Genomic DNA, 72,089 nt, shown 5'->3' on the forward strand with positions numbered 1-72,089 from the left:
TTTTATGCTTTTTTCTCTAAACTTCTCTTCTCACTTCATTTTATTAATTTGATCTTCAGTCACTGGTACCCTTTCTTCCACTTGATTTAATCGGCTACTGAAGCTTGTGCATGCATCATGTAGTTCTCATGCCATGGTTTTCAGCTTCATAAGGTCATTTAAGATCTTTTTTATGCTGTTGATTCTAGTTAGCCATTCGTCTCATCTTTTTTCAAGGTTTTTAGCTTCCTTGTGATTGGTTCGAATGTTCACCTTTAGCTCGGAGAAGTCTGTTATTGCCGACTTTCTGAAGCCTACTTCTGTCAACTCGTCAAAGTCATTCTCCGTCCTGCTTTGTTCCATTGCTGGCGAAGAGCTGCAATCCTTTGGAGGAGAAGGGGCACTTGATTTTAAGAATTTTTGGCTTTTTTTGCTTTGGTTTCTCCGCATCTTTGTGGTTTTATCTACCTTTGGTCTATGATGATGGTGACCTACAGATGGGGTTTTGGTGTGGATGTCCTTTTTGTTGATGTTGATGCTATTTCTTCTGTTTGTTAGTTTTCCTTCTAACAGTCAGGTCCCTCAGCTGCAGCTCTGTTGGAGTTTGCTGGAGGTCCACTCCAGACCCTGTTTGCCTGGGTATCACCAATGGAGGCTGCAGAACAGCAAATATTACTGCCTGATCCTTCCTCTGGAGGCTTCATCTCATAGGGGCACCTGGATATATGAGGTGTCAGTCGGCCCCTAATGGAAGGTGTCTCCAAGTTAGGCTATACGGAGGTCAGAGACCCACTTGAGGGGGCAGTCTGTCCGTTCTCAGAGCTCAAACACCATTCTGGGAGAAGCACTGCTCTCTTCAGACCTATCAGACAGGAACGTTTAAGTCTGCAGAAGTTTCTGCTGCCTTCTGTTCAGCTATGCCCTGCCCCCAGAGGTTGAGTCTACAGAGGCAGGCAGGCCTCGTTGTTGAACTGTGGTGGGCTGCTCTCAGTTCGAGCTTCCCAGATGCTTTGTTTACCTACTCAAGCCTCAGCAATGGCAGATGTCCCTCTCCCAGCCAGGCTTGCTGTCTTGCAGTTCTATCTTGGAGTAGCAGTGAGCAAGGCTCCATGGGCGTGGGACCCGCTGAGCCAGGCACAGGATATAATCTCCTGGTGTGCTGTTGGTAAGACCGTTGGGAAAGTACAGTGTTTAGGTGGCAGTCTCCTGATATTCCTGGTACAGTCTGTCACAGCTTCCTTTGGCTAGGAAAGGGAAATCCCCTGACCCATTGCACTTCCCCGGTTAGGTGATGCCCCGCCCTGCTTCTGCTGGCCCTCCATGGGCTGCAATGACTTTCTGACCAGTCCCAGTGAGAAGAACCAGGTACCTCATTTGGAAATGCAGAAATCACCCATCTTCTGCATCAATCACGCTGGGAACTGCAGACCAGAGCTGTTCCTATCTGGCCTTCTTGGAACGGAACTTTTTTGTCTCCTCTTACAGTTTTTGTCTTGAAATCTCTTTTGTCTGATAGAAGTACTCCTGTTTTTATCTGCTTTCCATTGGCATAGAATATCTTTTTCCATCTCTTTATTTTCAGGCTGTGTGTGTCTTTGTAGATGAAGTGTGTTTCTTGTAGCCAACAGATCTTTGAGTCTTTGTTTTTTATCAGCCATTTATGTCTTTTGATTGTAGAGTTTCATCCATTATATTCAACATTATTATTGATAAATAATGACTTGCTCCTGCCACTTTGTTATTTGTTTTCTGGTCTTTTGCTTTCTTCTTTTCATTCTGTCTTACTTTAGTGAAGGTGATTTTCTCTGCTAATATAACTTAGTGTCTTTGTTTTTTTGTGTGTGTCTCTTTTGTATAATTTTTGGTTTGACATTACCATGAGGTTTACAAATACTATCCTGTACCTATTATTTTAAGCTGATAATCACTTAACACTGTTTACATAAGCAAATAGACAAGCAAATGAAAATTAATAAAAACTCTCTACCTTAACTTTATGCCCTTGATTTTCAAATGCTGTCGCTTCTGTTTATGTCTTGTACTATCTATGTCTTCAAATGTTGTTGTATTTTTTTATTATTTTATCATTTTCTCTTTCTACTTATGATAAAAGTAATTTTACACATCACAGTTACAATGATATAATATTCTATGTTTCTTTGTGTACTTACTATTATGAGTGAGGTTTGTACCTTCAGATAGTTACTTATTATGCATTACTGTCTTTTCTTTCTGATTGAAGTACTCTCTTTAGCATTTGTTGTAAAACACATCTATCTGGTGTTGGTGACATCTTTTGGCATTTGTTTGTCTGGGAAAGTCTTTATTTCTCCCTTATGTTTGAGGTTATTTTCACTGGATATACTATTCTAGGGTAAAAGTTTTTTTTCCTTCAACATGTTAAATATATCGTGCCATTCTCTACTGGCATTTAAGGTTTCTACTGAAAGTGTCCTGTGTGGCATATTGTAACTCCATTTTATGTTATTTGTTTCTTTTCTCTTGCTGTTTTTAGAGTCATTTCTTTATCCTGCATCTTTGGGAGTTTTTATTAAATACTTTGTGCTAGTCTTCTTTGGATGAAATCTGCTTAGCATTCTATATCTTTATTGTACTTAGATATTTATATCTTTCTCTAGATTTGTGAAGTTCTCTGTTAACTTTTTGAATAAACTTTCTACTCATATATTTTTCTCTACCTCCTCTTTAATGTCAATAGCTATTAATTTAACTCCTTTGAGGCTATTTTCCACATCCTATAGATGTGCTTAATTATTTTTTCTTCTTTTGTCTTTTGTTTCCTCTGACTGTGTATTTTCAAATAGCCAGTCTTCAAGCTCACTAGTGGTTTCTTCTGCTTAATCAGTTCTGCTATTAAACGACTCTGATGCATTCTTCAGTACGCCAATTGCATTTTTCAGTCCAGAATTCTGCTTGATTCTTTTTATTTATTTCAATCTCTTTGTTAAATTTATCTGATAGAATTCTGAATTCCTTTTCTGTGTTATCTTGAATTTATTTGAATTTCATCAAAACAGCTATATTGAATTATTTGTCTGAGGGGTCATATATCTCTGTTTCTCAAGGATTGGCCTCTGGTTCCTTATTTAGCTCATCTGGTGAGGTCATGTTTTCCTGAATCGTCTTGATACTTGTCTGTTCATCTCTGGTCATTGAAGAGTTAGGTATTTATTGCAGTCTTTACAGTCTGGGCTTTTGTACTTGCCCTTCTTTAGAAAGTTGTCTAGATATTCAAAAACACTTGGGTGTTGTGATCTAAACTATATCTGCTTCAGGAGCACCCCAAGTCCGGTAATGCTGTGGTTCTTGCAGAATTTTAGAGGTATTGCCTTGATGGTCTTGGACAAGATTTGGTAGAACTCTCAGGATTACCAGGCAGAAACTTGTGTTCTCTTCCCTTACTTACTCCCAAATAAACAGAATGTCTTTCCTTGTTTTGAACTCCTTGAAGCATTGAACGGAGTGACATCAGCACCCCTGTGGTCACCATAACTAAGACTCCCCTGGCTCAGATCTGAAGCCAGCACAGCACTGGGTCTCATCCAAGGCCTGCTGTAATGACTCCCTTGCTACTGCCTATGTTTGCTCAAGGCCATTAGGCTCTACAATTAGCAGGTGGCAAGCCAGACAGGCCTGTGTCTTTCACTTCAGGGTAGTGAGTTCCCCCAGGCCTTATGTAGGTCCAGAGATGCTACCTGGGAGCCGGGAACTAGAGTCAAAAACCTTAAAAGTTGGCCAGGCGCGGTGGCTCAAGCCTGTAATCCCAGCACTTTGGGAGGCTGAGACGGGCGGATCACGAGGTCAGGAGATCGAGACCATCCTGGCTAACACGGTAAAAACCCGTCTCTACTAAAAAATACAAAAAACTAGCCAGGCCAGGTGGCGGGCGCCTGTAGTCCCAGCTACTTGGGAGGCTGAGGCAGGAGAATGGCGTAAACTCGGGAGGCGGAGCTTGCAGTGAGCTGAGATCCGGCCACTGCACTCCAGCCTGGGCGACAGAGCAAGACTCCGTCTCAAAAAAAAAAAAAAAAAAAAAAAAAAACCTTAAAAGTTACCTAATATTCTGTCGTACTCTAACTGGCACTCAAACCACAAGCTGGAGCCCTTCCCACTCTTCCCTACCTTTCCAATGGCAGAAGAGCCTCGCCCCATGGGCACCACCACCACAGGCCCAAGAAGAGTACTGTTAGACTACCTTCAATATACCTTTTAGGCCCAAGAGCTCTTCAGTCAGCTTCTGGTGACTGATGGCTGGCCTAGTATTCATCCTTCAGAGTAGTGGGTTCCCTTTTCCCCAGAGAAATTTCAGCAATGCCACCCAAGAGCCAGATACTGCAATCAGGATCTCACGAGCTCACTTGGTGCTGTATCCCTGCATGGAGGAGCTGGTACCGAAGGTGCAAGATAAATCCCCTTTACTTTTCCGTCTACTTTTCTCAAATGGAAGGAGTTTCTCCCCATATCCATCATAGTTGGTAATGTGCTGAGTCTCACCTTGAGCCTGGAAGTCTTAGAGTCTCACTTAATGCCCTCCACATAGTCCCTGTGTATTGCTGCTGGATATTCAGGGCCCAAAGTCTCTCCAGTTAGCAAGTAGTAAATGCTGCCAGGACTGGGTCCTTCCCTTCAAGGCAGTGAGTTCCCTCTGGCAGAGGACTTGTTTAGAAATGTCATCTGGGACATGGGGCCTGGAATGAAATCTTCATGACATTTACTGGTGCCCTATCCTTCTGACTGAACTGTTGTACAAGATGTAAGACAAAGTACTCTTCACTCTTTCCTTTCCTCAAGTGTAAGGAAGGGCCCCCCTTGGAGCCACGAGCTGTGCAGCCTGGGGTTAAGGGAATGATGATGCCAGCACTCCCCTAGCTGCCCCAGCTGGTGTCTCAGAAGGTCATGTGACCCCAAATTCATTGTCTTTGGGCCAAGTTCAGCACTAAGACTTGTCAAAAAGTTGTAGTCCTTAGGTCCTAGATAGTTTTTCAAGTTTACTTAAAGACCCAGAGCACTTTAGCCCATGGCAGTACCACTTATGGGACCTCGAATTTTGACCATTAATATTGGTGATTCCTCTCTGGCTAGGGCTAGTTGAATGCTCCCTCCATGGATGGGAATCAGCTAGATTTTGTCCAGTTTTCCTTTCTGCTATAACAGGACAGCACTGAATTCAATGCCTCACATTTACCGTACTCTCCCTCCTCCAGTGCCCAGAAATGCCCTCTACATCACGCTGCAGCTCCTGGGGAATGAGGGAGGGGTGGCATCAGCCATTCAAGACAGTTTGTTTTAGCTCTTCGATGCCTCTTTCAGCGATATTAAGTTAAAACCAGCTACTTTGAGTGCTCACCTGATTTTTGGTTATGATGGTGGTGCTTTTGTAGTATAGATAGTTGTTAAATTGGTGTCCTTGTTGGGGGAGCAATTGGTGGTGCCTTCCATACTGCTATCTTGCTCTGTCTGCAGCCAAGACACTGAATTACATTAAAATGAAAACTTGTCTTCTGTGAAAGACAATATGAAGAGAATGGAAATCTAAGTCATGGACAGGAAGAAAACATTTGCAAAACACATATTTGATAAAGAACTGTTATTCAAAATATACAAATAACTCTTCACATTAAACAACATGTAAATTAACTTTCAATGTATAAATTTGTCTTTGTATTAGCCGTTCTCTCTACATGCAAACCTCTTCCCTGGGCTGCATTCTTCTCAGAATAATAATTTGATCAAAGGTCTTCTTGGAGGCCCTTTTTTCCTGACCATGTAATCTCAAGCAGAGGCTGCTGCCCTCTCAGTGCATTCCTTTCTAACAGATAGAAAGGCTTGGATAAGGCTTTCTTCTTTGGGCCAAAGCTCCCAAAAAAAGAGGTGTTTTAAGCAGATTTTTGTGCCCCCAGAGTAAGGGCACCTACACTCATACTCACAGCTCTGGGCAAGACCTACTCTCAGGTTGATCTGCCCCAGTCCTCAGGCACTAGGTGCCCCAGAGAAGACACAGGGTATAGACAGGTAAACCAAGGGGCAGGGGTGAGGTGTCTGGCTTTCACAAGTTTCCCACTGTATCAGGGTCACACAGAGGAATCTTGCTGTTTCTGCATTCTCTATGGTGAGGAGAAATGATTAGCTGGGAGCCAATTAAGGGTTTTGTCAGAGGCAGGGGAACTTTGAGTAAACGAGATATTTAAACTGAAATGAAACCATTTAAATCATAAGAGCCTGAGATATATTAGTTATACGAGATTGAAAAGTGACATTTTGTTTGAAAAAAAAAAAAAACACAATACAAAAATAAATAAAAAGAAAAACTGGCAAACAAACAGAACTGACACCATCGAAGAAGACAAGCAGATGGCAAATAAACATATGAAAAGATGTTCGGTATCATATGTTATTAGGAAACTGCAAATTAAAACAACACCTAGATACCACTACATACGTATTATTTTGGCCAAGTTTCAAAACACTTTCAACATCAAATGCCGAAGAGGATTAGGAGCAACAAGAATTCTCATTCCTTGCTGATGGCAATGCAAAATAATGCAGTTACTTGGCAGACATTTTGACAGTTTCTTACAAAGTTAAACATACTCTTACCATATGATTGAGCAGTTGTGTTTCTTGTATTTACCCAAATAAATTGAAAACATATATTGACGCAAAAATCTGCACACAGATACTTATAGTAGCTTTATTCATAATTGCCCAAACTTGGAAACAACCAAGATGTCCCTCAATACATCTTGGATATATTGAATGGATAAACAACCTGTGGTACCTCCAGACGGTGGAATAATATTTAGTGCTAAAAAGAAATGTGTTATCAAGCCATAAAAAGATGAGGCTTGATAGTCCCGGCTATTTGGGAGGCTGACATGAGAATCGCTTGAACCAGGAGAAAGGTGTTGCAGTGAACCGAGATCACACCTCTGCACTCCATGCACTGCAGCCTGGGTGACAGAGCAAGAATCTGTCTCAAAAACCAAAAAAACTGAAGCTAAGGACCTGTAGTTCTGGGCTCCCTCCCTCACCCGTGGACAAGGGTCACTTATGGGCTGCTTTGACCAAGAAATGAAACTTAACACTTATAAGGAATAAAGGAAAGCCAGGCATGGTGGCTCATGCCTGTAATCTTAGCACTTTGGGAGGCTGAGGCGGGCGGATCACCCGAGGTCAGGAGTTCGAGACCAACCTGACCAACTTGGAGAAACCCCATCTTTACTAAAAAAAAATACAAAATTAGCCGGGCATGGTGGTGCATGCCTGTAATCCCAGCTATTCAGGAGGCTGAGGCAGGAGAATCCCTTGAACCCTGGAGGTGGAGTTTGTGGTGAGCCGAGATTGCACTATTGCACTCCAGACTGGGCAACAAGGGCGAAACTCCGTCTAAAGAAAAACAAAAAAGGAATAAAGGAAAACAGCAGTGAACGACATCCACTTCTATTAAACTTACTGTGATGTGACTCTTTTCCACCTCTTATCTGCTACTGTGATAGTAAACCAAAGTGAAGGCAGTTTGTCTTTCTCTCCAGTCTTAAATGAGAAAGAGCCTGAGACTGATCTGTCATAACTGAATAATATTTTGTTTTAGGACTCGCAAATCACTGCTTTAGTGACTTCCTCAGCTGTGATCATTAAAAGCCTCTTGTTGCTTCTTAGATTATCCAAAACGTCTATTTTGGTTTTCTGGTTAGGTTTGTCCCGACTGAATAGCAACCCAGGTCTGCACGCTTTTGATTCCTTTCATTTACATCCAAATGGATCTGCCTCATGTCTCAAATCCCTTATGGTCCCTCTGTGTGCTGTCAGTTACACTGAATAAGCTAATTTGTGTTAAATTTTTAATGGTCCATTTTACTTCCTTTTTGAGAAATCATATTTACCTACACTACTAACCTCAAATAATCTGGTAAACCTGAAAGAATTACAATACCGTTGGAAGCTAAGACTCATGAAAGCATTCTACAAAATGAATTCCATTTATTGACCCTCCTAAGTCTATCAAAATAGTAGACAGAAGAGACATTTATAAGGAGAGTTTCAGTAGAAAATAGTTGATATGATTGTGGCCCAAAGTCTCTTCAGTTAGCAAGTAGTAAATGCTGCCAGGACTGAGTCCTTCCCTTCAAGGCAGTGAGTTTCCTCTGGCAGAGGACTTGTTTAGAAATGTCATCTGGGACATGGGGCAATGTAAAGTAAAACATACAGTATTATGACATGGTAAATATAATGATAGATAATGACTGCATTGGGGTTTTAATTAATTAATTAATTAATTTTTTTTAAAGATAGGGTCTTCTCACTTTTGCCCAGACTGGAATGCAGTGGCTCCATAATGGCTCGCCGCAGACTCGATCTTTTGGGCTCAAGACATTCTCTTGCCTCAGCCTTCTGAGTAGCTGGCACTGCAGGCTGGGCCATCACATCTGGCTAATTTTTTTTTATATACTTTATTTTTAAGAGATGGGGTGTTGCTATGTTGCCTAGGCTGGACTCGAACTCCTGGGCTCACGCTATCCTCCAGCCTTGGGCTCTCAAAGAATTGGGCTTACAGGCACCTGAGCCACCATGCTGAAACAGGGTTTTAATTTAAAATGAAGGCTGGTTAGGAGCACTATGCATGCTATTCCAATTGACTACTAAAATTTCTCTAAAGAAACCTGGAAAAAAATATAAGCATTAAAACTGAAAATTAAGATTTACTAGACTGGGAAAAAATTACCATACATGACAAGATGAATGGAGATGGATTCAAAAACTGAACCAGTATTTTTGCTATGCTGACATAGAGGACGTTACAGAAATAGAATTTTGGAGTAGGTATGCCTTATTTTTTATGATGGCATGATTTACAAACAAATGAAGTCTAGAATATGTAGTATTATACCAATCACAGAAGGGGTTTTCTAAGAGACAACAGCAATTTGATCAATTTGAACCTCTATACAAATGTTCAGGAAAAATTTAATCTTCAATAACTGTAGAGAATATGCAAAACTTTCCCAGAAGAATGAATTAAAAATTTTTGTGAAATTTAAAAGAACAAGTAATTGGGTATCAGAGGATTCATTAATTGTATTTAATAGGCATTTTTTCACCTCTGTCTTAACTTTCTTTGAGCAATTCATTTATATTTTTATATCAGAAATATGATCTTTTGGAGGCCGAGACGTGTGGATCACGAGGTCAGGAGATCGAGACCATCCTGGCTAACACGGTGAAACTCCGTCTCTACTAAAAAAATACAAAAAACTAGCCGGGCCAGGTTGCGGGCGTCTGTAGTCCCAGCTACTCGGGAGGCTGAGGCAGGAGAATGGCGTGAACCCGGGAGGCGGAGCTTGCAGTGAGTCGATATCGCGCCACTGTACTCCAGCCTGGGCGACAGAGCGATACTCCGTCTCAAAAAAAAAGAAAGAAATATGATCTTTTATAATTACAAATTGATCGAGACAAACATATTCAGCATTTTGAAACAGCTTATATCTTGTATTAGTTGTGGAAGGAGATAATTTAGGGAAAGCAGAATTAATATATAAATATTATTAGGAAAGATCAAGCAAGATCAAATTCTCTGAAGAAAGTTTTAAAGAAAATTTATGTGGTACTCCAAAATGTGGCAGTGGCTAATGTTTTCACAAACAGTTTTGGCTTGTAGAAAGTTCTCAGAGATAAGTACTATTTTATCATTCTCCAGTTTATCATACTTGTTACGAGCTACAGTCAAAATGAGTATAGGAAACAAGAAAGGAATAAAAGAGAATTGTTGCTTGTGGGTATGACAATTTAAAGGGAGGGATTTAAATGATATATCAGAACAGCTGTATTTAGGGAAACATTTTATACTTTCTATATTCTAAAGTTAATTTTTCTTCTTTCTTCCTCCTTAAAACAATTTTCCACAATGTTTCAGTTTTGCAAATGGGTTCCATCCAATTAATCTATGAAGTGATGATAATATGATTAATCTATGAAGTGTTGGGGGAAATACAGCATAAGTGTGCAAAGCAAAACATGGCATTTCAAGCCTGAAGGATTTTGAGATTACCTCATTTATCTGTATATGATGTCTAAAAGCCTCAACTAAGTAAATACAGAAGTTTAGTAAATGTATGTCACAGTGTTTTATTATCTTACTCACGAGAATAACAAACATGAGAGCCTTATTTCAAGACAATTTGTATACAATTCTCATAAGCTTGAATATAGAAACTAACTAGATATATAGTTTCTATATACATTAGCATATTGATTTCTGGATGACTATTTTACTTTCCAAATTAACACTACCTGTAAGAGTCATTAATCTAATAATCACTTTATGTTTCAGTTAATTATAAATGCTGTTGAACTACACTTGGCCAGGCATTGATCCATATATATCTTACTAGAAATATCCTTAAAATGCAGTGTACGGCCATTCATCATTAAATTCACTTACGAAGCACCCTTTGCATTTCTTTTTACGCTACAGTGCTCAGTTCCAAGCTGATCCTTGGACTAGATTTTTGGCTGATTTGAGCACAATCTGATAAAGTCAAAGTTTTGGTCTTATTAAAACTGTTTCATAGTCACAGGTTTCACTTCTCTCTCTAGCTTACAAAAAGATGTGGACATAGAAACTTCTGGGGAAAAATTCAAAAAGAGTTTAAGGCAATCGTAACCTCTGGAAATGAATATTTAATAATTTTATTCAATAAATTCATTCATTTCTTAAAAAATAAAAAACTCGTTCTAACAATTCATGTACCCTCAGAAGTATAGTGCATCTATTAAGAACACTGCCTTTTGAGTTAGACTGCCTTGGTTTAAATCTTGACTTTGCCATGTATTAAATATATACCTTTGAAAAATTTATGTAACCTCTTCTTTACGTGTCAATTTTCTTATATATAGAATAGGTATAATCTAGTACCTACTGCATAGAATTATATAAGGATAAAATGAGTTAGTACATATAAAGCCCTTATAATTGACTACTACATAGCATCAGATAAATTATTATTATTAATTTTAGTATCAAGGAATAGGGTAATGCCTTAATCTTATTGTTTAAATATCAGAATTTTTTCTTGCCTTATTTTTTAATTTTTATTTTAAGTTCAGGGGTACAAGTGCAGGTTTGTGACAAAAGTAAACTTGTGTCATGGGGGTTTGTTATGCAGATCATTTCCTCACCCAGGTATTAAGTCTAGTACCCACCATTTATTTTGCCTGATTGTCTCCCTCTTCCCATCTTCCACCCTTGGAAAGGCCTCAGTGTGTGTTCATCCCCTCCATGGGTCCATGTATTCTCATCATTTAGCTCCCACTTATAAGTGGGAATATGTGGTATTGATTTTCTGTTACTGTGTTAGTTTACTGAGGACAATGGCCTCCAGTTCCATCCATGTTCATGCAAAGGACATGATCTCATGTTTTATGACTATATAGTATTCCATGGTGTATATGCACCATATTTTATTTATCTATAATATTATTGATGGCCATTTAGGTTGATTCCATGTCTTTGCTATTGTGAATAGTGCTACAATGAACATACACATGCATGTGTCTTTAGAATAGAATGATTTATATTCCTTTGGTATATAACCCAGCAGTGAAATTGCTGAGTCAAATGGCATTTCTGTGTTTAGGTCTTTGGAGATTCACCATGCTGTCTTCCACAGTGGCTGAACTAGTTCTTTGGTCAGATTTTCTCACTGTATTGTTCAAATTTGTGTATACTTACTGAAGTGTTGTTATGTTTATTCTGTCAGGCACAGAGTAGTATGTGAACATTTTACATTGTAATTGTGAATTTTTCTCACTGTCCTTGTAGTTGGAAGTTTTCTTTTATATATTTTGAGTCTGTGAAGACAGATCTTAAATTATTGTCTCTTTTTGAACAATTTATTGTCATAAAATAGATTTCTTCATTTCTAGAAAGGTTTTTTGCCACAAAGTTTATTAATGTTTTATGTTTATATGGCTCTACTCACTTTTGGTTATTGCTTGGATGGTCATCTTTCACCAGTCTTTCACTTTCAACTTTCTTTTGTTTTAGTTGTGTCTCTTGTAAACAACATATAATGGAGTTTTGCTTTTTAATGTAACCTTTATCTTTATATATACACGTGTGTGTGTGTGTGTGTGTGTATATGTATATATATACTTCAAGTTCTAGGGTACATGTGCACAACGTGCAGGTTTGTTGCATATGTATACATGTGCCATGTTGGTATGCTGCACCCATTAACTCATCACTTACATTAGGTAGGTCTCCTAATATTATCCTTCTCCCCTCCCCCCACCTCATGACAGGCCCTGGTGTGTGATGTTCCCCACCCCGTGTCCAAGTGTTCTCATTGTTCAATTCCCACCTACGAGTGAGGACATGTGGTGTTTGGTTGTCTGTCTAGATTGGATTAAGAAAATGTGGCACATATACACCATGGAATACTATGCAACCATAAAAAGGATGAGTTCATGTCCTTTGTACGGACATGGATGAAGCTGGAAACCATCACTCTGAGCAAACTATCCCAAGGACAATCTTTGTCTTTTACCTGGATTTTTTGGGGTTTTTAATTGACACATAATAATATAGATATTTATAAATTACCTAGTGGTGTTTTGACATATGCATGCAGTGTGTAGTGATCAAATGATGGTAATTGAGATATCCATCATCTCCAACATTTGTTATTTGTGTTGAGAACACTTCAAATCTTCTCTTCTAGTTATAATGAAACATACAGTAAGTTATGGATAACTATAGTAACCTTACTGTGCTATTGAATGCTAGAATGTATTCTGTCTCTGTTTCTACTCATAATCAACTTCTCTTCATCCCTCCTTTACTCATGTTCTCCTCAGCCTTGGCAACTGCTATTCTACCCTTTAATTCCATGTAATTAACTTTTAAGGTTTCATATGTGATGCAGAACACGTGATATTTGTATTTCTGTGCCTGGCTTAATTTACTGAACGTAATGTCCTTTGGGTCATCCGTATTGCTGCAAACAAAAGTATTTCATTATTTTCTATAACTGAATAGTATTTCATTGTGTATATATATATCACAACTTTTTCCATCCATTCATTCATTGATGGACACTTAGGTTGATTCCATATCTTGGCTATTGTGAATAGTGCTGCAATAAACATGGAAGTGCGGAGATCTTGATATACTGATTTCTTTCTCTTTTTTTTGGATCTATACCCACTAGTAGAATTGTTGGGTCATATGGTAGTTCTATTTTAGTTTTTTGAGAAACCTCCATATTATTTTCAATAATGCTTGTACTGATTTGTATTTCTACCAACAATTATAAAAGTTCTCCTTTCTCTACATCCTTGCCAAATCTGCTATTGTTTTCTTTTAAGAAATTTAATTTATACCAAATCTATATACATATTTATGAGGAATGTAATATTATGTTATATGAATGGAATATGTAATGATCAAGTTAGAGTATTTAGGGTATCCGTATGTTTGTTATTTCTGTTTTAGGACCATTTCAAGTCTTCTCTTCAAGCTATTTTGAAATATTCAGTACATTATTGTTAACTTTAGTCACTCTACTTTGCCATCAAACATTAGCAATTATGTCTTCTATTTAACTGAATCCTTATATCCATTAGCCAATCCCTCTTACCCATATGATCCTTACTCTTCCCAGCCTCTGGCATCTATCATTTTTCTCTCTATCTCTATGAGATCAACTTTTTAAATCTCCCATATATAAAGAACATGTGATATTTGTCTTTCTGAGCTTGGCTTATTTCACTTAAAATAATGACCTTCAGTTCCATCCATATTGCTGGAAAAGATATGATTTCATTTTTATGTCTGAATAGTATTCCATTGTGTATATATACCATGTTTCTTTATTCATTTGTCTGTTTGTGGACACTTTACATTGATTCCATAACTTTGATGCTGTGAATAGTGCTGCAATCATTGTGAGGTGCAGGTACCTTGCTGACATGCTGATTTCTTTTCCTTTGGATAAATACCCAGCAATGAGATTGCTGGATTGTATGATAGTTCTATTTTTAGACTTTTTAGAAATATCCATACTGTTCTCCATAGTGGCTGTGTTAATTTACATCCCCACAAACAGTAATAAGATCTTCCCTTTCTCCACATCCTTCCCAACATTATTTCTTACTTTTTAATAATATCAGTTCTCATGGAGGCAACAATATGTTTCACTATGATTTCAATTCTCATTTCTCTGAATATTAGTAATGTTGAAACTATCTTTATATGGGTATTGGCCATTTTTTTGTCTTCTTTTGAGAAATGATTATATATGTCCTTTGCCCACTTTTAAACGGGATTTTTTTTTTTAGCTGGATTCTTTTTTACTTTTGAGTTGTTTAAGTTCCTTACATATGCTAGATATTAGCCCCTTCTTAGGTGCTAATATTTTTCCCACTGAACAACTTGTCTCTTTACTCTGTTGATTCTTACCTTTGCTATGCAGAAGAGTTTTAGTTTAATATTGTGTTATTTGTTCATTTTTGTTTTTGTTGCCTGTGCTTTTGAGGTCTTAACCATAAAATCTTTGCCTAGATCCAGTGTCCTGAACTATTTCCACTATGTTTTCCTTCAGTAGTTTTATAAATTCATGTCTTATGCGTAAGTATTTAGTCCATTTTGAGTTGATTTTTGAATATGTTGAGAGATAGGGTTCCATTTTCATTTTTTCTCCATATAGATATCTATTTTTTCCAGCATCTGAGGCTTTTGTCAAAAATCATTTCAGTGTAAATATGTGAATTTATTTCTGGCTTCTCTATTCTGTTCCATTGGACTATGTGTCTGGTTTTATACCTTACCATGATGTTTTGATTAATATAGCTTTGTAATAAATTTTAAAACTAGGCAGTGTAATGCCTCCAGTATTTTATCACTTTCAGTATTACTTTTACCACTCAAGACTCTATTTTGATTTCATAAAAAATTTAGTATTGCTTTATTCTATTTTTGTGAAAAAATGACATTTTTATTTTGAGAAAGATTGCCCTGAATCTATAGATTGGTTTATGTCATAAGGCCATGTTAACAATATTAATTTTTTAAATCCAAGATCATGGGATGTCTTTCCATTTCTTTGTGTGCTGTTAAATTTCTTTCACCATTGTTTTGTCGTTTTCCTTGTAGAGGCTGTAGAGGTATTTTACCTTCTTAGTTAAATTTATTTGTAGGTGGGTTTTTTGTAGCTAATACACTTGGGATTGCCTTCTTGATTTCTTTCTCAGCTAGTTCAATATTGGTATGTAGAAACATTACAAATTTTGTGTGTTGATTTTGTATACTGCAAATCTACTGAAACTGTTTATCACATATAAGAAGTTTTGGTGGAGTTTTTAGGTTTTCTATGTATAAGATCATGCCATCTGCAAAGAGGGGTAATGTGTCTTCTCTTTTTCCAATTAGGATGCTTTTATTTCTTTCTCTTGCCTGATTGCTCTGGCTAGAACTTACAGCTCTATGTTGTGCAGGAATGGTGAAAGTGGGGATCATTGTCATATTCCAGTCCTTACAGGAAAGACTTTCAGCTATTCTCCATTCAGTGTTATAGTAGCTGTATGTTTCTCATATTTTACCTTTACTATGTTGAGGTTTGTTCCTTCAATGCCCAGTTTATTGAAAAATTTTTATCGTAAAGGGATGTCGAGTATTGCCAATTTTTTTTTTTTTTTTCTGTGTCTATTGAGATGATCATATGGTTTTTGGCCCTCATTCTGTTGTTATAATGTATCATGTTTATTGCTTTGCATAGCGTGAATCATCTTTGCATCCCTGACATAAATTCCACTTGATTAGGGTGTATTACATTTTTGATGTGCAGATTTGATTGTCTTCAATTTTGTTGGAAATTTTTGCATCTGTGTTCATCAGGAATATTGTTTTATGGTTTCACGTATTTGTTGCATACTTGTCTGGTATTAGGGTAATGTCAGACTCATTGAATGAGTAAAGGAGAATTCCCTCCTCTTCAAATTTTGCGTATAGTTTGGAGAAAATTGGTATTACTTTTTTTGTTAAGTTTGGAAGAAGTTGGCAGTAAAACCATCTGACCCTGGACTTTTATTCACTGGGGCAATTTTATTAGGGTTCAGTCTCATGACTCATTGTTGGTCTATTCAAGTTTTCTACATTTTCCTGATTGAATCATAGTAAGTAGTGTGTGTTTAGGAATTTATTCGTTTTCTCTAGGTTTTCAAGTTTGTTGGTTCAAGTTCATAATCATCTCTGATAATGTTTGTATTTCTATGGTATCAGTTGTAGATCGCCATTTTCATATCTAATTTTATTTATTTGAATCATCTCTCTTTTTTCTTGGTTAGTCTAGATAGTAGTTTATCAAATTTTCTTATGTTCTCAAGAAAAAATTACAAATTTTGTGTTTTGATGATTCTTTGTATTAATTTTTAGTCTCTATTTTGTTTTGTTTTCTCTGCTCTTGATTCTTTCTCTCTTTCTCCAAATCTGAGTTTTGTTTGTTCTTACTTTTCTAGTTCTTTAAGATGCATTGTTATTTATTTGATATTGCTCTACTTTTTTGATGAAGGCATTTATTACTATAAGCTTTACTCTTAGCACTGGTTTTGCAGTACTCCAAAGATTTTTGTATACTGTGTTTCAATTTTCCTGTGTAATGACTTTTTAAATTTCTTCCTTAATTTTTTTCTTGACCCAATGTTCATTCAGAAGAATGTTGTACCATTTCCCTGTATTTGTACAGTTTTCAAAGTTTTTCTCATTACTGAATTTTAAATTTTAGCTGTTGTGGTCTGAGAAAATACTTGATATGATCTTCATATTTTAAAATTAGTTGAGAATTACTCTCTGTCCTAACATGTGTTCTAGCTGAGAGATGTTTCATGTGTGCATGAGAAGAATGTGTGTTCTGTAGTGATTGGATGAAATGTTCTGTGCCTGTTACGTGCATTTAATCTAAAGTACAGCATAAATCCTAGTTTCTTTGTAAGTTTTCTTTCCATTTCATGTGTCTAATACTGAGATTGGGGCGCTGAAGTCCCCAACTATGATTATATTGAAGTCTATATCTCCCTTTAGCTCTAATATTTGCTTTACATATGTGAGTTGTCTGGTATTGAGTGCATATGTATTTTGAATTGTTATATTCTGTTGCTGAATTGATCCCCTAATCATTATATACTGATTTTTTATCTCCTTTTACTGATTTTGACTTGAAATTTGTCTTGTCTAATAAAAGTATGGCTAACTTTGCTCATTTTTGGGTTTTGTTTGTGTACATTATTGTTTTCATTCCTTTACTGTCAGCCTAGATGTGTCTTTACAGGTGAGATGAGTTTCTTGTAGACAGCATATAGTTTGGTCATTTTTTAAAAGATCAGGCTGTATCTTTTAAGGAAAAGTTTAATTATTTTATTTTCAAGGTCATGATTGATATGTGAGATCTTATTTTTGTCATTTTATTAATTGGTTTCTGGTGGTGTTCTGAATATCTTTCATTTCTTTCACTTTTTGTTTATTGTTACAGTTTGGTGGTTTTCTGTAGCGCTAATAGTTGAGTCCATTCTCTTCTTTGTGTGATTCCTCTATCAGTGGGTTTTTCTTTCATGCATTTCCATGATGATAGGAAATTGTGTTTCCTATCATCTTTCACTTTCAGATGTTAGATTCTCTTAAACATTTTTTTGTATGGCAAGTCTAATGGTAATGAATTCCCTCAAGTTTTGATTGTCTGAGAAAAACTGTGTTTCTCCTTCATTTAAGAAAAATAATTTTGCTTGATGTAGTATTCTTGGCTGACAGTGTTTTCTGTCATCACTTTGAATATATCATCTAATTCTTTGTCAAAACCTGTAAGGTTTTTGTGAGAAAACTGCTGTTACCTTCGATTCTGGGTGCATGCAGTAGTTATGTCTTCATATGATTACTTTGGCTGTAAATAGCACCAGTGGTGCCTGATTTCCTTAGTGGCTTAGGGTGTGGTTAGTAGAGGCTGTGATAAAGTTTTGATGAGAATGGGGACATCAGATCAACTTGTCCTCAGGCCTCAGTGGTGGTGGCTGCATGCCAAATATGCCGGTTCTTGAGTCCCAGGTCTGAATATGCTGGTACTTGTGTTAGTGTGTCAAGGCAGGCCAATTCTTGGCCTTCAAGTGGCTTTCTTGAAGTGTGCTGTAGGTGATGACAGTTAGCAGTGGAGGGACAATCATCTGGCTCCCAAGTGGTCTATGCTGGTTTTGGTTGTGGCTACAATAGGCTTGGTGAGCCAGTATCTAGGCTTGGTGATGGCACATATATGTGGATGCCATCTATATTGACACTGGCAGGTTGGGAGGGCCCATCTGGGAGGACCTATCTTCAGGTAGAGAGGAGTGCTCAGGCACCAAAGGTTGTGTATGAGGTTGAGCAATTCCCAGGCCTTTGGACGGTGTGCTCAGGCACTGTGGGCAGGGGTAGAGACAGGCTGGGTGGGCCTGTCATCAGGCCTCCAAGTGTGCCTTCTGGCTTTTGGGGGCAGGGGTGAGATGACACCCAGCTACCCAGCAAAATGCTGAGGTGGAGACAGTAGTGGCTGTGCTATCGCCTTGCTGCTGAGTAGGGCAACATTGCTTTCAGTGGTAAACAGGTGTATGAGGAGTGTGTATTTTGTCTTTAAGTGGTGGTTGCAAGCAGGGTAGCCTGTCTTCAGGGTGCTTGCAAATGCAAGGCAGTACTGCTACTGAGGGTGGCAGAGTAACTATAATGGCATGTGCTTTGATGGTGGCAGCAACAGCTGGCAGTGTTGACTTGCTGTGGACTGGGGATGTCAATGAGGCTCCAGGATCTTTAGATGCAGGAGTCATTGGGCTCCAGGTGAAGGTGCAGTCTGATGGTGGCTGGGTTCTCAATGTGGCACCATGCTGTAGCTTCTGAGAACTCGGGATGTATGAGATCCAGTGTGAGCTCCCACTCTGAAGCAATGATGTCATATGGTATTGAGGGATCTTCCTATGTTAGTCTCAGGGCCCATGTGGGTTGAGGGGCTGTCCCATAGCAAGAATCTGCGGTGGAAATATGGACTGCGACTGGTCACTCACTTACTATTTGCTCACACTGGGGAGACTCAGTGGGCTCCCAGTCAATCTTAGCCTAGCAGGCTGCCTTGTTTGTCTCTCTTTTCTTGACATTAGAGTTACCTGTAATTTCTCTGTTGAATTCCAATATTTGCTCCTAGGTGATCTATTTAGAGTGTGATTATAATGTCCTTGTTTTGATTATTTCTAATGGAGGAAATGAGTACCAAATATTGCTAGTCATCAGTTTTAAAATTCCTTAAGTTTACTGTATTTTGGATAATAGTCATTTTAACTGGGATGAAATAATAATGCATTCTGGTTTTGAATCACATTTCTCTCATGATTCCTGATAATGAAATTTTTTTACATACCTGTTGACTACTGGTATCTTCTTTTGAGAAATACTCCTTCACATCATTTGCCTATTTAAATTGTATTATTATTTTTAGTAGTAGTAGTAGTATTGTCATTATTATTGCTGTTGACATTTTGTTCATCATATATTCTTGTGCCATTCTTATGTTGGGATTTGCAAATATTTTTCTTCCATTCTGTAGTTTATCTCTTCATTGTGGTTTTCCTTTTCTATGTAAAAGATTTTAGCCTGATACAATCCCATCTGTCTACTTTTGCTTTTTTGTTTAGGTTTTGCAGTCTTTCCATAATCAAAACATATTTGCCCAGACCAATGTCCTGAAGAATTTCCTCAAAATTTTCTTCTAGTAGTATGATAGTTTCAGATACCAAATTTACATCTTTAATCTACTTTATTTATTTTTTTTTTGTATGTGATAAGCAATAAGAGTCTAGTTTCATTCTTCGGCATGTGAATTTCCTGTCTTTCCAGCACCAATTATTGAAAAGACAGTCCTTTTCCCCAATGCACAGTGTTGGTGCCTTTGTAAAATATGAATTTACTGTAAATATGTGTATATATTTCTGTATTCTCTATTTTGTTCCAATGGTCAATGTGTTGTTTTTATACCAATATCATGCTATTTTGATTACTATAGCTTAGTAGTATATTTTGAAGTCAGGTAGTGTGATGCCACCAGCTTGGTTCTTTTCCTCATAATTGCTTAGGCTATTTGGGGTTACTTTTTGGTTTCATATTAAATTTAGGATTGCTTTTTTATTCATGTTAGAAATATAATTTTTATATTGATGGGGATTACTTTGAGACTGTAAATTGTTTTGTTTACTAAGGACATTTTAAAATATTAATTCTTCAAATCCATGAATGGAATATCTTTCCATGTTTGTGTAATCTTTAATTTCTTTTTTTTTTTTTTGACTTTTATTATCCTTAGCAAACTAACACAAGGTGAGAAAAACAAATACCACATGTTCTCCCTTATAAGTGGGAGCTAAATGATGAGAACGCATGGACACATACAGGGGAAGAGCAGGGTGGAGGGTAGGAGGAAGGAGAGGATGGGGAAAAATAACTAATTGCTGCTAGGCTTTAATACCTGATTGATGAAATAATCTGTATTCTTTAATTCCTTCATCAGTGTTTTACAGTTTTTATTGTAGATATCTTTTACTTCTTTGGTTAAATTTATTCCTAGGTATTTTATTTTATTTTATTTTATTTTGTCTCTATTGTAAATGGAATTGCTTTTGAAATTTCCTCTCCACACTATTTTGTGTTGGTATACATAAATGATACTTCTTTTGTATTTGTATTCTTTAATATTTGTATTCTGCAGCTTTACTGAATTTATTCATTTATTTATGAGACACAGTCTCACTGCGTTGCCCGGGCTGGAGTGCAGTGGCATGATCTCTGCTCACTTCAATCTCTGCTTCTCAGGTTCAAGTGATTATCCTGCCTCAGCGTCCAGAGTAGCTGGGATTATGGGTGGGCATCACCACACGTGGCTAATTTTTGTATTTTTCATAGAGACAGGGTTTTCCCACGTTAGCCAGGCTGGTCTCAAACTCGTGACATCAGGTGATCGGCCCACGTTGGCCTCCCAAAGTGCTCGGATTACAGGCATGAGCCACTGTGCCCGGCCTGAATTTATTTTCAGTTCTAACAGTTTTTAGTTGGAGTCACTAGGTTTTCCTAAATATGAGATCGTGTTTTCTACAAGCAAGGACAATTTCACTTACTCCATTCCTGTTTGGATACCCCTTATTTTTTCTCTTTCCTAATAGCTTTGACTAAGACTTCCAGTACATTGTTTAATAAAAGTGGTAAAAATGGGCATCCTCGTTTAGTTTCTGAGCTTAGATAAAAGGCATTCATTTTATTTTCTCCAGTTCAGTATGACGTTAACTGTGAGTTTGTTATATATAACATTTATTGTTTAGATGTGTTTTCCTTGTATTCCCAATTTGTTGCGAGTCTTTATCATGAAAGATGCTAGCTATTATCAAAGGTTTTTTTCTGAGTTTATTGCGATAATCTGATGGGTTTTATTCTTTATTATATTGATATTATATATTGTAATTATTGATTTGTGCATGTTAAAATATTCTGGCATCCCTGGGAAGAATTATAATTTATTATGATGTATTATCCTTTTGATGCCTTGTTATATTTGATTTACTAGCATTGTTTTGAGAATTTTTTGTGTCTGTATTTATCAGGGATATAGGTCTGTATGTAGCTTTCTTTTTTGGTTGCATCTTTGCCTGGTCTAGGTATCAGAGTAATGTTGGTTTCAGGGAATGACCTAAAAGAAACTCCCTCCTTTTTAATGTTTTGGAATTTTTTTTTTTTTTGGTAGGGAGCGGGGTGTTAGGTTTTTGTAAGTTTGGTAGAATGTAGTATTAAAGCCATCCAGCCTTGAGCTTTACTTTACTGGGACACTTTCATTACTGATTCAATTTCTTTACTTGTTATTGGTCTATTCAAGTTTTCTATTTCTTTTTCAAGTTTTCTATTTCTTCTTGGATTGGTCTTGGTGTGTGTTTATGAATTGTTTATTTCTTCTAGGTTTTCCAATCTGCTAGGGGCATAGTTGTTTATAATAGTCAATAATGATCCTTTATACTTCTGTAGTACTAGTTGCAATGTCTTTTTTTGTTTGTTTTTTAATTTTATTTGGTACTTAATGTCTTTTAAAGTTGATCTAGCTTACAATTCGTAAATTTGTTTATCTTTACGAAAGAAGGAACTTTTCATTTCATTGGTATTTTGTATTGTTTTGTAGGCTCTATTTCACTTAGTTCTGGTTCGATTTTATTTTTTCTTTCCACTTATTTTTAGTTTTGTTTGTTGTTGCTTTTTCAGTTTTTTGAGGGACATCCTTAGGTTATTTGAAATCCTTCCACTGTTTAATGTAGACATTTATCATTATAAATTTTATCTTAGCACTGCTCTTGCTATATCCCATAGCTTTAGGTATGCAGTGTTTTTATTTTCACTGGTTTCACAAAATGTTATGATTCCTATTATAATTTATTCATTAACCCAGTCATCATTCAGGAACATTTTATTTAATTTCCATGTATTTGTTTAGTTTGCAGTGTTCCTCTTGTTATTGATTTCTACTTTTATTCCATTTTGGTGTGAAAAGTTACTTGAAATAATTTTGATTGGTTTAAACTTATTGTGACTCGTTTGTTTTAAACATTTTGTGACTCGTTTTGTGGCCTGACCTATGGTCTATCCTGGAGAATATCACTTGTGCTGATGAGAAGAATATGTATTCTGTAGTCATTGGATAAAAGTTTCTGTAATTGTTAGCTCCATTCGGTCTATGTTTTAGTTTAATTCCAGTGTTTCTTTGTTGATATTCTTTCTAGATGATATTTACAATGCTGGAAGTTGGGTGTTGAAATCCCCAAATATTTTTGTTTTGAGGTTCATCTATCTCCTTAACACTAATATTTGCCTTATATAAATGAATGCTGCAGTGTTGGGTGCATATATAATACATTTACAATGGATGTATTCTTCTGATAAACTGGGACCTTTATGATTATATAGTGAGCTTTTTTGTCTCTCTCTTTTTTTTCCGGACTTAAAGTCAATTTTGTCAGATATAAACATAGCTACTCCTGCTTGCTTTTAGTTCTTATTTGTATAGGATATACATTTCCAATTTTGACTCAGTCTAAGTGTGTTTTTACAGATAAACTGAACTTCTTCTAGCAGGATATAGCTGAGTCTTTTTTCTTTTTTAATCCATTCAACCAGTCTATCTTTTAATTGAAGAATTTAAACCATTCACATTCAAGATTGTTATTGGTCAGGGAAGACTTACTCCTGACATTGTGTTGATTGTTTTCTGATTGTTTTATGTACTCTTTGTTCCTTTCTGCCTCTATTATGGCTTATTTTTATGAATTGGTGGCTTTCCTTAGTGATAGTTTTTGTTTCCTCTCCCTTTCTCATTTGTGTATCTGTTCTTCCAGTGAGTTTTCTATGTTAATGTGATTTCATAATCATTGGTAAACCAATCCTCTGGCCCCTAGGTGGCACTTGTAGGCACCATTAGTGTTCTACCTCAAGTGAGCCAGTCTTTCTACCTTAGGTGCACTGTGTGAGCACCAGTGGGCCAGGTAAGCCAGTCCTTGGGTCCCTGGGTGGCACAATCAGGTGCCAGTAGTGGAGTCATCAGGCCTTGGATAATATGTTTCTTGGATCCCTGAACAAGATGCACAAGTGCTTCTGCTGACAGTGTCAGGTCAGTCCTCAGGTGCCTGATGGGGCTTGTAGGAATTGGTGGTAGTTCTGGTTGGGTGAGTAAACTGATCCCAGCCTCCAGGGTTGAGTACACAGATACTGGCAGTATCATGTGGCTGGCCGGGCTTGCTGGTCTCTAGGCCCTCATGAAAGATTTCTTTTTATTCAAGGGATCAGCTTTTGTTGTTTAAAATTATTTTAGTTCATTTGAAAGTTACTAGATATGCTTTATTTTTTTCAGACTTTCTTATAGTGTCTTTAAAAAAATGTCTGAGTAAAGATAAGTAGGAATGGGACAGCTTGAAATAAGCATGATCATTAAAGAAGAAGTCAAGAAAGGTAAGGGAAAAAAGAGGAGGAAAATGTAGTGATTGGATTGCTTAAGATATATCAATTATCATTAAAGTGTACTTTAAATGGCTTCACACATGGATTTCCCACAAGAACCATGACAATTCATTGTATTAACCTCATTGTATATATGAGTAAATCACGGATAATTTACTTGAACTTGCTACTGATATATACAAATATAAAGCAACACCTTTGGGAGGTGTTAATTTTGAAGTTTATATACAAACTCATCAAGATTAAGTAGTAAATTTATTTTCTCAAACAAGGACTCTCTGCATATTTTAAATATTCAATTTTTCATTGCTGCTGTATTCTGTACATCTGAATCAATAATTCATATTCATATGTCTACACTCTTGCCTGTCATTCTGATATATATTTTGTATATATTTACGTTTCTAATCTTGTGTAGTAAATTACTTCCAAACTTAGCAGCCTAAAACAACCAACATTTGTTATCTTGAAGTTTCTGGAGGCCAGGTTTCTGGGCATGACTTAACTAGGTGCCTCTGGCTCGAGGTCTCTCATAAGATAGTAATCAAGATGTTGGCTGGGCTGTAGTCATCCAAAGGCTCAACTGGGAAAGGATCCACTCATGTGGCTCTTTGTAGCTCTCATGTCTCCTGAGTTTTGACATTAATTATTCGTCCTGTAGACAGCTCGTTTCCACCTAGTGTGAGAGTTCTGAGGGAGAGAGAAAAAGCGAAAGAGAAAGTGAAGAAGAGAGAAAGAGAGAGAGACAGAGAATGCACCAAGATGAAATTTTTAACCATTTTATATCTTACAATTGATATCCTGCCATTTCTGCCATATTCTATTCATTAAAATTGAGTCAATGTAAACTCTTTGCACTCAAGGAAAGAAGATTATACAGGGGCATGCGTATCAATAGACGAAGATATTATAGGATACTATTGTCAAGGCTTATCACATTCTTAAGACTTTTATTAAACTAGTTAATATTATAAACCGTGCTGGTTAGAAGGAAATTCAGAAGAAAGTGTTCTATTTTTGGCAGTTAATCAAGTGTTTAATATGCCTCAGTCAGAATTATTTGAGTTAATCATATACAATATTCACACCTCTAAATTTTAATATGTATTCCCAATATATTCAGAAGATTTAAAAAGAATAAATTGCAAAACCTAATGATTTCCCATGGCATCAGTTTACTGTTTTTATTCCCTTTAGCGTTTTATAGTTTACTTTTTCTCTGTTTTCCCAATGTTTTTCTTCTGCCTGGACCTAAGGTGTTTTCTTGTCTTCAGGATATTCATGCTAATGCATGTTTTAATGTATGCAAAATTCTTATCTTTTGAAGGACCTCATGGAATTTTTAAACCTGATGATTGTCATTATCATTTAAGAACATGTATTTAGGAAGAGAAATGAAGGAGTTATAAAACAGCAATGATATGTTTCTTGGATCCCTGAACAAGATGCACAAGTGCTTCTGCTGACAGTGTTAGGTCAGTCCTTTTAATATTAATATTAATCATTTTAATATTAATAAGAACACAATATCATTTTAATATTATAAGAACACAATATCAAAAGGGGTATAGAGCCTTCCTTGAAAACTACACTGTACTAAGTGGAATATGTTCCTCACAATGTGAAATATATTTATTTCACAGTGAATTATAATGAGTTCACTATCATGCTTCCATTTTTTCTTAGTTTATTTCAATTAATAATAAACTGAAATATTACATACAGCCTATTTTAATACTACTGTGAGGCAAATGTATATCATGTTTTTTACATGGCACCTAAGAATGAAACATCCCTTTCATGCAGAATATTTAACTGGGATTAGGAAACATGACTCTTTTCCAAGGAGTCTGGCAATTCTTTCTTTTTGAAAACAAATTAGAGATGAATATATAATTAATACTGTAAGTTATAGCAATTTTAATTTGTGCTATGGTTAAGAAAAAATAGAGCTCTGCATTATAGCTAATTTATAAAAAGTAATGTTGTCTAATATATTATAGGAGTGTCATGAATCAAAAGTATTTTAATCGTTCTTTTTGTATATCGGATAATGTAGTTCATCAAAGGAAAATGAGAAGTTTTGCTTTGTAATCATGAAAGAATAATTACATCTAGTGCCAGAAGGGATCTTAAGCTCATATAATCTAACCAACTGTTTAATTAAGGTCCAAGCAGGTGACACAAAACACCCAGTAATTGAACCAGGGGAAGTTTAAAAACAAGTAATTATCATAGAAATAGGAGTAATGAGATGTTGGATAGTAAGAAATAAAGGGAACTCTATAAAAGTTCAGAAATCACAGATATTAACACTACCTAAGACTGAAGAAGAGTGCTCAAAAAAGAGGTCGCCATTCACAGGGCTGATGTATTAGTCCATTTTCATATTGCTATAAGGAGATACCCGAGACTGAGTAATTTATAAAGGAAAGAGGTTTAATGGACTCACAGTTCCACATGGGTGTGGAGGCCTCACAATCATGGCAGAAGGTGAAGGAGGAGCAAAGTCACGTCTTACATGGCAGCACGCAAGAGACTGTAGGGGAACTGCCCTTTATAAAACCATCAGATCTCATGAGACTTATTCACTATTATGAGAACAGCATGGGAAAAACCTGCCCCCATGATTCAATTCCCTTCCACAGGGTCCCTCTTATGACATGTGAGGATTATGGGACCTATAATTCAAGATGAGATTTAGGTGGAGATACAGCCAAATTGTACCATTCCACCCCGGCCCCTCCCAAGCCTCATGTCCTCACATTTCAAAACCCATCAGGCCTATCCAACAGTCCCTCAAAGTCTTAACTCAATCCAGCATTAACTTGAAAAACCAAGTCCAAAGTCTCATCTGAGACAGGGCAAGTTCCTTCTGCCTAGGAGCCTGTAAAATCAAAACAAGTTAGCTATTTCCTAGATACAATGGGAGTATAGGCATTGGGAAAATACACCTGTTTCAAATGGGAGAAACTGGCCAAAACAAAGGGGCCTCTAGCAAGTCTGAAATCCAATAGGGCAGTCATTAAACCTTAAAGTTCCAAAATGATCTCTTTTGACTCCACATCTCACATCCAGGTCTTGCTGATGCAAGAGGTGGACTCCCATGGCCTTGGACAGCTCTACCCATGTGGTTTTGCACAGTATAGTACCCCCACCTGCTGGCTGCTTTCACAGCTGACATTGAGTGTCTGTGGCTTTCCCAGGCACAGAGTGCAAGCTTTTTGTGGATCTACCATTCTGGGGTCTGGAGGATGGTGGCCCTCTTCTCACAGGTCCACTAGGCAGTGCCCCAGTGGGGACTCTGTGCAGGAGTATCAACTTCACGTTTTCCTTCCACACTGCCCTAGAAGAGGTTCTCCATGAGGGTACCACCTCTGCAGCAAACTTATGTCTGGACATCCAGGTGTTTCCATACAATCTCTGAAATCTAGCCAGAGGTTCCCAAACCTCAATTCTTGACTTCTGTGTACCTGCAGGTTCAACATCATATGGATGCTGCAAAGGCTTGGGGCTTGCACCCTCTGAAGCCAAGGCCAAAGCTGTACCTTGGCCCCTTTTAGCCAAAGCTGGAGCAGCTGGGATGCAGGACACCAAGTCCCTAGACTACACACAGAAGAGGGACCCTGGGCTCCGCTCATGAAACTACTTTTGTCTCCCAGGTCTCTAGATCTGTGATGGGAGGGGCTGCTGTGAAGACCTCTGACATACCCTGCAGACATTTTCCCCATTGTCTTGGGGATTAACATTTGGCTACTTATTACTTATGCAAATTTCTGCAGCCAACAGCTTGAATTCCTCCTCAGAAAATGGGTTTTTCTTTCCTATCACATTGACTGCAAATTTTCTAAACTTCTATACTCTGCTTCCCTTTTAAAACTGAATGCATTTAACAACACCCAGGAAACCCCTTTAATATTTTGCTGCTTAGAAATTTCTACTACCAGGTACCCTAAATCATTTCCCTCAAGTTCAAAGTTCCTCATATCTCTAGGGCAGGGGATATGCAGGGGCAAAATGCAGCCAGTCTCCTTGCTAAAACATAGCAAGTCGTCTTTGCTCCAGTTCCCAACAAGTTTCTCATCTCCATCTGAGACCACTTCAGCCTGGATTTCATTGTCCATATCATTATCAGCATTTTGGTTAAAGCCATTCAGCAAGTCTCTAGGAAGTTCCAAACTTCCCCACATTTTCCTGTCTTCTTCTGAACCCTCCAAACTGTTCCAACCTCTGCCTGTTACCTAGTTCCAAAGTCACTTCTACATTTTCAGGTATCTTTACAGCAGTGCCCCACTTGTACCAATTTACTGTATTAGTTCGTTTTCACACTGCTGATAAAGACATGCTTGAGACTGGGTAATTTATAAAATAAAAAGAGGTTTGATGGACTCAAAGTTCCACATGTCTGGGGAGGCCTCAAAATCATGGCAAAAGATCAATGAAGAGAAAAGGGACTTCTTACATGATGGTGGGCAAGAGAGGACTTGTGATTTTTATAAATCCATCAAGATCTCTTGAGACTTACTATCATAAGAACAGCACAGGAAAGACCCACCTCCATGATCCAATTACCTCCCATTAGGTCCTTTCCACAACATGTGGCAATTGTGGGAGCTACAATTCAAGATGAGTTTTGGGTGGGGACACAGTCAAACCATATTAGTTCCCGAATCTCAATTCTTGTCTTCTATGCACCCACAGGCCCAACACCACATGGAAGCTGCCACGATTTGGGGCTTGCACCCTCTGAAGCAGTGTCTTGAGCTGTATCTTTGTCCCTTTCAGTCACTTTGGAGTGGCTGGGATGCAGGTCACCAAGTCCCCAGGCTGCATTCAGGAGGGTTGCCCTACCTAGTCCAGGATACTATTTTTCCCTCCTAGGCTTCTGGGCCTGTGATAGGGGCTACCACACAGGTTTCCGACATACCCTAGAGATATTTTCCCCATTGTCTTGATGATTAGCATTTGGCTCCTTGTTTCTTATGCAAATTTCTGTGGCCACCTTGACTTTCTCCCCAGAAAATTTGTTTTCTTCCTTACTACTGCATCATCAGGCTGCAATTTTTCCAAACTTTTATGCTCTGTCACCTCTCGAATGCTTTTCTGCTTAGAAATTTCTTCCACCAGATACAGTAAGTCATCTCTCTCAATTTCAAAGTTCCACAAATCTCTAGGGCAGGAGCAAAATACCACCAGCCTCTTTACATAGCAAGTGTGACCTTTACTTCTGTTCCCAAAAAGTTTCTCATCTTCATCTGAGACCACCTCAGCCTGGACTTTATTGTTCATATCACTATTAGCATTTTGGTCAAAGCCATTCAACAAGTCTTTAGGAAGTTCCAAATTTTCCCACATTTCCCTGTCTTCCTCTGAGCCCTCCAAACTGTTCCAATCTCTTCCAGTCACACAGTTCCAAAGTCACCTTCACATTTTTGGGTATCTTTAGAGCAGCACCCCACTTTACCAGTACCAATTTACTGCATTAGTTTGTTCTCACACTGCTATAAGGACATATTTGAGACTGGGTAATTTATAAAGGAAAGAGGTTTAATGGACTCATGGCTCCACATGGCTGGGGAGGCCTCACAATCATGGCAGAAGGCGAAGGAGAAGCAAAGGCACGTCTCACATGGTGGCAGGCAAGAGCTCATGTGCAGGGGAACTGCCCTTTATAAAACCGTCAGATCTCATGAGGCTTATTCACTACCATGAAAATAACATGGGAAAAACCTGACCCCATGATTCAGCTACCTCCCATAGGTGTCTCTCATGACAAGTGAGGATTATGGGAGATACATTTCAAGATGAGATTTGAGTGGGGACACAGACAAACCATATCAGCTGATATCCATACTTTTCTGGAGAGGGATTATCTATGCTTCAATGGATGGCAGAGAAATAAATGAGGAGCTAAGCCTTGAAGAAGTCACATGATATAGGAATCTGGTGAGAGTAGCATACTTGAAACAGGAACTGAAAAACTCCTTCTACCTTCAGTGTCCTTTTAGCGGTGTCTATTGAAAGTACTTACTATTGTACCAGCTGACAAAGAAACAGTCTTTAAAAGACCCAGTTCCACTTTTCCAGAGCAAGCAGTGAAATACACATTTTTAAATATTTATTATAATTATTTTATTAATTTCATACATTAACATATATTACATATAATTAATGCATTAACATTATACAATAATTAATATATTAATATCTAGGACAGTCCATCTCTTTGGCTAGTCACCATCCGTACGAACCCTTCTACACACATTTGAATATATACAATAATAAAATACTTAATAAAGTTTATATTTATCTAATAGGATACAGCTATTTTTACAAGTGAAAAAGTCATCACACTTACTCCCAAGTTAGAAGAGTCATAGCCCAACGGTCATTATATTTCTTGCTGGCAATATTAAGTATTACTCAAAGTACATCACAGCCCCGCTGAATATTTATCACTCTGCTTCTTTAACATCTTTGATGATGGCAATAATCTTCACAGCACCCTCTAGGATGTGTTATTGGTTCTGTTACATTATCTTTCTAGGGAATGAAAGTTCCAGAGATTATCACGTAGCCTTTTCTACTACAATTGCCCTCACATCAAGGGTCAGAAAGGAAATGTGGGAATTCTGTACTACCCAAGTATGTTTATTCCATTTGAACATTCAAGAAGTAGGATAATAATTAGGGTTGATTTATGAACTAACTAGGACCCCTGAGTCAGACTTCAGCTAAGACTACAACTGGGACTTGCTCACCACAGGACTCCACTGTGGCAACAGTGACATTTTGGGTCCCCAGAAATTAGTGTCATTTCAAAGCAAGGTCTATTAATCTCAAGAAGTATGGGCATTTCATTTTTCCCTAAGTATAGTCTGTCTCGCCATGGTCGCAGGCATTTTGGGAATTTTAGAGAACATGTGTGATACGTATTTGCAGCAACAGTGCAAGGTCCTTCTTCAAGAAGCACTTTCATCTTTATTAATCGAAAAGCTTTGGGTCTCTGGATTGACTTAAGTCTGGAAGCTAGACTGAGAATGTGACTATTCAGGGTACCAAATCAAGTCAGGATTTTTGGCTTCCGTAACTGAACTTTCTAATGTTATATAGATCAAGCGATATGCCAGTGGTTTTCCCATCTATTACATTCCTAAAATTTCTGAGGGTCAAGGCATTCTGCATATTGGTATATCCCTGCATCCCTTTATGTTGCCACTTTGTCTTTGGCAGTTGAGCTGTGTCACTTGTTCTGTGCTACTCTGGGATCTCATCACTCACATTAATTCACTGAACTTATTTTAATGCTGGCATCCCCTACAATTATAACTGGCCTAAAAGGGAGAAGAACCTAAGGATGTAGATGTTCCCCTCATTAATACATTTCTCAACACCTTATTGAAGGATGTGGCTTTTGAATTTTTTTATTGACTGTATCTGGGAGAAACATGTCATATGTCATTACTTAGCATGTCACACATGATGAATTTAACTTTTGGATTCATTTCTCTACATCGTGCCAGGGAAAATCTGACACCTCATCCTCATTAAATATCGGCAAACTTTGTGCCCAAGTTTAAGTCAATCAAACAAGTAAGCAGTAAGAGCTACTTCAACCTGAACAAGCTAGTATATTAAATTCAGAATCTTTATTAAGTGTGTCATGTTAATGAATTCAATGTTATAATCCACACTCCTTGGTCTAACACCCTTAGAATCCTCTCTCACATACGTTCTTCAAATTTCTACTGATACATTATCAAAGTTTTTGGATAATTCTTTTGATGTATAAGGTCTTTTCTTAGATGTCATGTTGTGTTGTTGCCCCTTAGTAAGGGGTCAAGTGACCACAAGGAGTAGTCATGCATCTTAAGAAGAATGATCATACTTTTTCAAGGCATCAAAGTCAGATGAATTTAGCAAAGTTTTTTTTTATTTTATTTTACTTTTTTTAAATGTGGAAGATGATTAGTCTCCTCAGATACTTAGCAGTGTGAAGAAAGCTACTTCCACTGCTAAGTCAGGCTCAGAGTGTCTTGGAGGCTCAAGATTGTCATCCGAATTCAACCAGATATCCTTATTCCAAATTTCAGGATCATATCTTTTCCCAGTCAATACTCTTTCACGTGAGATACTTGATGAGATCGTGAGTTCAATTACACAATTAAATGTGCTTTATTTAAAACAATATCAACCCTGTAGCTACAAGAAATAAGATATTCATTTGCATTAAAGTTGAAATATCTGAACTCATTTGCTTTTTGTTTGTGTTCAAAAATATTAAACTTGCATTAAAAAATATTTCTCTCATACCAAAGTCCTTCTGGTCATTGCTACTGCTACACTTGGTCTAGTGTAGCAGGCTCTTGAGCCTCCAAGGGAATTGCTTCAACTGAGACCTCATCAATCACAGGAGATAGCTTGCTTGATCATGATGCCATTGCATGTCATAGATTACCAAGGAGCATCCCTTTCCTTATTGCCAATTAGCTCAGCACTGCACTCAAGCCTAAAACCACAAAGACTCTCATCTTTCAGAATCTATCTACTTTCCCTCCAGATCCAACCAGGAAACAGAAACCCCAAAACTATTTGACTAGGGAAAACTGAATATATAAAAGAGATGAGAAAACTATGGCCCATGGGCCAAATCTGGCCCATAACCTGTTTTTATATGGTCCATGAGCTAGAGACGACTTTTAAGTTTTAAGATTCTAAATTTTGTTAAAATAACAAAAATGAAAAATAGCATTTAGAAGCATCTATATTGTCTGGGGTATATACCCTGAGGTTTGTTGTCGCAGGCCAGGAAAATTTAGGACACAGACACACACAAAGAATTTAGGAGTGGAGGTTTAATAGGCAGAAGAGAAAGAGAAACAGTTTTCTCTATAGAAACAGGGATCTCTGAGCAGAAAGGACCAGCATGTGGCAGATGTGCTGAATTGTATAACCAGGTTTGAAGAGGCAGTGTCTGATTTACATAGGGCTCACAGATTGGTTTGATCAGGTATGACGGTTACACAGTGCATGGGGAAGGTGGGTCGCCTCACCCGAATCTTATTGTGAAAATGGGCTTTCCAGTTGATTGGGGCTATCTTGTCTGCTTCTTACTGTACACGTGGCTGGCAGACAAGAGAAGATGGAGCCACCATCTTGAACATGTCTAGTCCTTAGATTCTGCTGGCATTCACCCATGCAAGCTCCCAGCTGCAGCTCGACTTTACAGGTTGTTCTTTGTTAGAAAACGATTTAGGTCTGCTTTTCGTTAAACAGAAAAGCCTTACAGAGGACTTCCATACCCTCACTATCTGCCTAAGTGATTTCTTCTTAACTCCTGCATCAATGTGTGACAGGGACCATATTTGTCCTGAAAGCACGGAATATTTATTATTTGACCCTTTATAGACAAAGTTTTTCTCTATGATATGAAGAATTAATTACAGCAGGATATTGGAGTAACAGGAGACTGGCTAGTGAGAACTAAAAGGAACCCTAAGGAGTTCAGAAAACAGAAAGAGCCATTATCACTTGGGTTAGGAGAGAGCATCTGGGATAGGTAGAATTCTCAGGCAAGTCCCAAGATCTCTGCCCCCTGGTGTTTTACCATAAACTCCTGTTCCTTTGAGTGTGGGTAGAACCTGTGACTACCAACCAGTAGAAGGTTGAAACATGATGGGGCATCACAGCTCTTATTGTGTTTTCATTATATGGAACTCTGTCTTGGAAACTGGAGAAAGAAACTCTCCCTGGCTAGTTTTGAAGAAGTACACTGACATATACTTCTTCACATGGCAAGAAGTGGACAAGGCCACATGGCAAGAAATTTCTGGCAGGTTCTAAGGGCTAAGCAGCCTCTGACTAGAAAGAAAACAGGGAGCTCAGTCCTACTGCTTCAAGGAATTAAATTCTGCCAATAACCGCATAATCTGGGAAGGGAATCTTGAGCTACAGAAGAAAATGAAACCTGGCCAAAACGTTAATTATAGTCATGTGAGACCCTGAACAGAGAACCCAGTTTAGCCGTGCCAAGACTTCTGACCCATAGAAATTGTGAGCTAAACGTATGTTGTTTTAAACGTGTAAACTTGTGGTGACTTCGCACCAGCCGTGAAAAAACTAATACATGATGCTAGAAAGACACAGTTTTCACTCATGGAAAAAACCAAGACCTCAATGGGAAGAGTGTGGTCATGATATAGAAGATGATGAAAAAATCACTGCTACAGTATGCCCATGGAAATTGATGAAAATCTTCCCTTTGAGGTGCTACAGCAATCTGCCTGCAGAGAAGTCTCATGCCCAGAACTTGCTGCAGATTATCCTGAAGAAATGCAATGAGGCCATTTAAAGGGAGGTACCTCACTGGTGGCACTACATATTGACATTGCCAGAGTGTGTACTGGGAGAAGGTGATGGGCCCTGGGTCCCCTTGACTGTTGCATGCCACAGGAACTGGACACTGGAAAAGCTATTCTTTGCAGGAAGCAGACACGGGAGAAATTACACACTGTAGGAGCCTGGTGAGAAAAATGTACAAGAATCAGGAAGAGACAGAATACATTTCCTCTTCAATGTCCATCCAGCATCTTCTACTTAACATCACACCATTTTTCTTTTCATCATGCAAAGAAAAAGTATTTGAAAGATCCATCCTTATTTTTGCAGAGCAAGCAATGAAGGGTAAACACAGAGCTGAAGGAAACTGCATTGATAAGTGGTACACCAACTTATTTCACAGAAAAGAAAATTAATGGCATAGCGTTTATAATGCATTTGCGAAGATTAATCGTAGGACCAAGACAAAAGAAAACATCACCTACACCCTATGCCAATGCTATTTCCAGTAAACCATACCACCATACATAAAAACTTAATTAAAATTAATTTTTACTGCTACTGGTTAATTTGCTTGTTTTTTCTTATAAAAAATTAGCAAAATTAATATCACCAGTGAATAAGGATTTTAAGATATTACAACAGACATGTCTGCTATAAAAATAAACTTGGATATGTCATGATTTAGTATTTCTAATCAATAATTTTAAAATGAGATGTATTTACAGAAACATGCACAGATCTTAATTGTATAGTTTGAGAAATTTTGAAAAAAAAAATACAACTTTTGCAACTACCCACTTAGTACTTAGAATAGTTCCATTATAGCAGAATGGAACTATTATCTATTTTCTATTTATACCTGAAGACAATCACCTCTGATTTGTGTTTTTGCCTATCCTTGTCCTTTAAGTTAGTGGAGTCATGTTTTTATTCTGATTGGCTTCTATCACTCAATAAAATGCTTTAAAGAATGATGCTTGTAAGAATCACCTGTTTATTATTGTTCATTATTATTCAGTAGTATAAATATACCACCAGTTGTTTAACCAGTTTCCTCTTGATAAGCAGTTGAATTGTTTTCAGTTATTGTTACAAATAAGGCTGCTGTGATAATTCTTTTACATTCTTTTTTGTGGACATACATTTCTGTTTTAATTGGGCAAATACCTGTAAGTTTCTAGCTCATTAGATAGGGGTATATTTAACTTAAGAAATTGCCATAACATTCCATTCTAGTTTGTATGAAGTTGTTTCTAATTGAGGTTGTGGAGCGACTTGTCTTGTGCTTATAGGTCATTCATTTATTTTCTTTCGTAAACTGTCTGATTGAGTCTTTTCTCTTACTTGACTTGATTTCACTGTTTTCTAATTATAATGGTCTAAAATATGTCAGATACAGGTTCTTTATCAGATACCTGTATGTTGATGATTTTTACCCTACTTCTTTTCCTTTATTTTCTTAATGTTATTGATTAAACCAAAGTTTTTAATTTTGAAAAAATATAATTTTTTTCATTTATTGTTATGTCATTTGTGTCTTAAGATAATGTTTACCTGTTACAATGTCATAAACATATTACCTTATATTCATTCATTTTTAGATGCATATAGTATAAATATTTGCATATAAGAATTTACATAGCAGGAATATGGCACAATTTATTAATTACTGTTTCTGTCAGTTTTCACATTTAAAGAAAATTTTGAGGCAGCATCAATATAAATAATACTGCATGATAATATTTTTTTCTGATAGTAACTGTATTGTGTAGGGTAGATTTCTATACATAATATTATTGGAAAATTATTAATTATGCTAATTTAAACAAATGTTCTAATAGTGAATTGACTTATTTTTTGTTTCTTCCTTGATATTGCCTGGTTAGTAAAAAAAAATTTTTTTGGCTGTTTATTTTTTACTTAGTGTGCTAAAATTTTACATTAATTCTAGTAACTCTACATTTTATTTAAATTTTTGTCATGTTATGTGTCACACTTTTCTAATATTTATATGACTTACATTATTTTATTGTCTTGTTGTTGTAAGTCATCCCCCAAAATCATATTGAAATGGAAATAATGTTAATGGGGATTTCTGAATTGATCATAATTTTAATGAAAATAGCTTTGATATTGCACCACTTAAGATGGTGCTTGCTTTTCCTTCCTGGTAAGTATTTTTGGTAGATATCATTGTTTATTTTACAGCTTTCTCAAATGCTGCCCCGCCACACACACACTTTCCATATCCTACTGAAGAGGTTAAATGATTAGCTACTCATTTTCCTAGGCTCCTTTGCATCTAAGAGTGACTTTGTGTAAATGACCTTAGAGTTGTAGTCAATATTTTTCAAACACAAGACTGTGAGTTGAACATGAAATAAATGTAAAAGGCAATAGAATATTTTCTGAGAAGCATAGAATGGAATCAAAAATTGCATAGTGCAGTACAGGTACTGTGTGGAACTATAATTATTGTAACATTTGCTTTGGTTTTCATATATATATATGAATATATGGATATATTACTTCATATAATGTTTCCTAGGAAAAATGAATTTCTCTGTATGATTTCCATTCAAAAAATGTAAATGTCACAGGCTTAATTTATAAGCATTTGAATTTGGTATCACTTGCATTTAAGTGCATCTGAACTGATACCAAAATTGATACATGTAAATAGTGTACCTTAGATAACATCTCTTAAGATTTGGAAGGAGATGTTTATGGAAGGTAAGGTGGCCATTACTGTATTCCAGCTGGGAAATGTGTGGCTTTTGATATGTAATGAAGAAATATTCTATCAATCTCCTTCTTATTGTATCTTGGGCTGCATGAAACAGATAAGCCAGATACACTCAAACAAGGTAACTGAGGATAACTTTATGAATGAACTAATTTACAAACATGTTAAGGAAAAGTAGCTGTGCAATGTGAAGCACCCCCAGAATAGCAATGGTAGTTGATGAGGGTGGGGCATCACCAACACCGCATCTCAAAAAGGAAAGAGCAAATGCAAGATATGCAGCCTTAGGAGAGAATGGGTCTACAGAAGTTGTGGCCTCTGGTAGAGAAACACTATCTTGACCTTAGATTTCTTGCTGGTTCCTCCATTTAGCTAGATACAAAAAGAAACCGGAGGCAAATGAGCTTAAGTCCATAAAAATTGAACTCTATCTAAAGACAATAAACATTATTAGAATTAAAGAGGATATCTATATGCTTGATAAAAGTTCAATGAATACAAATATGTAAAAACTAAAAACTTACATACAACTGATATCAGCCTCAAAAATGTGTAAAGAATTCACATAACTGCAGGGGGAAAAGAAAAACATTCACTGTTTGAGTGGAAGATTTTTATTATGCTTCTGTTGGTAAATGATAATTTAGCAGAAAAAAATTACTAAGGATAAAAGGACTTTAATGGCACAATTAATTTATTTGATCTATGGATAAATGTACATTAAATTCAACAATAGCAGAATACATTTCAAGCATAAAGAACACTTATGAAAATTGACCACATACTGGGTTACAAAGAAAAGCTCAAAATATTTCAAAGACTTATTATCATGATGAAAATATTATCTCTTTATATAATAAATTAAATTAGCAATCAATTAAAAAATAAAGATAACTAGAGTGTCACAATTCCCAGGCATGAGATTGCAATATTAAGTCCGGTTGTGCTACAAGATTCCTTAAGAAAGTAATAATTTAGAAAAGACTTGAATACAATAAGGACATTAATCATAAGGAAGTTAATCAAGGAGATATCTTGCTGAACTCTGTCCTAGGAAGATTAGAAAGATGCTGCTATAGCATTAATATGGTTTGTGTGATGAATAACATAGAGATCTAAACAGTGATTGAAATGCATATTTCGATTTGCACAAACATTCAAATAATAAATACAATTTTCTTAAAGGGTTTTAAGTGGTATTTTCAAGCGATAGTTTCCAAAGATGGTAATAACAAGCAACAAAATGCCACAGTACAATAATAGAAAAGGAAAATTTTGGAAAGGATTAATTGTGCTCTTTCAATATTGTGCAGGCCTCTCTCACTGGGATAAAGCCCGTGACAGTACTATGTGGTTTCATCGTAGTACTATTGGTGTAAAAATGCTGGCAAAGTTAAAAGTTAGTTGAAAGAGCCTGGCTTAATGACACACAAATGTAAATGCAATTGATGATAAACTAACAATGATTCATATAAGATAGTGAGAAAAGGGATGTATCGCCAAGATTTTAAATGGGGAAGACAAGCAGTGGTTGACAGCAAGGGAAAGATGCATCTTAACACATGGATGCCTATGGATCCTATATATCCTACATGGATGTATTTTCTGAGTAATCTCTTTTAAATGAAGAGAGATTCAAGAAAAAATACTACTTTTTATGGATCTGTGTATATGAGGTTGTGATTTGTTTTATATATATGTGAATACTATATACAAATCTGGCCTGATATCTGTTTTTGTGCAGCTGCAACGTGGTTTTAATATATGTTTTAGATTGTAATGAAATTGCTTTCTACATTTCGCAAAAGTTGTAATACAGTTGCCCTTTACATTTTTAAAAACACACCACCACCACAGAGGACACAAGTGACTTCTGATTTCTTCTCCTAGTGTTACTAGTTTAGAATACATGTAATCTGCCTCCAGTATTAACACAGTGACAATATTATCAAGAGCTTCACCATGGGAAAGCATGGATCAGCATCTTTCCAGCTGTTGATGTCACTTTCCTCATTATTTATTATCTAAACCAATGTGTTTGCTTTGGTAGTACAACACTGTGAGATATTAATTTCTGTAACTAAAGGTAGGCTAATTGCTGTTACAAAAATAAATGTCTAAATCTCAGTGGCTTAATACAATAAAATAATGTTTCTCCCTTACACTGTTTTCTTATAGAGCATGCCTGGTTGGCTGACCAATAGTTCGGGTTTGCATGGGATGATTCTGGTTTTAGTACTGAAAGTCCTGCATACCAGGAAACCCCTTCGCACCTGGCATGTTAGGATGGTAGGGAGAGCCATGAATGGGGAAACTTCAGTAAACATATTTCAGGGGTTTTGACTCATTCTATCTAGTGGCCCCTGCTGCAGAATAAACTACTGGATCTTCCACATTTTGATAGGAAAATAATGAAGAGAGGAAAAAAAGACCTTTTGAAAGTAGAAGTCAGGGCTGGGCTTGGTGGTTCATGCTTGTAAACCCAACAATTTGGGAGGCTGAAGTGGGTTGATCCCTTGAGGTCAGGAGTTCAAGATCAGCCTTTCCAACACTATGGAACCCCGTCTCTACTAAAAATACAAAAGAAAAAAAGCCAGATGTGGTGGTGTGCACCTGTAATTCCTGTTACTCAGAAGGCTGAGGCAGGAGAATTGCTTGAACCAAGGAGGTGGAGGTTGCAGTGAGCCAAGATCATGCCACTGCACTCCAGATGGGACAACAGAGCAAAACACTGTCTCAAAAAAGAAAACAAAACAAGAGAGAAAGAAAGTAGAAATCAGAACTAGAAGTCATAAATGTCATATATATATCTACACACATATGTGTGTATGTACACATATATACACGTGTATATATCTCTTTGGCCAGATTTAGTTACATACCTGCACCTAGATTCAGAAGTGCTGGAAAATACAGACTTCCTATATTTTCAGAAATGGCATTGTCTCTGCCACACACATAAAATTTAGATTCAAAATGTCAAGTTGTTTGTACATAATTGAGCCAAATGTCAACTTAGAAGTGACCCCAGCAACAGTGGGAGTTTTCAACCCTCACATGCCCACAAAATACAGATTTAACAACCATCCAAAGATGAAAATACCTTCAATAGAATTCTGAATCCAAGTGAGAAGTTAAAGCATCTGGGTAGAACACAGAAATGAATAAAAATGAGTTGAAAAGGGCAGGAAAACATGGTTTTATTTTACTTTTGTTACCCCTTCCCCAAGCCAGCACAGTGCAGCACCGCCCGCCCCCCACAAAATCTCCCAGCCTATGTTATCTCTGAGGGAAAAGAAGAGTGAAGAGAGTATCTGACTTTATTATGGACACAGGCACCAGGATTTCCCCAAATGGACCTGGGCAGCAAGGCCACTTGTGATGTGCAGCATTGAGCCAGCTCACCCATATTCTCTGGCACCATGGCACTGAATCTACTTGCCCACAGAAACTATAACTGAACTTCTCACACTTGGACTTTGGTGTTAGGCCTGCCCACCTGTGGACCCAGACACCAGGTCCACCTGCCCACAGACCCTGCTAAGAGTCCTGAACATGAAACCCATGAGCTGTCTTATCCAAAATCTTTGACTGGGATGACTGGTAAAGGGGTCTCCCTTCCACGCCAGTCTGTATAGACTGGAAGAAGTTCCTGCTTCATCAAATGCACAAATACTAACACAAGGCCAGAAGGATCATGAAAACTTAGGGGAACAATGACACCACAAAAGGATCCAAATGAGGCACAGGTAACCATTTATAAAAAGCTGAGATCTATGAGCTGCCTGAAAAAGGCTTCAAAATAATTGCCTTAAAGGAGTTCAGTGAGCTATAAGAGAACATAGGTACACAAATAGAATAAATCAGGAAAACCATACATGAACAAAATGAGAAGTTAAGCAAAATAAAGGAAGTGATATAAAATAACGAAGCAGAAATTCTGGAGCTAAATAATACAATGATTGAACTGAACAATTCAATAGAGTGCTTCAAAAGCACATTCAAACAACCAGAAGAAAGAATCTGAAACTTGATGATATGTCATTTGAAATTACCCAGTCAGAGGCATGAAATTCATGAGACAGCATCAAGCAAATTCATCATTAAATTCCCAGGAGAAGAGAAAGATAAAGAAGCAGAAAGCTTATTTAGTAAAATAACGGCTGAAAACTTCTCAAATCTGTAGAGGAATGCAAACATACATATAAAGCCCAAAGAATCCTAAAAAGATCTAACATAAAGAGATCTATACTGAGAACTTTTAAATTGTCAAAAGTTAAAGTTGGAGAGAAGTTGGAGAGAATTTTGAAGGAAGAAAGATAAAAGAGATTTATCACATACAAGGGAACATTATAAGAAAATACACAGATTTTACAACAGATACATGCAGGCAAGAAAGAGTGATTCAATTGTTAAAAAAGAAAAGAAAAGAAAAAAAGAACCCTGACAAACAAAATACTATACTTGGAAAAAAAAAGTCCTTTAAAATTAAAAAGAGAGATAAAGACTTTTCCAGAATAAAATAAAGAAAAAAAAAAAAAACCAGGCAATTTGTCATCAGTAGAACTTCCTTACAAGAAGTGCTAAAGGGATTTATTCAAGTTAAAATGAAAGGATGCTAAACAACAACATGAAAACATAGAAAAGTGTAACTCTCACTGATAAAGGAAAATATATAGACAAATACAGAATAATATAATATTGTAAATTGTGGTACATGAATCATTTTTAATTTTAGTATAACAGAAAAGAGAATAAGAATAAGCTAATAATAACTGTAATCACAAAAATGTTTGACTTAAGATTTCTTTACAGGCAACCATATATCTTCAAAAGTTACAGATTGCTTTTTTCTTCCAATGTTGTTTTGTTGCCTTCTTTTACTTCACAATAACGGTTATAAAACTAATACATGATATATATTTTATTCTCTATTATTTTCTATACATATATATCCTACTTCCCTTGCAGCCATTGATCCATTTTTGTTTCCTTCCATCTCAAAAATGTTTCTACAATTTCTGTTTTAATTCCTGTTTTCTGAATCTCACTTACAACCATTTTAATCATTTTCACACCAAGTACCCTGGTGAAACTGAGCTCTTTAAGATTGCCAATAATTTCCACTGAATATAATGCTATTCTTCATTTTTATTTGCTTAGGTAATTATTAGGTTTTAACAGGTATTCAATTACTCTTTCTTAATCCACTTTCTTCACTTGTCTTTATTACTTCTCCCTCTCTTTTTAACTGTTTTCTCCTCTATAGGTTTTACTCTCAATATTTGCCTCAAGAGACAAGTTTGGACCCCTTTCTTTTACTGTTTATTCCTTTGTTGATGTTATCTCAGTCCAACAATTTAAATATCCATCTTCTTGCGCTCTATACCCAAATTAATACATGGAGCTCAGGAGTCTCTTCATAACTCTATACCTATTTTAGACAGCATCTCAATTGTATGTGCATGCATCTCAAACAAAATGTATTCAAAAGTGAATTCCTGACATTTCCTATATACATGACCTACTCTAACTACAGCCTTTCACCTCTCATTTGATAGCAACACTTTTTCTTCTTTCTCTCTTTTTCCCTCCCTCCTTCCTTCCCTCCCTCCCTCCCTTTTCTTCCTTCCTTCCTTCCTTTCCCTTTCTTTTTCTTTCTTTCTTTCTTTCTTTCTTTCATTCTTTCTCTCTCTGTCTCTCTCTCCCCCGCCTTTCTGTCTGTCTGTCTTTCTTTCTTTCTTTCTTTCTCTTTCTTTCCCTTTTCTCCTTCTCTTTCTCTTTCTTAACAAGGTGTCACTCTATTTCCCAGGCTGGAGTGCAGTGGTGCAGTCATAGTTCATTGTAACATTAAACTCCTGGGCTCAAGTCATCCTTCTGCCTCAGCCTCCTGAGACTGTAGCTGAGACTACAAGTGCATGCCACTATGCTTGACTTATTATTATTATTATTTGGTAGGGACAAGATCTTTCCATGTTGCTCAAATGGTCTCAAACTCCTGGTCTCAAAAAATTCTCCTGCCTCAGGCTCCCAAAGTGCTGAGATAACAGACGTGTGCCACTGGGCCCTACCTTGATGGAAATTCTTTTTGTTTTTTATTTTCTTTCTTTTTTTTTTTTTTTTTTTTTTTGAGATGGAGTATCACCTGTCAACCAGGCTGGAGTGCAGTGGCATGATCTTGGCTCTGCCTCCTGGGTTCAAGTGATTTTCCTGCCTCAGCCTCCTGAGTAACTGGGGTTACAGACACTGTACCACACCTGGCTAATTTTGTATTTTTAGTAGAGACAGGGTTTCACCATGTTGGCCAGGCTGGTCTTGAACTCCTGATTTAAAGTGATCTGCCCACCTCGACCTCCGAAAGTGCTGGGATTACAGGCATAAGTCACCTCACCTGGCCAGAAATTCTTTATATCTAGGTTTTCAAGACAACAACCATTAAGACATCCTTTGTTTCACACCACTCCATAATCATGTGACTGCATTTTCAATATATATCCAAATGTAAATTTTTATTATTTCTAGTATGACAACATGATCTGAGCTATAATGATCACTCATCTGGACTGTGCAATAACATCCTGATGGAGCAGGATATTTCCCTGACCCTTTCATGGGTTTTGTGACAGGGGTGTCTTGTTTCTTCAGCCCGCCACTCTCCACTCCTTGCTGGAGGGAGTGCATGAGCGAATAAGGCAGGAACTGGAGTGTAAGAGTGCTGGAACTGACCAGCTGAGTCAGCACCAGTGGGCTCAAACTCCACTCACTCAGACCCACTGTGTCCCACCCATCGTGGGAGGGAGCACACAGTTGAGTGGATGCAGGAGCTGGAACCAGCGCTTTTGGGCTCTGGCAGGAGCATACTCCATGTGGGCCCTGCGGCAGCGTTTAGGTGGGGATGCCTGTGGTCCCCGACCCCCTAGAGGGCACGTTACAGTGCTCTTTTAGCTCTCTCATCCAGGGACGGCCTCAATGTTAACAGGCCAGTGGGCCTTTTGCCTTTGCATGGAGCAGCTGCTCTCTGCCAGCGAGGACAAAGGATCAGCATGACACACTCGTGGAGGATCACACTTGTGGCTCCTCCAGGAAACATGAGGTCTCACTAATGAATGGAAGGACAGTAAATGCAGGAGATTTTTTTTGTCTTCTGTTTTTCTGATGAAAGTGGCTCTCAGTGCAAGGGGAGCTGAAAAGGGGATGAGGTGGTAGGTCATCTTCCCCTGAAGTCTGGCTGTCTCTGGCTAGATCCTTCTCCAAAGTTATTCTGTCAAGCTGTCCCTCTGAAGTCAAGCTGCTTCTCTCCAACATCCAACCATAGTCCCATCTACCCACTGAGTCTGGGGTTTCAGTAGGCACAGGATGGGGCAGGGCGGGGCCATGGGTGGTTTAGGAAAAGGCAACATTCCAGCAAAAAATAAAACAGGGATATAAGCTCTTTCTTTCGGCTGCAGTTTCAGGCTTTTCAGCTGAGGATAGGGTTTTGCTGGGGACTGGCCATTTTCTGCCTAGAATTTCTCTGCCTTCTGTCCTTATCACTAATACATCTCAAAAATGTTACTTTTAAAAATCTGTGGTCTTTTCATAGTGAGGAAGCTGAAGTAGAGAAATCCTTCAAGGTATAAGTCAAATTGTGTAACGTTCCAGTTCAAAACTCTGCAGTTACTCGTATTTCGCTTAAAGTAAAAACCAAAGTCTTTAAAAATGGCCTACATGACCCTTCATGATAAAGCCTCCTGTTTACTTTATAGCCGTATCCCTCATTTCATTCCATCCTGGCCTCTACTTTGGAACACTTGTGCTTTGTTGGTCTATGCTTTTAACTGAGACTCTCAACTATTTGCCATTCTCCCTTTCTTCCTTTAGTAATAGAATATTTAATTATTAACTGGACCCAGGGCCCTCTTGCATAATTCCTAGATTTATCAGGCTCCCTCAGGGAAAGGTGTGGCCACATGCTCAGCAAATTCCAGCTAATAGGATGTGAATAAGAGTGATTTGTACAACTACTGGGTTGTGTTCTTATAGTTGAGTTATTTTCAACACTTTCTTTTTTCTCTTTTTCCAATGGCTGCAATGCAAAATGGCTAGCTAAAGTCAGAGTAACACTCTTGCACTATAAACACTGTAAATTGGAAGCTCAAGGTGGGTTTGGCAGAGCAATTTGATAGAATGGTATGGGTTTTATTAATTGTAATGGCACCACCAGCCTTGGATTATTTACATAGGCTGTTTAGGTAGGGCAGATGTAACTTTTTGCCTTATTAAATTAGCTAGTAATTTTTGTCTCCCAGTTATGTAGTTGAACTAATAACCTACAAAATATTATTTTGGCCCCTATCTTATAATAGTACTCAGATAATCCAAGGAATATTGAAGCTAAATAGAATTGGAAGGTTGCCTAAATCAGAAATCAAATATTCCAACTAGGTTATGCCATTTTCCAAACCAGAAATTTTATGTTTGCTTTTTAACAGCAGAGTTTATCTGGTTTATAAACAATCATTTAGATCTGAGAGTGAGTTGGAATAATGTTAGGGATTCATAGATCACTGATTTATTGTATTATGAATTAAGTAACTGGAGTCTGTGTATGGTGAAATATGCAATAACTCCTTAGCTGTTTCAGATGATTAATACCAGAAGTGGCTCAGCATTTCACTCATTGCCTATGCATACTTGTCTACCAGAATGATAAAGCATTAATAGATTCTTATTCTAACCAGGGGCAAAATGTGTTTCTTTTCAGCATTTTGGTGACTATCCTAACATTTTACAATGACTGCCCCAAGCAAAATGAAAGAGTTGGGATAGAGATGAAACAAAAAGCCAATGATGAGGTAGGGTGCAGAGAGATTTTTTTTAGATAAAAATTATTCAATATAACTCTTTTCCTCTGGATAATGACCTATTGAGAGACTATTTCAAATTACTATTTCATAGACTTATAGGTCTTAAAGCTAAAAGGCATGTTGAATAGAAATCAGTTGCAAACTCCAGCTCCCAGGCAGGTGATGCATGAATACCCTCAGTCCACACACTGGCTAATGACTTTTTCCAAGATTACAAACTAGACATGTCAGAACTAGGTCCGGAGTTCTAGAATCCTGATATACGAATGCTTGTATCTTCTTGAGAATGTGATATAAAGTTTGAATCTGTGATTTATTCATTTTTATATATTCATCTACTTAACAGACAGATAGCCAGATAAATGTTAATGCCATACAACCATTGAAACAGCAGAGGTATGTCAAAATGGTAAGGAAACCTAGAAAGAAACCAGTTTCATTTCAAAAGCTTAAATTTTAGCATGGAGGGATAGCTTGAGCTGACGGTTAAGAATAGTTATATGTTTTAGATGGGAGGAATAGGCTAGAAAAAGACACTCCAGCCAGGAGGAATGTTTTGTGTCTCTCTATCCCTATAGGGAGCCATGAAAGATTGTAGTGTGAATGAAAATAGTGAGCAGCCTAACATAGCTTGGGTGCTGGGTGGCTTGGTGGAAGGGTTCAATGTGTGCCCACAAAAAGCGATGAGTTGCTTATAAGTCAGCTAAGAAATCTGCATTCTTATTATCCTGTAGGAAACAAAAGAGAAAAAAAAGAATCTTATAAGTAAGAAAAACCTAATTGTTTTTAATAAAGATTGCCCCTGTTATCTTCAGAGTTAGTTGAAATGAATAAATCTGTGGAGTATGAATAGCATACAAAGTTCAGAAATAATAAAACCATTTCTTTTTCTTTTTCTTTTTTTTTAAATTAGGGCAGTGACAATGGAAGAAAAAGGCAAGACTTCATTTTGGGAGGCCGAGGCGGGCAGATCACAAGGTCAGGAGATCGAGACCATCCTGGCTAGCACGGTGAAACCCCATCTCTGCTAAAAATACAAAAAACTAGCCGGGCGTGGTGGCAGGCGTCCGTAGTCCCAGCAACTCGGGAGGCTGAGGCAGAGGAATGGCTTGAACCTGGGAGACGGAGCTTGCAGTGAGCCACGATGGCACCACAGCACTCCAGCCTGGGCAATAGAGAGAGACTCTATCTCAAAAAAAAAAAAAAAAAAAAAAGAAAAGAAAAAAGAAAAAGGCAAGACTTGATGAGGATTTCTAGAGTAAAATATATATTTAAACATGGGGGCTAGAAATTGGAACAGCACTTTGTAATATTCATAAATGTTGCAGATACAAGACATAGAGAGGTTTGGTTAAGAGGTTGTGAGAACATATCTTCATGCTAAATATGTAATTCTGAAAGTATTCTATTTCTTTGAATCTCAATTTTTCAAGGTAAAGTAGCCATACATATTCATCTCAAAGGGTTACTACACTTATGGAAAAAGTAAATCAAAAAATGCATATAAAGTAATCAAGAGTGCCAATTAAGTGGAAGCTATTGAATAAATTGCAGTTATTGCTAGTATTATTTCTTGTTTCTATTGATTTATTAGAGTGAACTTAGAAACAAATATCCTTCATGAAAATGAAAATACATATCAGAATCATGGAGAGGAAATATGTACATGTCCACTTGACAGTCTAATTTATTATAAAGTAATAGTTGAAAAGACAAAACTGACCAATATTTTACAGAATTCTTATGGAATTTTGTTTTTGGTTTGGTTGAAAGTAAATTGAGTTTTATAAAAGTTGAACTTCCTGACTGAAACAAACAAACACTAGAGCCTATTAGCTATCAGCAGCAGGCGCCTACAGAAACATTAGAACCTCTGGATATGTGCCTATGCCTGAATGATTACATTGTAGCCTTCAGAGCATTTTAGCCTCAGTAGCAAAATAGGCTAGCTAGGAGCCAATATTTGAAATATGCAAAGTTTTTCTTCAGATGCTGCCTTTTCAAATCCTTTGCAGTGAATGGGGGAGAGAGATTATAGAATATGACCTGAAAAATCCCAAAGGGTTTTTAAGCCTCAGATACAGCATGTTCTATTTTCTCCGTCATATATTTTCATAGAAGTGAAATCAAGTAAAATGAATATTTGATATTGACATTAAAGAAAAAAAAGAAATCACAAAAGGGAAACATGACGCTAGGGAAGTATAGGGAATTTGACAAGAGACTTGACTTTTGTAGGGATGATTGAAAGTGGTTATTGGTACATAAAACACAAGTTATTTGTAGCAGTCACTGACAGAACTATATCCTTTGTTGACGGGATTTATAAGTCATTGCCGGAACCTGAGATTCTGGTGGACTCAAAACCTGTGTTGCCAAAATATGTGAGACACAATATATATTAGTATTTGCTTTCCATGACTAGGCATACAGATAAATGAATCTCCCCTTCCATCCCTAAAAGGAAAAGTGATCATCACCATCATCATAATCATAGCCATAATTACTTACACGGAGTCATAAGACAACTTACGTTGCCCAGGTCCTCTCCTAGTTGCTTTCTCATTATTAACTCATTTAATTTACCAGCAACCCCTTGAAGAAGGCACCATTGCTCTCCCCATTTTACTAATGAGGAACCTAAGGTACAGAGAAGTCATAGAACCTTCTGAAAGTCATACAGGGAATTCTTTCATTAAGCTAGCTATCATTTCCATGGGCCCGAAGAGTCTGATGGCTATTTCGATTATCTGGGGCAGATAATCTTTGTATCTGTTGGAAAGACAATATTGCAGAGTGGTTAAATAAGGTTGCCAAATCAAGTCTCTTACTAACCACAGCGAAAAATAAGTCTCGCTCTCACTAACTCTATGACTTTAAAACACGTATGTAACCTGCTTGAATTTGAATGTCTCCATCTATAAAATGAAGACAAAGGTGAAAATGGAGGTATGTTAGGTCATAGTGTGTGATCCTTGTGGAATGCCTCTATATATACCAGAGTGAAAATTCTCTAAGTTCTCAAGTACAAATGTAGATAGTGGGAGACGGCCCCAGTGTCCTCATCCCAAGATTTTCTGGACCCAGTGATCATGTATGAGGCCTCCATGATGCCATAACTCTCTGAGTAGCCAAACCGTTTTCGTGGATGGCTTTATAAGCTGTTGCTGAGTGCTGATATGGCTGAAGTGTAACAGCAGTGAGCCTACAGTTCTATGATTCTCCAAGCTCATGGGTATCTCACTCTGTTGTATAACCTGCTAAGATCACCAAGATTCAGATGCAATTCTTTGAGTCATAAGGTAGCCAATGAGGAAACTTTTCCATTCACTCTTTTTATTACCTGGTTTATAACTTTAACTTTTTTACTTGAAGACCTCCAAGAATCCAAAGGTAAAGTGACTTTGAGTGAAGGTTATAGTCATTCTCACCCACATTTGGATTTGAAACACCTGTGTGCTGTAACCTAGCTCAGTATAGCAAGCACATAATGATGACTCTACTTACTAGTGTATATCTAATAAATGTCTACAACATTTCAGGAGATAAGTGACTTTAAAGGACTTTTCTCATTATATATTCTCAGCAATTTCCTAATTATCATATAATTAGTGTGCCCTTCCTTAGTAGGTAAGTTACTACACATAGTAAGTAATGTTTTTTATTGTGTTTTAACAAATCAAGCCTGAGCTTCTCTTGGTCTGAAACTTCACTCTAAAATTATTAGGGCCTGTAACTCCCGTAACTCCCACAGTACCCTAATTGTCTACTATAAATGACTGCTGTCATACCATGAAATCCAATTGGGTTTATCTTTTTCCCTCGTGCAAAATATCTTTACTTATTTATTTGCTTATTTTTATTTTATTTGCCTGCTGGACTTGTGCTAATTGAGACAGATGGTGTTATGAGTTTTTATATTTTATCTATAAAATGAGAAATTTAATTGACTGCCACATTTAAAAACTTAAGTTACTTCATCATTTTGCATTTTTCCCCATAAACTCCCTGAAATTAGTATACATTTAAGTAGAAAGAATTGAGAAACAGAGTTAAATTATTTGCAAGACTACAGAGTAAATTAGAGAAACAATTCACCATCAAGGTGAGGTAAGCTAAATCACCTCTAATACATTTAGATTCATTTCTCCCCATAATGTCATTAGGTTGTGATTCTAAAAATCAACTAACATTATTCTATTAATGGATTTATTGCATTTGGCAATATTTTCACTAATATTTTGGAATATTTAAATCTATGTGGTGGACTGCACTGATCCTATTTAACCCTTCCCTGGATTATTATTTCTGGTCCTCAATTCAATCATAATACTCTAAGCTAGTTAAAGCCTGATATTATTTATTGTTTGTTTTAATAAAATTAACACTAGGTGTATGCTTCTAACCTATCAACAATCTGGTGTGTAATGTTTATTCATTTTATCTTCTTTAATATCTGCAGATAGTTTCTGTGTCTTAACAGTAGTATAAAAATAAAGGGTTCCCTTGTAGAATGACTCATTGTATGGCGAGAAATGGTGTCCTACTGACTAAACATTTTTACATAGTCAGTTGCAGAATATCTTACATGTAGAGTTGTAAGACCATTAATGAACTCATTCTTTTATCATTATTTAATTAAAGCATATTTTGTATCAGATACTCTACTAAGCATTGACTACAAGGAGGTTTATGTCACACTGTTTAATGATTGTATTTTTCACCCTCCTATGTCACTAGGTTTAGTCATTCTAGTAAAATTTTATAAATTCTTTCTATAGTTAACAGTTTTCTCTTTTCTCTGAATCGTCTCTTCAGGTGTTCTATAAATAGGACAGTGGCATTGCTCAAATGAAAGACTCTGACAACAGAACTTCTGCCAGCAGGAAACCAGCGTGTCCCCCAGGGAAGTCATGGCTGAGAAATCTCAGAAGTTTTCCTCTTTCTGAATTTGTGACGATTCATCTTGCTTTCCTTGATTGTCCTTACAAGGCATGAAAGACATAATTGCTTTATCCTCTCTCTGTAACATATACCCTATGTATCAGGAGCAATAAATAACTATTTCATAAGGAAATCTCTCTGATGAACCCCCAAGAGTACATATGGGTCAGTAAGAAAACTAAGTGTAGCAAATTACCTCTGTCTTTGAAACAATTTATTTCTTGCCTTATAATTACTTTTGAAATAGAATTTACATGCCTGTGAAAAATATTTACAATATGTGTCATATGAGATGTATACATAGATCATTTTTCATGCTTGATATTGTCTATTATTGGTTCTGGTTCTGACAAATTCTATGTAATGCATGATCAATACCCTATATAAAAACCAATGCAATAAACTTAGAAAGAAATCAAATAAGGTGAAAGAAAAATACCATAATGTATGCCTTTTAATATAAATATAAATTAAGAAAATTGCTACTTAGTATTTCTAAATGTAATCATATAAGTTACAGACACAAAAGATACTCTTTAGCAAAGTATCTTATAATGTTACTTGTATTAGGTCTACTATTGTAGACTCACTTTTAAGATTTTCCATTATCTGGTCCTAAGCTTTCTGTTGAGATTTTTAATGTGGCTGAAAGAATACCATACTAAATCTTATAATTCAGTTTCCATTTTTTGCACTGATACTAAAATCTGTGTCACTTTGGTTAAGTTCTTGACACTTCTGCACTTTGAGTATCTTATATACAATGTGACTGATCTATGTGACCTCTGAGGTTACTTTTCACTTTAATATGATGTCTTTTGTATTTATTTTTACTTCTCAATACACTCTGGAATGTATGTAACACATTCTGGCCTCAATCACTTGCATAAGCCTATTAGTCTGCCACTGTATTGTAGGTTCTATGAGACTAGAAGGTAAACATTTTGTTTATTGATAAGTCCCAACAATATGTTCTAACACATATTTATTATGTAAAATGCCTTCTATCTGGCTATTCATTTCCACCTTACTGCTGCCTTTTCTCTTCATTCGTTCATTCACTCATTCTTCATATATTAATTCATTCACCTGCTTCTTTTTTGATTCTTTAAATTCTGTCTGCATTCAAGGTCAACTGAGCTTCAGCTTTTCCATTAAGCTCTCCTGACCATTCCAGCCATAACTGATCATCTTTGTCTGTTTCAACTCCTACCTCATACACAGTGGTGATCACATTATTATGGACCTAGGAATGGAATCTTTGTAGACGTATTAATACATTGCTATGTGTTCTTCAATGTTTCTGATTTTCCCAGTGACTCTGGATTTATCAAAGGCAGACATATTATAACATGTGTCTTCTAAAAGTTATCCATGGCATGTAATACAATCTAGACAAAGAATTTCAAAACTGTAATTCAACATATTCTCTCTCACCAGCTAATACATGTTCAAACACATACACATACGCAACCCTTGATGGCCCATCAGTATCCGGGAATTTATTCTGGTAAACATTAAAACAGTAAAGGGACTAAGTGATATAAATGATATACACTCCAGGAAATGGCCGCAACCTCTCCTCTAACTTACTGGAATAGTGGTAAATCCGTAATTATCTGAAGTATGAGGATGACACTGCATTTCTTAATTTTGTCCATAATATAAAAAGACTCTTTCCTTCCTTTGTCTTTGCCACCATTTTTTTTTCTGTGAGAGAAGCCAAGTGGTCTGAAGTTATGCTGGCGCACAAGGCATTTTAAAATAGCTTTCATTTACGAGCAATCATCTATGAAGGACTAACGTTTAAGGAACCTTGCTGTGTCCTTTTTTGAGATTACAGCTTCCATACAAGTGACAAATATATTTAGATGGAACATGAAGTGTTCTCTACGCAGTTTTCGATTTGTATAGTTAGCATCCATACCTTTTAGGATAAAATGCTCAAATGAGAAATGTTGAAGAATACTAATAACTTCTAACAAATAACTAAAATAGATATTGTCCCAGAAGGGTAACAGCAGGCTGTATTTCCAGTGAATACATTTGAGTAAGTAATTTATAGTTCCTTTCTAAGGAAATATGGTAAACACGTTTTCTTGTACTTTTATTCCTTCAAACATTTCAGAGAATAAGAGATCAAAATGACAGAGAGAATTCTAATAGTTTATCTTATGTCTACTCCTTCTAGGTGAATATTTTGCGTGGGAAAACTCTAAAAAATAAATTTTAGGTAACACTTCAGTTGTTCTGTATTTTATATATTTCTTGTGGCCAAATCCCTATTGATCTAGCAGACCTGTGATTAAAAGAGCATCGTATAGATGTTTCCAGATTAAGAAGATGACAAATGTAGAATTAGATACATATAAAACATTTATTATATGTTGCATATTATATATGTCATAGATAAAATATAATAGGGCAAAAGTGTAGCTCTATGTTATTCTTTGTTTTTGAGAAGGGGTTTCACTCTTGTTGCCCAGGCTGGAGTGCAGTGTCGTGACCTTGGCTCACTGCAACCTCCATCTGTGGGTTTCAAGTGATTCTACAGTCTCAGCCTCCAGAGTAGCCAGGATTACAGGTGCCTGTCACCACACCCGGCTAATTTTTTGTATTTTCAGTACAGATGGTTTCACCATGTTGGCCAGGCTGATCTCAAACCTCTGACCTCAGGTGATCCACCCGCCTCAGCCTCTCAAAGTGCTCAGATTACAGGCGTGAGCCACCGCACTCGAGCAGCTCTGTATTATTCTAATTACAAAAATAATCTAAGAAGAGTGCCTTGTATTTGGTGATTTCTCTCTCTCTCTCTCTCTCTCTCTTTTTTTTTTAGATCAACATTCTAGATCAACAAATAAAAATGAGTATTTTCTCTGTTAGGGGAAAGTATCCTGTATAAAGGTCTGCTATGTGGCATTTGTTAAAAATTTAGACCACTATCCAAGCCATAAATACTGAGGATTGTCTTTAGTATAATACAAGAGTTTTCTGGATATTGAGGTAGCAGCATGGGAGCAAATGAAAGTTTAGATCTAGTGACCTAGAAACCGTGTAGCAACTAATTTTACAGATGATAATATTAAAACCCAGGTATGTGCAGTGACAAAGTTAGATTTATACAAAGATCTAGTGGTCCAGAATCCAGATTTCTTCGTTCTTAGGAATATAGTTTCTTTTTGTTTGTATATTTAAACTCATAAATTATAATAGAGTATTTCAAGGTATAGTCATTTTTGTTCCTTTGTAAATATAATAACCTCCTTTTCCAAAACAATTACTTTCCATAGAAAAGTAATTTAAATGCTAAATTCAGTGCAACCTCTTAAAAGTCAACCAAGCCTCTTGATATAGCTTTTTATTTTTTTTAAGTTTACTTTTGTCAAGAAGAGTCTGAGATTTTATGCTACTTGGAAGCTAACCAGCTAGTCTGCCAGTTACAGGGATGCTAGTAGAATACACGAAACACCTGGGTTTGAGATAGAGATATTTCTTACTCATGATACAGAAAGAAGTGTGAGCGCTCTTTTTGCATCTGCACTTGCCCCTGAAGTCCTGCAAGTTCATTGTGGAGGAGCAGAGACACTGCATTGCAGTGAGTGTGCATCACAGCAAGGAACCCAGAGCTCAGGGAATCTGAAGCTTCTTAAATGTCCTGCAAACAAATCTGCCTTTATGCCCAGAAGACATTCTCCTTATTGTACTGGACAGTAAGCAAAACTTCATTTCGTTTCTGAAACACGTCTATTTTACAAAACTATTCACTATAAAAACATTCTTGAGAAGAGAGTTCTGGGAGGAGAAAAGGGGCAGTCAGTGGTTTACTCACAAGACATGCAACAATGCAAGGGACCCGTGGAGAACTGTGAGCCAAAAACCTTCTATTACTAATTTATTGATTATTCACTCATTAATAGACTCATTCATTTATTCTTTCATCATTCTATTCTGTTGTTCTACTATTTAGTCAGTAATTATTCCATCTCTATGCCAGGATCTATCTTATTATTCAGTAACTTTTTATTTCAACCAAAGAAAACTGATCTTTCTACTTAACATCAATGAATCAATCAATCTACACTTTTATAACATGAAGTTAGTCTTTTCTGATGCTGTTTCTTCAACTTAAAAAAAAAACAACTTTTAAAACTTAATTTTACTGATTGAAATCTACTGCTTTCCTCAAAAAACAAGTAAAATAGTATATTCTTTATTCATTATCTCTGATTCCTACAATTGAAACTACAAAAAATCTCCTTCTGTTGACCTCATGGAGCAATCGTGGCTTTCATTTTTGTAACTCTTTTGGAATTTCTGCTTTCTTTGACAGTTTTCAGAATAATTTATGTTTAGTTCTAACTCCCTATCTGTGAGTATTGGTACCAGGAGACAGCCTGCTCAATCCTCACTGTTTTTTAATACCCATAGTGCCTCTGTAGTCTCCTGCCAATAGTTTAAATCCACATGTTCATTGAAATTGATATCCCAGTAATTTGGTCTGTGTTGCAGCTAGGCTTCTATCTGGTATACAAATTACAGTAATTAACAAGTAGTTACATCATTTATCCCATTTTTTCAATCCATCTGTACTTCAGTAAGATAATAAATATATATATTTATATATGTAATATATGTATCTATGTGATATAGAATTAAATACATATATTTAATTACATATATAATTAAATATATATATTACAAGCAGGTACATCATTTATCCCATTTTTAGTCCATGTGTACTCAATAAGATAACAATATATATTTGCATATGTAATATATATAGTAATATATAATTAAATATGTATATTACAAAGGGGATTGTGTGTGTGTGTGTGTGTGTGTGTATATATATACACACACACGGAGGGGGGGAGAGAAAGACAGACAGACAGAGACAGAGAGCAAGAGAGAGCACAAGAGAGCTATTCTGGATGTTTTCCCGTCCCTATTTTTTGGCTTACATTATTGTGACTGCTAAAATATAATTCAGTAATTCAGGATCTAAGTTCTACCTACTACTTGTTGATTGTTTGCAGTTTGGAAACAGTCATACAGCCTCAAAAAAAGTTAAAAGTAGGACTCAGCAACAGGATGGCTACAGTAAAATAGCTAAAAATACTAAGCATTGGCAAGGATGTAGAACAACTGGAACTCAGATTGATAGAACTGCTTGAAAACAAAACTTGTTTCCCAGTATCTTTCATAGCTAAACATGCATATATTCTGTGACCCAGGAATTATTTTCCTGCCTATTTATATAACCCCACAAAGTGAATGTGTATGCCCACCGAAAGCATGCACAAGATGTTCACAGCAGCTTTATTCATAACAGCAAGAAAATGGCAATAATGCAAATGTTTACCAACAGAATAATTGATGAATAAATTCTGGAATATTCACACAAGAGAATACTACATATAATTAAAATGAATGTATCCCTACTATACAAAACAATGGATGAATCTTATAAAATATTGAAGAAGAGCATCAGATATAAAGAAGCATATAGTACCATTCCATTAAAAAGTATTCAAAACCAAGCAAAATAAATCTATCTTCATAAAGGTGAGAATAAAATTTGTCTCTGTGGCATAAAAACTATATGGGGGAAAATGGAGCCTGCTAGGATGTTACAAATGTTCTAAATTTTGATATAGGTAGTAGTTACATATATGTATGTCTGTATGTCTGTATTTGTATTCATACATATAGTGTGTGCATGTAGTATATGTATATTACATGTATCCATATAGATACAAAATGTTTTCATAGGCTCAAATTCATCAAACTACACAGTTAAAATTATTGAAATTTTCATACATAAATTAATGCTTAAATTTTAGAAGAAGAGGAAGATGAAGAACAAGAGGAGAAGAAAGAAGAGGAGGAATAAATGAAATTGTCAGTGGCAAAATGAACAAGGCCTTAAGTCTACAACCTAGAGACTTGGAAATTCTACAGGCATAGATCATAGTTTTGGTATGGTGGCTAAGGTAAGAAGTTGGGAATAGAGTGGGAAGGCACTGGAGAGAGTTATGATTTACATTTATAAAGAGAAGATAACTATGCAAGGAAGAATAGACTAGATCCAAAGTCTCAGGTTGAGGAAAAATATAAGGGATATAAAACAAGAATTTATTATTGTGCAATACAGGACAATAAATGTGCATGTTAAAAAAATTCAATTAAAATCAAGTTATCTTTCTACCAATCGAATTTCAACAAAAACCTGAGCTTTTAGCAAGAATGAAAGTCACCAAGTAAAGGAGTAATATCCTCAAAAATTAGAAAGATAATGAAAGTCAACCTAGAATTTTATTTGTATTATAATTGTTTATCAAGAATTAGATTAAAACAGATATGATCAGAAAAACAAAAATGGGGTTTACCATTAATTGATTATTAATTAGATAAAATTAAAAAGAATAGACTATGTAAGAAAAGTGATCTTAGATGAAGAATTGGAAATACAAGAAGAAATGGTGAGCAATAATATATTGGAGGAGGCAGAGAAAGAGTGTGGCATAGAAAGCTGCACCGATTGTCCTGCCTGCAAGGACACCAATTTAACAACTACCTACACAGAAAAAACACCTTCCTAAAAAACAGCAATTAGGTGAGCACTCATAGTACCTGGTTTTAACTCCACATCACTAAAAAAAGCACTGAAAAGATAGAAAATAATGCTTCTGAATCACTGACGCCCACCCCCCTCCCCACGCACACAGTGGGATGCCTGATGCCCACCCCCTCCCCACGCACACATGCACACAGTGGGATCCCTGATGTGGACAGCTTCTCTGGGTGCTGGGGGAGGGAGAGTCAACTGTGAAGCATTTGGCCTGTTAGGGCAGAAAGGAAAGTTGGGCCAAACTGAGCTAATGCTCTAGCCGTGGAGGGAGCATTTAAACCAGCCCTGGCCAGCCTTAGACAGAGGGAAATTATTGATCCTAGAGGTCTAAAATTGAATGGCTGTAAACCTCACCACTGGAGGCTATAGCTTCTGTGTCTCCAAGTAAACTTGAAAGGCAGTCTAGGCCATAAGGACTGTAATTCTTACTCAAGTCTTAGTGCTGAACTAGCTCCAGAGACAGTGGACTCGGGGAGCATGGGATATACTGAGACACCAGTTACAGGAGCCAAGCCATTGTTGGCCCCAGCCTTCCCCTAAACTCAGGCTTCACAGCTTGTTGCTCAAAAGGAGACCCATTCCTTCCACTTGAGAGGAGAGGGAAGAGTCCAAAGGACTTGGTCTTGCATCTAGGATACAAGCTCAGCTACAGCAGGATAGGGCACTGGTCAGAGTTGTGAGGCCCCTGTCCCAGGTCCAGGCTCCTGGATGACATTTCTAGGCACATCCTTGGCCAGAAGGGAACCCACTGCTTTGAAGGAAAGGACATAGTCTTGGAAGCATTTATCACCTGCTACCCGAAGAGCCCTTCGACCCTAAATAACCAGCAGTAATTCCCAAGTACTAGCTTGCAGGCCTTGGGTAAGCCTCTAAGACTCTCTGGCTTCAGGTATCAGCACAGTCACAGGGGATTAGAGCACTAAGCAGGCCATTGGGGTCTCCAATTAAAGAACTTGACTCTTGGATGGCATTTGTGGACCTGCCCTGGGCCAGAGAGAGGCCTTTGCCCTGGAGGTTGAGTCCCAAGCCAGGCAGTATTCACAACAAGCTGACTTAAAAGAATTGGGCCTCAAGGGAATATCAGCAGTAGTCTTGCAATACTCCTCGTGGTCTAGGGTGGCAGTGGCTATGGGGTGAGGCTCCTCTGCCTCTGGAAAGGGGAGAAAAGAATGGGAAGGACTGCATCTTGTGGTTTGAGTGCCAGCTCAGCCACATACATAGAACATAAGGTAGACTAAGGTTTTTGACTCCAGTTCCCTACTTCCAGACAGCTTTTCTAGACCCACCCTGGGCCTGGGGGATCTTGCCATCCTGAAGGGAAAGACACATGTCTGGTTGGCTTTGCTGCATGCTGATAGTAGAGCCCCAGAGCCTTGAGCAAACATAGAGAGTCATTACAGTAGGCTCTGGTGAGACCCAGTGCTGTACTGGCTTCAGGTCTGACCCAGGACAGCCATAGTGCTGGTGGACACAGGGGTGTTTATATCACTCTGCCCCCAGTTTTAGGTGACTGAAACAGCAAAAGAGAGCCTCTGTATGTTTGAGAGAAAGTAAGCGAATAGAAAAAGAATCTCTGTATGGTAATCCAGATAACTCCCACAGATCTTGTCCAAGACCATGAAGGTGGTACCTGTATGAATCTGCAAGAACCACAGTATTACTAGGCTTGGGGTGCCCCCAAAGCAAATACAGGTTAAATCACAACATCCAAGTTCTGGAAAGCTTTCCCAAGAATGATGGCTACAAATAAGCCCAGATAGTGAAGATTACAATAATTACCTAACTCTTCCATGTCCAAACATCAAACATCTACTAACATCAACACCATCCAGAAAAACACAACCTCATCGAATGAACTAAATAAAACATCAAGGACCAATCCTGGAGAAACAGATATTATAAGACCTTTTGACAGAGAATTTAATATAGCTGTGTTAGAAAAGCACAACAATTTCAAGAAAACACAAAGAAGAAATGCAGAATTTTCTCAGATAAATTTAACAAAAAGGTTGAAATAATTTAAAACAATCAAGCAGAAATTATGGAGCTGAGAAATGAAACTGGTGTCCTGGAGAATGAATCAGAGTCCTTTAATAGCAGAACTGACCAAGCAGAAGAAAGAATTAGTCAGCTTAGAGACAGTCTATTTGAAAATACAGTCAGAGGAGACAAAAGACAAAGGAATACAAAATAATGAAGCATGCCTACAGGATCTAGGAAACAGCCTTGAAATTGCAAATCTAAGAGTTATTGGCTTTAAACAGGAAGTCGAGAAAGAAATATGTATAGACAGTTTATTCAAAGGTATAATAACAGTTAACTTCCCAAACCTAGGGAAAGATATTAATATGCAAGTACAAGAAGGGAATAGAACACAGATTTCACCCAAAGAAAACTACCTTGAGCATTTAATATTCATACTTTCAAAGGTTAAGGATAAGGAAAGGATCCTACAAGCAGTAGAGAAAAGAAGCAACTAACATAAAATGGAGCATCAATATGGTTGGAAGCAGACTTTTCATGGGAAACTTACAATCCAGTAGGGAGTGGCATGACACATATAAAATGCTGAAAGAAAAAAACTTTTACCCTAGAATAGTACATTGGGCAAAAATATCCAACAAACATAAAGGTGAAATAAAGACCTTGCAAGACAAACAAAAGCTGAGGTAGTTCATCAATACAAGACCTTTCCTAAAGAAAAGCTAAAGGGAGTGTTTCAATCAGAAAGAAAAGAACATTAATGAGCAATAAATAATCACCTGAAGGTACACATAAAGTACATGGAAAAACATAGACTATAATATCACTGTAACTGTGGTATGTAAACTACTATTGTCATAAGTAGAAAGACTAAACTATGAACCAATCAAAAACAATAACTACAACAACTTTTTAAGACATAGTACAATAAGATATAAATAGAAACAACAAAAAGTTAAAAAGTGGGCGGACAAAGTTAAGATGTAGTTTTATTATGTTTCCTTTTCCTTATTTTTGTTCTGTTTATGCAAATAGTGTTAAGTTGTTGTCAGGTTAAAATAATGGGTTATAAGATAGTATTTGCAAGCCTCATTATAACCTCAAACCAAAAAACATACAATGGATGCACAAAAATAAAAAGCAAGAAACTTAATCATATTACTAGAAAAAATTAACTTCATAGAAAAATACAGGAAGGAAAGAAGAAAGAGAAAACCACAAAACACACAACAAAATAGCAGAAGTAAGTCCTTACTTATCAATAATAATATTGAATATAAATGAACTAAACTTTCTGATCAAAAGACTTAGAATAGATGAATGGATGAAAAAACAAGACCCATTGATCCAGTGCTTACAAGAAACACACTTAATCTATAAAGACACACACACTGAAATTTTTTAAAAAATCAAAAAAGATATCCCATGTTAATGGAAACCATAAAAAGCAGGAGTAGCTATACTTATATTAGACAAAATAGATTTCAAAACAAAAACTATAAGGAGAGAAAAAATGTTACTATATAAAGGTAAAGGGGTCAATTCAGTGAGAGGATATAACAATTTTAAATATATCTTCACTGAACACTGAAGTACCCAGATATAAAAAGTAAATATCACTAGAGCTTAAGAGAGAGATAGGCCCCAATGCAATAACAACTGGAGACCTCTACAACCCATTTACAGCATTGGACGTATCTTCCAAATAGAAGATCAACAACAACAACAAAAAAAATCAGACTTAATTTGCATTATAGAGCAAATGAATCTAATAGGTACTTACAGAACATTTCACCAAATGGATGCAGAAAAAAGATTCTTCTCCTTAGTATACGAATTACTCTCAAGGATAGATTAGACTTTAGATCACAAAACAAGTCCTAAAACATTCAAAAAATTGAAATATCAAGCATCTTTTCTGATCACAATGGAATAAAAATAGAAAGTAATAACAAGAGGAATTTTGGAAATTATACAAAAGCATGGAAATTCAACAATATGCTTCTGAATGACCGGTCAGTCACTGAAGAAACTAAAAAAAGAATTGAAAAATTATTTGAAACATGTAATACTGGAAATACAAGATATCAAATCCTATGGAACACAAAAAAGCAGCACTAAGAGGGAAGTTTATTGCTAAAAGTGCCTACATCAAATAAAAGGAAAAACTTCAAATGAACAACCTAATAATGAATCTTAAAGAACTATAGAGCAGGAGCAAACTCTACTCAAAATTAGTAGAAAAAAATAAAATAAAATCAGAACAGAAAAAAATGAAATAAAAAAATATGGAAGATTGATGAAATAAAAAGTTGTCTTTTTGAAAAGTTAAACAAAATTGACCATCCATTAGCCAAACTAAACAAAAAAGGAGAGAAGATCCAAATGAATACCATCAGAAATAATAAAGAAGACATTACAGCTGACACTGCAGATATTCAAAGGATCATTAGGGGCTAACATGAGCCAGTATATGCCAATAAATTGGAAAATTTAGAAGAAATGGAAAAAGTCCTAGCCACATACAACCTACCAATATTGAACCAGGAAGAATTCCAAAACCTGAACAAACCAATAACAAGAAACAAGATTGAAGCCATAATAAAATATATCCCAGTAAAGAAAATCCTAAGACCTATTGCTTCACTGTTGAGTTCTACCAAACATTAAAGAACTAATATCAATCCTACTCAAACTATTAAAAAAATAGAAGAGCAGGGTGTACTCCAAACTCATTCTACAAGGCCAGTATTACCCTGACACTTAAACCAAAAGCATGTCAAAAAAAAAAAAAAACAAAAACAAACAAACAAAAAAACTACAGGCCAATATATCTGTTGAATATAGATGCAAAAATCCTCACAAAATACTAGCAAACAGAATTCAACAATACACTAGAGAGATCATTCATTATGGACACGTGGGATTTATCCCTGGGATGCAAGGATGGCCTAACATACACAAATCAATTAATGTGATACATCTTATCAACAGAATGAAAGATAAAAAGCATAAGATTATTTCAATTGATGCTGAAAAAGCATTTGATGAAATTCAACGTTCCATCATGATAAAATCCCTAAAAAATACTGGGGATAGAAGAAACACACCTCAACACAATCAAACCATATATAGTGAACCCACAGCTTGTATAATACTTAATAGTGAAAAGCTGAAAGACTTTCTTCTGAGATCTGGAACATGAAAAGGACGTCCACTGTCACCCGTGTTATTCAACATATTACTGGAAGTTTTAGCAAGCACACAAGATAAAGAACACAAGAGAAAATATAAAGGACATCCAAATTGGAAAGGAAGAAGTCAAATTACCCCTGTATGCAAATGATATGATTTTATATTTGGGAAAGCCTAAAGACTTAACCAAGAAATGATTAGAACTGATCAACAAATTCAGTAAAGTTGCAGAATACAAGATTGGCATACAAAAATCAGTAGCACTTCCATATGCCAACAGCAAACAATATGAAAAGGAAATAAAAGGTAAACCCATTTACAATAGCCATTGATAAAATTAAATACCTAGGAATTAATCAAATAAGTGAGAGACCCCTGTAATAAAAACTATAAAACACTGATGAAAGAAACTGTAGAGGACACACACACACATGCACACATGCAAAGAGGGATATTCCATGCTCATGGATTGGAAGAATCAATGCTGTTAAAATGTTTATACTACCCAAAACAATCCACAGATTCAATGCAATCACTATGAAAATATCGATGACATTTTTCAGAGAAACAGAGAAAAAACAACCTACAATTTACATGAAACCACAAAAGACTCAGAAAAGCCAAACCTATCCCAAGCAAAAAGAACAAAACTGGAGAAATCAAATTACCTGACTTCAAATTATACTACAGAGCTACAGTAACGAAAACAGCATGGTATTGGCATAAAAAGAGCCACACAGACCAATGCAACAGAATAGAGAACCCAAAAACAAATCCACACCTGCAGTGAACTCATTTTTGACAAAGGTGGCAAGAGAATACACTGGAGAAAACATAGTCTCTTCAATAAGTGGTGCTAGGAAAACTGCATAACCATATGCGGAAGAATGAAACTAGACCCCTGTCTCTCACCATACACAAAAATCAAATCAAAATGGATTTTGAAGTAATGGATAAATCTAAGACTTCAAATTATGAAAACACTACAAGAAAATATTGAGGAAATCTCCAGGACATTGGTCTGATCAAAAATTTATTGAACAGCACTTCACAAGCCCAGGCAACCAAAGCAAAACTGGAAAAATGGGATCACATCAAGTTAAAAAGCTTCTGCACAGCAAAGGATACAATCAACAAAGGGAAAAGACAATCCACAAATGGGAGAAAATATTTGCAAACTACCCATTTGACAAGAGGTAATAATCAGAAATATGTAAGTTGCTTAAACAAACCTCTAGGATACAAATCTAATAATCTGGTAGAAAAAGGGCAAAAGACAATACACATTTCTCAAAAGAAGGCATACAAATGGCAAACAGGCATATGAAAAGGTGCTTGACATCATTTACCATCAGAGAAGTGCAAATCAAAACTACAATGAGATAACATCTCACCTTAGTAAAAATGACTTATATCCAAAGGACAGGCGATAACAAATGTCAGTGATAATGTGGAGAAAAGAGAACCTTTGTACATGGTTGGTAGGAATGTAAATTAGTCCAACCACTGTGGAGAAAAGTTTGGAGGGTCCTCAAAAAACTAAAAACAGAGCTACCATAAGATCCAGTAATCCCCTTGATGGGTATATACCCCAAAGAAAGGAAATGCATGTATTAAAGAGATATCTGCACTCCTATGTTTGTTGCAACACTGTTTACAATAGCTAAGATTTAGAAACAAATTAAGTGTCCATCAACAGATGAATAGATAAAGAAAATGTGGTACATATGGACAATGGAGTACTACTGGGTCATAAATAAGAGAGATTTAGTCATTTGCAAAGATAGAACTGGATTATTATGTTAAGTAAAATAAGACAGGCATAGAAAAAACACACATGCTTCCCTTATTTGTGGGATCTAAACATCAAAACAATTGAACTAATAAACATAGAGAGTAGAAGGATGGTTACCAGAGGCTAGGAAGGATAGTGGAACTGGGTGTGGAGGTGAGAATGGTTAATGGGTACAAAAAAATAGTTACAAAGAATGAATAAGACCTACAATTTAATAGCACACATGGGTGTATATAGTCAATAATAACTTAATTGTACATTTTTTAATAACTTAGAGTGGTAATTGGGTTGTTTGTACCTCAAAGGATAAATGCTTGAGGGGATGTATATCCCATTCACCATGGTGTGCTTATTTCACTTTGCATACTTGTATCAAAATATCTCATATACCTCATGAATATATATACCTACTATGTACCCACAAAAATTTTTAAAAATTATATAGTGAGCAATAAAGTGGGAAACGTGGAAACTCTAAACATATATTGATAATTTTGACTATATAAAATAATAATGAAGTTCAAATTATGTTGAGTGAAAGCAGACTAGATAAAAGATATATCTAAGTTATAGCACAGGAATACCCCTGCTATTTGTGAGCAACTCTGTATTACAGAATTTTAATCTAAGCCTCATTTGTAATTAAAAATGTTCTGGCAATAATATTATGAAAGGAAAAATAAACTGATAAAATTAATTTAAATAAACACTTTAACCCAATATTTATAAAAGATTACCACACTGATATGCTATCAATGTAAAAATTATTGAGATATTTTACTTTTTTATGTTGTCATTGAAATCTATTATGTAATTTATACTTACGGCATATTGCAACACAGACTAGCCACAATTTAAGAGCTCAATAGAATATGTTTCTAGTGGCTACCTCATAGGTTAGGACTGGTCTACAGAAGTTTTTCTCAAACTTTAATGTGCCTACAAATTCCACTGGGTTCTTAACAAATGAAATATTCTGATTTGCAGGTCAGATGAGGCCTGGTATTCTGAATTTTCAATAAACTCAAAGTGATGCTGATGTCTGTAATATTTTAGTCACTGTTGAGTAGCAAGTCTGTTGAAGACACATTAGGATGCAATAGAAGAATTTTCAAATTAGCACATTCATATTAGCAAGAAAATAAATGAAATAATCCAATGTCCGTCATCGGTAGAATAGATGGCATTACATAGTGCAATTTGAGTTAAAGTGAAAATAAGGTTTTTTTTGGCAAGCAGGGATGCAACTCAGAATATAATTTTTTGCAATAACAAGTTAAAGTAAATAATATACTGTATAGAAATATTTTTGTTCACAATAAAATTAAAAATAAACTCAAGGAAAGTATTATCTATTACCTATGTTCACAGAGGCATTTTTCATAATAGCAAAAATGTAGAAACAACCAAAGGTTTCACTGATAGATGAATGCGTAAACAAAATGGGGTATATTCATAAAACAGAATATGATTCAGCTTTAAAAAGGAAGAAAATTTTGATCTGTGGCATAACAGGGATATAACCCTTGAAGATCCTATGCTAAGTGAAATAAACTAGTCTTAAAAACAAAAATACTGTATAATTCTATTTATATAAGGTGTTAGAGTAATCAAATTTATAAAATACAAAAAATTAAATGGTAGTTACCAGGGGCTGAGGAGAGGGGAAATTGCATTAAGAGTTTGCTTTGCATGACAAGAAGAGTTTTGGAGTTTGGTTGCACAACAATGTGAATGTCCATAACATTACTGAATTGCATACTTAAAAATAATTTAGTAGGGATATGGATGCAGCTGGAAATCATCATTCTCAGCAAACTATCGCAAGAACAGAAAACCAAACACCGCATGTTCTCACTCGTGGATGGGAACTGAACAAGGAGATCACCTGGACACAGGAAGGAGAACATCACACACCGGGGCCTGTTGTGAGGTGGGGGGACGGGGGCGGATAGCATTAGGAGATATACCTAATGTAAATGACGAGTTAATGGGTCCTGCACACCAACACGGCTCATGTATACATATGTAACAAACCTGCACGTTGTGCACATGTACCCTAGAACATGAAGTATAAACAAGTAAAACATTAAAATAAATAAATAAATAAAAAATAATTTAGATGGTAAATTTAATGCTATTTTCAATTTGCCACAATTAAAAAAAAAAAACAAACAAAAAACTAAAAAAGCTTTTAAAATCAAGGAAATTGTTAGCATTAAGAATAGTAATGACCTTGGGTAGGGTGTTGGGGAAGATCTTTCACAGGTAATGAATCTTTACTGTTAATAATAACCAATATTCTCTTTACTTTCATCATGCTTCATGGTCTCTTGTATCAGGGATAAACTTCCTCTATTTGTCAAGCAGTAGCTACGTGATTTTGCCTGTGGTTGACGGCTGCAGATGAGCCTGAGCTCACGGGTGCGGGCTGCCTTGAAGGGTTCATGGCTTATTGGCTAGAAATACATATCCCAAGGATTTACTAGTACTACTGCTGATGCTGCTGTTCCTGCAGCAGCTGCTGCTACTACTACTACTAAACAATGATAAAAGCACTAATACTGCTAAATGCAATGTAGGAGGTACTGGATGAGGCAAAAACTAAAAGCTCATTTTCTTATCTCTCCGGTGAACATAATCTATCCTCTTGCGGTGAGTAGGATCCTTAGAGCACTGAGAGGCCAGGGAGTCACGGAAAATCTGAAAGTTACTGCAATGTGGAGAGGCTTAACTTGTGTAAGTTTTTGTGAAACCATACTTCCTTTGAGAAGCAAGAGTTTGAGGTTTTACCTTTTCTACTTTCAGAAGTTGGAATATCAGGTCAGTAGAGTCATCTAAGTTTCTGTAAGAGAGGCATTCATGTTCATTATATTTCCCAAGAAACTCCATAGAGCGCATGACTTGAGAAGTCTTGATGCTAATAAGAACCACCTCCTCAGTGTTGTTTTCAAAATGAGATCAGATAATGCCTGTGTAGATAGCTAGCACAGAAGCTATCTTGCAGTAGGTACCCATCTGAAATGAATTTATGAAATCCAATTACTAAAACCTCATATATTATCTATGGGAAACAAAACTGAGTTATTGGCATGAAATCCTTTGCTTATAACCCTCACAAAATCCCATAACATGGCCAGGCGTTTCTTGCATCTGCAGAAGGAAGAAGCTGCAGGCACAGGATAAGTAGTTCAGGCAGCTCATCATAAAAATTAAACAGAAAATCAGGGCTTCTAATTCTGCTAAATTTAGCAAGCTTGTAGTTTTATTAAGTGATGGAAAACACACAGGTGGAATGAAGAGCCCTGATAAGCTAAAATAATTCATTTAAGCAAGGATCATTCAAGGTGCCTTTTTATTATCAAAAAAAAAAAAAAAGATGAAAACAACATGCCTTAGATTTCTCAGAATCTTTATATTCTCTAGCCATTAGATGTGGTTTGCAACCAAAGATAAATTAACTATACATTTTTATTGATGAGTCACCCTCCTCTGCTAGGAACTCTATAAGAAACAGTCTAATGTAGCTGTTACGAGATCAGTATCTGGAGAAAGACTCCCCAGGTGGTTTGACCCCTGCTCTGTATTCTATCAGCATGTGACATGGGGCAAGCCACTTCACCTCTCTGATCTTCAGTCCCTCACCTGTAAGATGATAATGGCGGTAAGGCTACATTCTGAAGAGGGCAATAGTGAGACCAAAAAACTGCCAGAGTAAAACCCATGGGATGTGTTCTATAAATTTCCCTATTCCTGTTGTCCAGTCAGTAGAAGCTTTCTGCCAACACTGTAAAGAGCACTTCAAATTAGAGCTGAAATCTTGCAGTTTCCATAACGTCTATAGTTCATCAAATCACTTCAGCTGAGGTTATTAATCTGTTTTGATTGATTGACAGCTGCACAGTAGTCCTTTGATTTATAATTTGAACCAAGTTATTGAATTTATAATTTGGACAGGGCTCTAAATGCATTTTTGATTTATGTGTGTCCCCCATGCAGTTACAGCAAATCATTGGTGGTTGAGCAACATTTACTCGAAGACACATACATTTAAATTTTAAATTAAATTGGATTTTAAAGGGCAAAGAAAGTTAGACTTCTTCATGTAAAGATCAATGCTGCAAATAACTGTGAACGAAGCAATATGATCAAGCAAGAAAAGCTATACCACTTCACATCCAGAAAAACCCAAATTATGTTTACAATTTTGCCTCTGCCTAGGCTTCATTACAGACTTTCAGAGTTATGCAAAAACATGGTGAACTTCTAGTTCAACATTTTTACTTTACATATGAGAGGACTAGAGTGTTCAAGGTCATCGAATAGTTAGTGGCTAAGTTGGAAATTTCATCAAACTTCCCTGATTCCTGTTTAGTCATCTTTCCACGGTATCACATAATTCTTCTATGACTCAGCTGCTTTTTCTGAAAAAATATAGGGAGAATAATGTAAGATCTGCTTATATACGCAGATTTTTTTAAAAAAAGAACATGAGCAAAACACTTGAAAGAACATTGAAATGTAAAAGTACTGTACAAGTTCCTACATAGATCTAAACTTTGGTTCCTTAGGCAAGGGAAGGTGTGGAGTCAGACACACCCATTGATCAAGGGTCTCCTACTAGAGAAATACCACTACCCACTTACTTTCAGTTTTAATTCCTACAAAACCCCATGGCATTTTCTAATTCTCAGAGGACAAAACTGAAGTTTCTGAAGGGAATTGTCAACCTAGGATTTCAAACACTCAAGGCCTCTGCTTGTGTCATTTTTGCAGCAGTGCTGCTGGGTCTGTTAAATAGGATCCATCAGGATTATTAATGAGAGGTTGTACATTTAATATTTTCTGGCAAAGCAAAAACACCTACCTCTTTAAGATGTGACCCTAATAGTAAACCAGTTTTCTTCTTGCTGCAGTATTAGGTGTCATATTAATCTTTCTTTCTGACCTCATTCTAGCAAATAGTCTTAGGGAAAGAAATAAATAATGTTCCTGTAAATTGATTTATATGAACTCTAGAGATAGTGTACTAGCCAAAGATACCAGGCCATGTCCGGGCCCTGTCAGTAGATCAAAGGTGTCTGTGTCTGATTATTTGTCTTCATACTGAGTTCAGAATGATTACTGAAATGTCCACTTTCCTAATGTCATGCCTTCAATCAAGTATAAACTTCATCATCTACTGCTCTGGTGCCAAATAAAATGCAATGACTTATTTCAATGGCCATGATACAACACATCCTAGATACTCAAACTTGATGTGGTACAAAGATGAGTAGTCATGAAAAGAATATGCCTTTAGATACCTAAGTACTTAAATGAACTCAGCAAAAATGCTGTCTGTCAGAGCATCATAGATTCTTTTCCCTACAAGCTACATGATGAAAGCATAATGACCTGGTTTCCCTCTTAAACTCCCCTAAGATTGTAACAAGTTGAAACTTCATCCAGCACAGGAAATATTCAAAGCAGATGTATGATTGGGTCCATATTTCCCCAAACTACTTCAATCATTTCCTTCTCAATGGAAATCTGTGCACTTTAGAGTAAGAGGTCCTTATCATCTTCCATTCAGTTGAAGGCATGCTTATTGAATGCCTGCTGCTGTGGCCATCATGTGTTCTCCCAATATTTATACTTTGGAACCCTAATCCTCAAGGTAATGACATTGAGGGAGGGGGTTTGGAGGTAATTATGTCATGAGAGTGAAGCCCTCATGAATGAGATTAGTGCCTTTATAAGAAGAGAAATGAAAGAGATGACTTCTGTCTCTCTGGGTCAAGTGAGAATACAGCAAGAAGACGGCCCTTTGAAACCAGGAAAATGGTTTTTATTAGGAACCAAATCCTGGACTTCAAAGCCCCCAGAACTGTAAAAAAAAATAGATTAAGTCATCTGGTCAATTATATTTTGTTATAGCGACCGAAGCATATTAAGACACCTACTGTTTGATCAGCACTCAAAAAAAGGTGGGGCGTAGGCTTTGATCTTAAAAACAATAACAATAATAGTATTTTAATGAAGGAGACAAAAAGAACATAACATTGTTTAAAAATAAAGTGCAAGGCCGGGCATGGTCGCTCACCCCTGTTATTCCAGCACTTTGGGAGGCTGAGGCAGGTGGATCACGAAGTCAAGAGATTGAGATCATCCTGGCCAACATGGTAGAAACTCCGTCTCTACCAAAAACACAAAAATTAACTGATCATGGTGGCACACACCTGTAGTCCCAGCTACTCAGGAGGCTGAGGCAGGAGAATTGCTTGAACCCGGGAGCTGGAGGTTGTAGTGAGCCGAGATTGCGTTACTGCACTCCAGCCTGCCTACAGAGCGAGACTCCTTCTCAAAAAAAAAAAAAAAAAAAAGTACAAATTATAATCATATGTTAAATAATTGCTACAGATAAGTTCAGTAGGAGGGTAATTGCAAAAAGGATTAAAAACTATAGGAGAGCATCCAAGAGATAAGATTTGTGCCAGAGGTTGACAGGATAATCAGATGAGAAGAGCGAAGTTATCACAGACACAAAAGAAACAAGGGAAAAGTGATGAAAATATATAATATGCATGGTTAATTCTCAAGGCATTTGGAGTGAGACATTAATTTTGGGACTTACTGAGAAAGAAATTGAAGAGGAACATGCGATCAGTAAAGAAGGAGCCTGAAAATTAAGGTAAGAAATGTGGACTTTCTCAACAAGAGAAATGGAAAGCAATGGAAGATTTAAGAGCAGACAATAAAGGAATGGTAAGAAAAGTTTCAGATACATATACATACATATGCCAGACGAGAATGGCTTTTGAGAAACCAGAAGCAGGAGTGCATGTACAAAAGTCTGTGTTGACTGAGCCAAGGAGCAAAAGGAAGAAAGTGATGGAAAAATAAAGGAAGAAACACACAAAACAGATAACTTTGGAGAAGCCTGATAAAATGATTTATTGGTAGGGTCACCAAGTGTGGCAAATATAAATACAGAAGATTCAATTAAATTTGAATTAAGAATAAACAATATATTGTATGACTCATATCTGCATAATTCACAAAATTTCTTTCATTGTTTGTGTAAAATTAAAATTTATGTGCACATCCAGTATTTTATCTGGCAACCCTATCTGAGACGTTTCCATGTGCACTGATAACCTTATGTTATGGACACACTCAAAGAGTAACTGGTTTGGTAATACAGAGAAATATGAATTCATAATATTTATCTAGTGCCAGAAGTACAGATTATGTTTAAGTAAAATTATGTACACAAATAATAATATTATATATTGAGACAAACTGACACTATAGCAGTTGAAACATTAATCTAGGTAAAATTAAGGGAATTTTAAAAATCCTTTTGACAAACAGATGTTATGAGAGAAAGAATGAAAACTGTAGATCCTTAAGGAGAATATGCAATTATCTAAAACTCGTAGTTTCACACTTATAATAAAACAGACTCCACTATTTTGAAATGAAGATAAAAACTAGAATGAACAGTGCACATGGAGAAATTGCTCTGCTGTAATAATGCCAACATGACTAAACTTTAGGGCAGGCCAAGGAAAAAAGTAAAAGTA

At 36.5% G+C, this 72,089-nt stretch overlaps 1 long non-coding RNA gene across 1 annotated transcript; it reads left to right on the forward strand.

Annotated features, from left to right (window-relative positions):
• Window positions 1-23,934: 23,934 nt before the first annotated feature.
• LOC117073023 lies at window positions 23,935-51,326 on the forward strand. Its single transcript, XR_004433061.1, has 4 exons — window positions 23,935-24,031; window positions 25,368-25,515; window positions 46,887-46,951; window positions 50,792-51,326. It is a non-coding gene; the product is annotated as an uncharacterized LOC117073023 (long non-coding RNA).
• The last annotated feature ends 20,763 nt before the right edge of the window (window positions 51,327-72,089 follow it).

This window comes from Trachypithecus francoisi, unplaced genomic scaffold, assembly GCF_009764315.1.
Source record: "Trachypithecus francoisi isolate TF-2019V2 unplaced genomic scaffold, Tfra_2.0 Lachesis_group4, whole genome shotgun sequence".
Taxonomy (NCBI): domain Eukaryota; kingdom Metazoa; phylum Chordata; class Mammalia; order Primates; family Cercopithecidae; genus Trachypithecus; species Trachypithecus francoisi.